We start from the raw sequence: 72,089 nt of genomic DNA on the forward strand, positions 1-72,089 counted from the left end.
TAGGTGGTTTGAGTTTGATACTGCTTTCATACTTGTACTGTGTATGGTTATATGGGCATGTGTTGGCTCCTACTAGTTATATATGAAGGTAGGTGTTGATCAAGATGGAATCTGTTCCTCTAAGTAAATAAGGATAAAATCCTATGTTCATTTAATTATTCTTGATGTTTCAAGTTCCTGGTTAGGACAGATAGATTTAATCAGAAAAAAGTTTTTTATGAGAAAAATCTTTTAATCAAGAACTGGAATTAAAAGAGAACATAATATTCATAGCAAATGGGATTTGACATAAATCATGACTCCAGCTCGAATTGGAATTTTGTAACAGAGAGATTCTAGTGCATGGTAACATATGATTATAGATTCATTTAAGGTAAACCTTATTACTGATTGGGTGGCCATGGCATGCTATGCTAGGTGTTAGTCACGGTCTATGAGGTGCACAAAATGGTTTAGAGAAATCATTTATGGTAAGAAAGAGTTATGATGATATTAAGAGTTGATATCATGTCTCATTGCCAATTAGTGATGAGCCTAGTAAGTCACACATATACAAGAAATCACCAAATTAAATATGATTTAATGAATTAATTAAAGAGTTTAATTGATTAATTAAATAGGTTTGGTTTGCAATTAGATTGTAAAGTCCCTAGCATGGCTTGAAACCAAATCTAGGTTATTGGATGTATAGTATAAGTTAAATTTATATTTAAAGTGTTTAAATATGAATTTAATTAATTAGAAATTAATTAATAGAGATTAATTAATTAATTTATATTAGATATAAATTGATTAGAAGAAGAGAAATAATTATTTTGGGTTGAAAACTCAAAATTAAGACACCGGGGTATTTTGGTCATTTCACAGGGTGACATATGGCACCATGAGACGGTGACATATGGCACTACACATAATCTTGCCATATGTCTTTTAATCATGTAAGATGATTAAAATCAAGATTAAGTATAAGTTTGACACTTGGCACAATGTGATTAGGTAAATTAAACCTAGAGCTAATCAAAAGGTGACATGTAGCAAGGGTTTTAAGTGGTGACCTAGCTATATAAGTGTAAGGATGAAAGAACAAACACACAAGCTGTTGTATTCTCAAAGGTGCTGCCACCCCTTGGCTGCCTCTCCCTCTCTTCTTCTTCATCTCTCATCAATTCAAAGAGATTAGCAAACAATCTCTTGAATTAAAAATACTAAAAATCGTTTCTAGTGTCCAGTTTACATCTATAATCTCTCAAAAGGCAAAACTTGATTTTCTAATTCATAGAAAAAGCTTTAGAAGCTGTTCAAGGGCTGCCATAGGTGATCTTGGTGTGGATAAGCTAGAAGGACAACATCTGGTGTCCTAAAGACGCATCCCAAAGGTGCTAAACACACTGTAGTGCATCAAGAGGTTAGTGTACTTATTTTGATCTAATCTAGGTTCTTAAAATTAATCAGATTAATTTTAAAATCTTAAATGGCAAATGTAGATCCAAAATATATTAAAAGAGTTTTAATATGCTATTTATCATTGAAATTAAATAGATAAAAATGAATCTTGCATGATATATGTGACCCTAGATGAAAAATTTTGAATTTCAATGATCCAAACTTGTGTTTTTCATGCTTATGCTCCTTCAAGTTCTTCATATCTTTTCTGGGCCCACTCATTTTCTGGAATCTTAGCTTCTATTATCACTCTCAAGGATTTGACCTCTAGCTTAATGGGTAGCACTGCTTCAGTCCCATACACTAAAGAGAATGGAGTTGCCCCTGTGGATGTTCTGTAGTAGTGCGATAACCTTAAAGAACATAAAGGAGTTTTTCAGGCCAATCATTATATGTTTCGAACATTTTTTTTCCAACTAAAACCTCTCCATTCATATGGGGACTACACATTCCTGCATGTACTTCTTTCATTATTTGCTCAGCCTATTTTTCTATCTCACATAAGAGTTTGTAGAATTGCCCCCCAGCTAAAGTAAATTGAGTAGCTAATCTATGAATTATTGCTCTATCTCTTTTGTAGGCTTATTGTGAGTATTCTCTCACTTCCAGAGACCTCCTTATGTCTTCATATCGTTTTTGTTCTCCCTTTAGGTCCACAAATGCTACTATTAATCCTTCATAGCATGAAATTTTACTCCTCATTAGGATAACTAGCTAAGTCAACTTTTGATCATTCTTTTCCTATGGGGACACTAGCTTGGCTTGGGAATCGTCCATCTAATTTTAAGCTCAAGGCATGTGCTTCTTGGTACATTGTTAACAAGGCTATAAATTTATTTCTTTTTTCTTGGATTAAATCTTCAGCTAACTTAGTGTCTTTAGGATTATTTGGTGTACCCAAATTAATAGAGATCGATTTTGATGCATTAATAGAAATAAATTCTAAATGATTATGAATGCCATGCATACGCCTATCAGAATAAACATCAAACAAGTAACCAAAAGGACTGGTCATATTATTGATCTTTGCCTCAAAATCTTTATCAAGTACATCAGAATTGGAAATATCAGTATCACTATTATGAGCATTACAAAAGACAACCTCAAACTTAGGAGTGTAACTTTAGGTTCTTGGCTTCCATGCGGTCTTTAGATCAATGGTGTTGATTTTCTGCTCTAATTCTTTCACATGTGGTAACCCTTAATCATATGTTAAGGTAATTGCCCCCTCTTTCAAGAACTTAAGAGGCTTTGGCTCTTCTTCCTCTTCTGTTGGCTCATAGCCCAAACCATGACTCGTGATCTGCCCCATCATCTCAAGAAAAGTCACCACACCATCTATACTTTCTCCTAGGCCTATGCTAAGAAAAACTTCATCCCTTTCTTCATAGTAGCCACTTTTAGATCCATCTAGTTTTTATAGATTCCAACAACTTGAAAATCAGACACTAGTGGAACTAAACCATCTAGTTGTAATGCAACTACCTCCTCATCAAAATTGGTCTAAACATCTAAAGGACCCTCATCATAGCTAGAATCATCACAAATGTCAACAACCATTATAGACTAAGATTCATTGGGCTTTTGGATGAGTTGGATAAAGTCAATAATATTTTATTAGGGTTATTTGGGGTGATGGAGATCATGTTGAGACCTGTTGTAGGTGGAAATTTTGGCTAGGCATAGGGCTAGTGTGGGTTTTTTTTTGTTTGATTTTTTGGGTTAATTATCCTTTTGGAATCAATTAGGTCTTAGATATCATGCTTAAGTTGAAAGCATCAGTTGGTGTCATGACTTTGGGCATTGGTAGAACCGGTAACATTGGTTGATATCATAGCTAGGTGGGAGTGGATTTGGTAGTAGTCTGGGTGCTAAGAGCTGTAGGAGGTCTTGAGCTTTGAGACGCTCCAAAACTTCAGATAAGGGTTGGCTGAATTGGAAAAATCTCCTTGGGGTGTGAGACACAATTTGAACCTCAATAACTTTAATGCCACTTAATTGGCCTACCTCAGGGCCTCTTTTTAAAGTTGACGACAATTTTCTCTTCTAGCTCAAACATCTTGGCGTTCAATATTCCATCAAGCACAGCCATAGTTTCTTCCATCTTAAGTAGTGCAAGTGAAATCCTTACTAGTCTCTTCCCTTCCCTAACCCAAGTGACTTGATTAGAAGTCTCTTTGGTGTGTTTTGAGGCTATGTTTGTTCAAAAAAATAGGATTTAAGGGTTAACCTAAGTATGCTATGTACATGAATGGACCAGTTTTTTCTTTTTTTTTTTTTTTTCTTTTTGCCTTTACTTTTACAAAACCAAAATCGAACCATACCAATAGAACTAAAATTGAATCAAAACCAGACCATATAAATTGAACTAAAATCGAACTAAAGACTGAATCAAAACTAAAAAAAAAAAATCTCCAGAACTGAATCTTCGCCCCCTTATACCTTCAACTCTTACGTGCAGGGTAAGAAAAAATTCTATCTTAGGCTATGGTACACTGGACACACCAACAGGGGGTGGTCCAGGATGATCCTTCTCTCACAAACAAAGGATTTGTATCCTTAAAGTTTAACCATAAGTAAGCATCCTCTTACTTAACATGGGTTTTGAAATGGACTTAGGCCTATACACACATTAAGTTTACGCATAGGCCTAGGTTCATCTCAACTACCACTAGAACTTATGGTTTAAACAGTAAGGTTATAAATCCAGCATAACAAAAATCTAAGGGGTACATAGGGTTGAAATCTATGGCTCATGGGCTTCATTGGGTAGGAAAAGAGTCACCCATGCGAGAGCTTGTCCATTAAGCACAACGGCCGGAGCTGTGGCTCTTTTACATACTCGAAGTTACGGGCATAGGGTGCTAGCATTCACCAATTCTTCATAGCTCGAGTGAAACTATGGTCTCCTTGGTAAGTACCAGCGGAGCTAAAAAGGGTAAGAGTGATCTGTGTGATAGTGTAGTGTAATGCAAAAAGTTTAACAAAGGAATAATATTAGACTAATAGAAACATGTTGGAGTAACTATCCATTTAATCTCCAGTGGAGTCGCCAAACTGTAGGAGGGGGGGTGGGCGTGAGACGAAATATCATCCATTAGAATTATATAAAATGCACCAGGTAATGCCCAAGAAAGATGGTGGAGTCACAATGGCCTCACTTAAGTACCACCTCCTTAGACAGCATTTCCTAGACATGCACTTCATACAATCCTAATAGAATCAAACAACTAGTAAGTACCGTCTTCCCATAACACTACCACGGCACTAAGGATTTATGCCACGAAGGCATAGATAGACAGGAGTCGCCACCCTGTAATAACCAGGACATATTCAGTGTTTCTTCCGGGGGTCATGGATGGCAACTTATTCCTTGCAAAGTTTCCACAACCGTCATTACCATAGTCCAATGTCTAGGTTTGGGATAGTGGGTATGTAAGGGGAAGGTGTTAGGCACCCCTTACGCCTGGTCTAATCTCGTTAATTCGAGTGTCAGTCCTCTACTAATGTTTTTAGAAGTCTTGTTTATTATTCCTTTATTAAACTTTATTCTAAAAATGCAATTTTAATCCTACACACGCAAGTAATTCACAAAAGGATTGTTGTTTACACACAATTTTCATGCACAAGTAATTCCTATCTATGGGGTTGCTAATTATTTAAATGAAATTTACCAGATGACTAAAATTAATTTATTATTAAGAATTTAATTTACAAATAAATTCAATTTCAAATAACCCTACGTTTCTATTTAACCTCATTAATTAATTTTCATCAAGTTACCCTAAGGATAATTGAACTAAGTTAATTATGTACATGTATAATTTATTCTAATATTACATAAGGCTCAAACAATCACAACCTAATAAAGATTTCTAATATGTAAATTTTTTTTACAATTATCAAGTGTTAAATTAAATTTATTTTACATGCCAATGTTAGTTTAATTTACAGACAAGATTAATTTTAATTTACAAGATATTTATTTAAATTAATTATATGCAAAAGTCAGTTAAATTAAAAACAAAGTTAATTTTAATTTATCAAATAAAAATTCTATTATTACTACAATTTCATGCCAATGATTCGAGGAATTTAGAGCTACTTACTTGTTAGTAAATGCAGTTGCCATTGGGGCAAGCTACCTTTAAAAAAGGGTATTCTCTTCTAGTATGACAATAATATCACTGGCTTACTCCTGTTTAGCTTCATATAAGCTCCATGCAAATGCCCTCTTTGGTACTTACCTTAGGGCTACTTATTAATTTTGTTTGTAATAAAAAATAAAGAAACTAAAGAAAATAAAAGAAATAAAGAAAATATTAATAACAATTTACATTGGATTCTAACTCTAGTCTCCTAAATGGTTAAGATTCCTAATTAGTTACAACTACCTAATGGTCTAAGTCTTCTAACATGATCCAAATACTTCATAACACTTCTTGAATTAAAAGAACACAGAAAAATAGATCAAATATCAATTGAAGCCCAAGAAAATACAAGAATATGCATAAATATACAATTTTCAAATTCTAACAGATTGACGGTAGCAAGAGATCTGATTTTTTAAAAATAGTTACACATGCCTAAAAATCATAAAAAAAATTACAAAAGATAGCCTACATATCATACAAGATCATAAAATTTATAAATCAAACAAAACCCTAGCTGAATGGTCTACATAAATCGTAACTTTTCTAAGTGATAGAATCGTACTACTTTTTTGTAAAATTCATAACTCATTAACCACAACAGATATGAATGCAAAATCAATTGAAAAAGATTCATAAGATTCTAAAATTAATTTTAGACACTAGATTTAGATAAAAATATTAAGAAACAAGGGAGATATGGGCTCCACAAATCGGATATCCTGCAAATCAAATTTTGCAGGAACCCTAACTTCAAACAGCAATAACTTACAAAATACAAAAACTTTTTCAGTGATTCTTGAACCTAAAATTAATAGAATTTCGTGAAGAATAGGAATATAATTTTCCTAAAATTTTTACAGATTCAAAAAATAACAAAAAATAATAAAAACATGAGAGACCAAAAACTGAATATGTGCACAGTTGTTTATCCCCTCAAATTAAACATGATTACATAATCTATATGAACATACAAGATAAATTGAGACTAAGAACATAGAATATTGTGTGGCATAAATCTTGAAAAGAGAATAATAAAAACTGACCTTTCAGAAATCTTGTATGAAAATCTTCTTAAAGAAAAGAAAAAAAAATAAAAAAAAAACTCAAAAAGTCTTGAATATCTCTAATTTTCTATAGCTCTAAAATATCTCTAAATAGCTCTGAATTTTCTCTCCCTCTTTCCCCCCGCCTTCCCTTTTCCCTTCTCTAGTAGGGTATTTATAGGGTTTTGGGAGAGAGGTGTGATGGGATTTGGAGTGCTAGGGTGATAAGATTTAAATAACTTAAACAACTACGATGACAGAATTCGAATGAGACTGGGATATGGATGAGGTGTTTCAACCAATAGAAAGACAAAAAAATGGAAGGCACCAATAGGGAGTGAGGAAGAGGTGTGATAGGGTTTTGAGTCCTAGTGTGATAAAGTTCAGATAACTTAAACAATTAGGATTGATGAATTTGGGTGAGACTGGAATATGGGTAAGGTGTTCCAATCAATAGAAAGAGAGGGAAAGGGGGTGACACCAATAGGGAGTGAGGAAGAGAGTAGGGCTAAGGAGGAGAGAGATATTTTCTTATTTTAATTTTCATAAAATAATTAAATATGTCTCATTTAAAATTCCTAACTAGGCTTTCTTAGGCCCATGGAGCCCAATTAAACTTAATTAGATTTATTTAAGAATAACCCATATTAAATTTAAATAAAATAAAATTTTATTTAAATTTAATTAAATTAATTTCCTCAAAACTTTATTATTATTATTATTATTTTTTCAAGATCATGCCACGGAATTAATAATTCAGCTTCATGCCTCCAATTACATCTTATAGTCATATAATTTTTCATCATCAGGTTTTGCACGGTCTCAATGCACATACTCATCACAAAATAAGGGTCTATAATATATACGTACAGACTGCTCAATAGTCAATGCAATTGGGCAAAAAAACAATAATATTATAGATGAATACAAATCAGCTTAATGCTCTCCCATAACAAATGTCCATACACAGCATGTGAGGATTGAGGTTTTGGTTTCAGCATTGTAAATCAATATTAAGACTGCATTTTAGAGATTGGAACTAAGCTAAATTCATCCGAACGCAAGAAGCTTTGCACATCATTGATATATATAGTCATATTTAGTTAATTGAGATTCAATCCTTCTCCGTTATTCAATCAAATCAATGAGCTTTACTACCTAATTACTAGACACCTGCTTGATTCTGTTGCTTCCTTTAGTTCCCAACTCCCTATTTGTTTTGCAGACTTGCCCATGTCTTAGGAGGATTATCAGATGAGTAATCAAAGATAAAAACCATAATTAAAAAATAATCATACATGAAGAAAAGAGAGAGATAAGCACAATAGTCACGTCCTTTTGTTTCAGGGCCCATGTTTGGTTGTCACGTCCTTTTGAGATAAGCACAATACACTGTCATTTCTTATATTTTATCCATAACTCATTTATATATGTAGATCTGTATCTCAAGACTCTTAGCTGTGCCTGTACTTGCATATGCACAGGGTGTTACTGGTTTCCTGTGGTTTTCCTTGCTGCACTTTCCTCATCCATTGTTTACATATTCGTGGGTTTTTACCATTATAGTTGTTTCTTCAAAGCCAAAGAAGAAGGCAGCAGCATACTCATCTGAAGATAAAGGTTACTGTTTATCCTCCTCATTGAACTATTGTTTCCTCTGCTAGTTCCTGCTGGTGATAATGGCGATGGTGATGATGAAGTTGCTAATGAGGCTTCTTTATCTTCTACTCCAGCCTTACACTCATCAGTTGCAAGTGGGTAGTTGGCTGTTTGTGGCTTTATCATCTGTTTCATTTTTATTTGAGATTTTCATTTGGGTATTTTCAGTTTATGTATTGCTGTTCTAGTTCTTTATTAATAAGAACATCAGAAGAATTTATATAGATTTGTTGGTTTTAGTTCAATTCATTTTCACTAATTTATCTCTATGGTTATCTAATAGATAGAAAAATAAAATTGTATAGAATTGCTTCTATTTTGATTTTTGAAATATTATCTAATGAAGTGTTGTAATGATTTTGAGATCACTTTGATCAATTGCACATTGGAGCATTTTTCCGGTGACTGTAATTGTTAGAATTATACTCGATTGGATGGGGTTTGATTTGAAGATAAAAAGATCTAAATGTGAAAAATGGGTGAATTTCAGATTTTATATGTAATAGGTCTAGACAAAATAAATAATGGAAGGTGTGTGAAAAGAGACGCAAGATATTTTCTTGGACAGATCAGCTCAAGTCAGAGGGAGGCTAAGGCTTATCCAAAAAGAAGCAATTTGGAGCATTATAAAAGCTAGAAGCCAGCTGAATTCCAAGGAGCCCTTCATGGAGTTAAAGGGCAGTTTGGTATTTTTACTATGATTAATGGTAAATTGAATAAAAATTGAATAAAAGGAACTATGTTATAACTTACCCTTTTTCTTTGAGATTTAAATTTGATCAGCTACCATATTTCATTTTGAAGTGGATAATCTGAATATTTCTGGTAATCAAAAGAATCTATGTTCGTGGTTCTCACATTCAAAAGATATTCCCTCTCTCTTGCTCATTATCAATGGTTTGAGGACCACAATAAGTTTTGCAATTCATATTTCAGTTTTGCATTGCAATTAAAATAATCTACATAAATTTATTCGTTTTATTAAAGTTCTATTGCTATGAGTTAGAGCTAATTTTTGTTTGCCTTCATGGTTATGTTACTCATTGCTGCTGCTTTTGATACATCTAGACTTGACAAAATTCAATACCCAATTTAAGACATTCATGTCTTGTACAATTTTGAGCTTAATTGGCTCGACTGGATTCTCCATGGCTTCATCCACAATTTTCTTCAAATCATAACAAAACTGAGAACCCTCATCCTTTATGGTCAGCAAAACATCTAAAATTATTATCTAAAGACTAGAGCACAAGGAATTCGAGGACTCTTTTTCAGACTTGTTTCATATATTTAGCAGATTCCTTAAGTTCGTCTATTGTAAACAACATCCATCACATGGCTTCCATTTTATCCCCTTATAAATTGAGTTCTTTTTATAATAAAACTCGTACGCAACTGCGTACCCATTTTGGGAAAACAAAATCATTAAGCTTTGATCTTGTAACATGGGCAGCAACATGCGTTGTAATTCTGTAACAATAGGGATCAGAGAACGTAAGTAAGCATCTTGGGTTAGGAAACACGTCAGATGTATTCTCGTACTAAGTACTAAATGCATGTTAACGGGAGTAATGCCTACACACAATGGCCGAATTATACTATGATCATATTTATATAGACGAATGCTGCCCCTCCAGCCGTCTTAGTGCCTTTTTAACGTTATATAAGTTTGAAATTACTTTTTCAAATAAAAATATTATTTTAAATTTTATTAAAAAATTAATTAAAAAAAATTATTTTATTATTTTAATATTCTTATAATTAAAACTTATAAATGTAATGCTAAATTATTTTTCAATACTCTCCAATTAATATATCTAAAAAATTTTTTTTTTTAATAACTCAAATAGTAATACCAAACAGCCTCTTAATATCTATCTCAATCTTTTTTTTTTCTTTTTAAATATACCATTTTTCATAATTTTCTCGACTCATTTATTGTTTAAACTCATAATTAACTACACATTTTAAACCAGCAAAATAAACAGAACTAAAATACCAAATCATAATTGCTAAGATGTAACCTTAACAATTAAGCTTTTAGATGGATGAAAATTTTGATGAAAATTTTTAATAAATTTAATGACTTTTAATAACTTTTAATTTTACAATGCAAATGGCCAATTATAAAATTTTTCATAAAAATTATTACTTCTATAATTATGTATATGATAGAATTATCAGCTAATAAAATTTTAAATGAGTAAAATTAAAAAGTGAACATTATGTATCAAATTAGTTTTTCAAAATTTAAAAACTACTATTTTAAAAGTGACCACTCATTTTTAAGAAAAGGGAAACAAAAAATTTTAAGATTTTCACCTTCATTTCTAGTTCCGCCACGGCCTACAGACAATATGAGGTGGTGTCTTCTCACGATTCACAAAACTGCTCATAAAACATTGGAACAACATGAAAGAATTATACGACAAACATATCATATTAAGTAAATCCAGCTTCGCGTCAGGGAGATGAAAGCGCCAGAGTCCTACCAGCAAGTCAATAGTTACAGAGGTTGAAGGTTGGAAGAATTTGCATTTTGCGCATGTCCTCCTCCAGCCGCTGGCAGGAACTACATTATGCTATACATAGTTTAGCAAAGCAAAAAAGCTCTCAACCCGCAAACACTTATTCAGGCAACATCATGTTTTTGACATACTGCAAAGTCAGCGACACTTCCCAACAGTTCCTATGAGGATCTTTTCTTGTATTGACTCTGCCCCAGGCTCAAAAGGAAGTCCGTAAATATATGCTCATATTCTGGCATTTTCCCATATCCTGCAACATTAAAGTATCACGTTAAGTGTGCCCTCAAGGGCTTCAAAAAGAAATTGTTTAATGGTAAGCACTAGTGATCTTGGAACAATTTATCATGCCAAATGACAACACAAATAAAAATAAATTTCACTTGCCAGGGAAGTAGTTGATGTCAATGACATAAAATTGATCTCTGGTCCCATGCTCTCGGATTATATCCAAATTAAACAGCCGGAGACCCTGCACACGATAACTAACAATAAATTAGATGCAAAATGACACAGGCAATGATAGTGTGTATTCCGTTGAAAAACTGAAAGCAAATACGAGTACAGAAGAGCTACAAGTCGGTGACGAAGTTCCTTTGCAAGTCTCTCAAGCAATGGTTGTGGAGGAAGCTCTGCAGCAGGAGATAACTATGTTAAGAGGCACTTGCCAAACTCTTAAATCATGGACTTAAACAGAGGGTTATCAAGTGCTCAACACAATCCAATGTTACTGTTGCCTAAAGAAAATCCACCATTTGCATAATTAAAGTTGGGGTAAAGGAAACCTCCAAAGGAGGCAGAATGGACCAATGAAGTACTGGATTTCAACTTTACCCGCTAGCTTGGGTCCTAGAAATTTATTATAGCATTCACCCAATACATGTAAAAGACCAAAGCAACTGTAAATTCTCTGGAAAAGGTAGTCCATGCTCAGAGCACAAATCACACTGCTAGAAGGTCAAATGCATCAAACTACCCCCACCAAATAATATATCACTTACTTCTCCTATAATAATAAAAAATAAATAAATAAATAAATAACCAATACCCCACCCTGTAATGAACATGTTTCAAAAGCAGAGAAGAGAACTACACAGAAGCAAGACAGGATAATCACCAGCAACACCAGGATCCAAATCAGCATCATCTGCAGATGCTGCTGCACAAGAAACCCGTGGAAAACGGAAGACACCTGCAATATTGGAGAGTTCCCGTTTACAGACATCAGGTAAAGAGAACCGCCGGACCACCTTAATGGCCTCCCCTACAATATAAACTTTGAAGAGAACACCTCCTACAACAATGAAACAAGAGGATATATGGAGTCACGTCTTGCCTATGATAATGGTAAAATCAATAAAAGAACATAATTTATAACATTATACCATGGTTAACAAACTCCTGAAGAACAAGTGGAGGTTCGAGTTTCTTAAGGGAGTGTTGATCATAAGCAATTGATAATTCATGCGACTTTGCACTCCCATCTGCAACTAGTGGCTTCGCAACTGATGATTCAAGGGAATTCAAATCACTTAGAATGAAGTATCAGGAAATTAGCGAGAAATTATAAGAGTTATCTCGTAATGATTTCCTGAATTCAGTAACTTCTGAAATACTATCATAGCAATTGCTTGCATCATAATCTAAAAATAAGTTTCCAGCCAAATTGGTGCACATCCATAGCTAAACAAAGAGACTGACACATTAGGAGAATCAATGCACACAACAAATGTACCAATTGGTAGCATCAGCCCAGCGTTTGTGACTGTGTCAGGGATGGATGCTGCATCCTTTTTGATAACTAATTGCCTGGGAATATCTACTTTACCTGCATCATAAAAATTTTCAGATAAAGAAAGAAATAAAGAGGAATAGGGGGACCAGTTCGAGGAGCACATACACTGTACTGGCCATTTTCAGACAAACAACTCTCCCAATTTAACATCCACAAGAAGAACGTAAGAAATTACCATAGGAGTTCGATAGATTCATATCAGCCACACACTGAAGCATAGACTGACGATTGTGTAAATGTTGAATAGCATCTGGAGGATCAAGTACAGTGACTTCTGGATGAGTCCTTCTGTAGTCCTACAATTAGAGGCAAACAAAATGGTAAGGGCCACTCATAAAACAGAAAATTTTCACCAGATTGACAGTGGATGAAAACCCCTAACAGGATACAAGGCAATGCTAGGCAAAGGCAATTGGTGAGGATTGCAAATACAATGACATGGAGAAAGAAGAAGCACAGATGATTTTGCTAGTATCAATAGCACCTATAAACAAAATGAAACATAAAGTGAGCTGCAGTGCTTCAATTTTGATAACAGCTCTTACACAGGACCTAATAGTTCATAACATTGCTCTTGAACCAACATTTGAAGCTTTCTGGTTCCAACTCCTCTTAAGTTCAGCCAATGATGATTCTATATATACATCGGAATTTTTATACTTCGATGAAGATTCCCAAAAATGTACAAACAACATAAAATACCAATTCACAATTAGGACCAACCAGATTAAGTAGTAATACTTCACCAACATAGATGATAAGCTATATGACATGAGGTAAAAATGGAAAAAGGAAATATTGCCAGTTGAAAATCGTAAATACTGATCAAAATCATATCTCATACATTAACATCCACTATTCATAAATGCGACATCATCATCGGTCATTCAATAAACATGAAGAAATCAGTAATTTACTTCCTAAAGGTACAGATACTCTATAACTAGACATTAGGACAAGGAATTTGCAACCACCACTTTCCTAGTTCCAATACATACAAATGACTCCTAATGCAATTGAAGAGCAAGAAATAACTAGCTAAAATACAGGGCACCAGTCCGTGTCTTTGCCAACACTATAATCAACAGTCAATGAATGAAATGATGTTAGTAAATAGTGAAACTTCTCTGCAATTGTCATATTCTGTCAAGCAGACACTGTTTCACCTTGTTTCATTTTCTATGTGGAGTAACTATTTATGAACCTACATAAGTAAGAAAAAGACAATGCAAAATGAATAATAGCAGTCAAACAATCCTATTTTCCTTGCAAAAGTAAATATTCAGTCAAGCACGATATTATGGTAATAAGATGCATATTTAGAGCCAGTGTTGCTAAAGGCGAAAAAAGGTGTCAGGTGAGCAGCTGGGCGAGGTGAGGTGAGCCAGTGACACTTTGCCTGGCTCAGGCACGCCTGGATTCTGTGAGGTGAGCACCCAAAAAGAAAAGACAGAGGGGCACAAGGCGACAGAGGCAACGACTTGATGAAATAACAGTTACATTTTTGTTTTTTTATTCTTTATTTTCTTTTTTTTAAATAGCAGAAGTTTAAAAAACCCTAAGCTCTAAGTTTCCATTTCACGCCACAGCTGCTGGAGAAGTCCATCAGAGCACAACCTCAGGTATTTCACTCATCCTTCCTCTCTCTCTCTCTCTTTCCTCCTCTTCTTCTTTCCTCTCTCTCCTCTTCTCTTCTTCTATTCTTCTCTTCTCTCAAGTCTGGTGCAACCGTTCAGCACCTGTGGTTTCCTTTTTTCTTTTGTTTCTTTTTAATTTTTTTCTTCACTTCTCTCCTCCTCTCTACTTCTCTTATTCTCTCACGCCATCTTTAATCCAGCAGACAGCAGCACTTTCTTTTTCTCTTTTTAATTTGTTGTTTCTTTTTCTGTTAGATGGGTATTGTGATATAATGAGCTTGACATGTTTATTTGCATAGAAAGAGTGATGAAATTTATTTGCAATTTTGCATTGCCTAATTAAGTGAAGTTATAATACTAATAATATTTATTTCTTCCATTGTAGGCTATGGCGCCTTACTTCAAAAAGGCTCTCGCCTCTCACCTAAATATGGTACCCTGTCATCTTAGTGTAGTCTCTCGCCTTAATAACACTGGTTAGAGCAGTCCGTAACCCTGAAGTACAATTAATTTAAATTCACAGAAACATTAGACAACTTGTAAGCCTTATCATAAGTCAACACTAACTGGATTAAAATCCCAATTTAAGTAATTATTTAATTTAAAACACCAGAACCTCAATCTAGCAGAGATCAGAAAGGTTACAGTTAATGTCCTACCATTTTTAAATATTAGCTGCTTCCAGTAATCCAACAAAGAATATATAAGGGTTGTTCAGACAGCCTGATCCTAGAAGAAGATGAATAGCTGAGACTAGAATATAGGTAGAAAAGATTCGAACTAGGGTTGATAAAGCCATCTCTAATTCAGCTGATAAAGAGAGAGTAACACAGCAGCCATCTCACAATCAACTGATTAAAAGGGGTTAGAAGTAAAAGAGGCCTTTTTTAAAAATAATGCTTAGGAAAACCTGAAAGAATCAGCTAAATGGTCATGGAAATAGAAAAAAGCCTCACTTGCTGCCACGACCTCAACTATCAAGTCATGATGCATGGAGAAGGAAGGAGCAAGCAATCTGCAAATTACGTCTGACAGGAATAAGATTTAAGCATTTAAAAGTTGGTGATATTGATCCTCTGCCTTGACAGATATTGCATAGCACATCACATCCACATCATCAAAGCAAACACGGCATCATACTTGATCTATTCCCCAGGATTCAGATGTTCATGATGAAAAAATAGAGATGATGAAGCTGAGAAGGGACCAACCTCAAGAATCTGTCGCCACTCCTTTCCAGTTAGCTGCATTAGAAATTAAAACAAAGACATTGAAATGTGTCAGATAAGAGCAAATATGAATGAAAAACTCTACATATCCTGTATAGATGCAAGAAAAAACAGCTAAACATAAATTTGTAAGAGTTCACTAATGCCTCCTTAGATATTTTGCCCATCGACACCAATAAAGTCAAAGGTGCAAAAAGAGCTGAAATGCAACGCAAAAACCGGGGGCCTTTTGCACTTGAAAGTGCAAAGCTCTAAGAGCATCAGTTTCAAGGCCAACGTTGGAAGATGTTGAAACTCATTTACGCAAAGATTTTAATGGAAATAGATCTTATTTTGGAGATGAGGATGAAAGTATCGAGCATGGTTTTAAATCGCAGTCACGGTCACAATCGCGGTCGCGGGTAACAGAAATGGGCTCGTAACGGCCGTAATGTAATGGTAACGGTCTTGCGCTATGCAAATTTTTTTGAAAATTTTATAAAGTTCATGAAGTGGGTAAAAAAAAAAAATATACCCCTGCCTGTAACAGCAAATAATGGCCGTTACTCATTACGTAACGGCCGTCACGGCCATTACGCCCCCAATATTTTTTTGCATTTAAATAAAGGCCATATCGGTAACGGTAGTTGAAAATTCCTGTAAATAACAGCCGTTACGTTATTATTTGAATCCATGGTATCGAGTATTTTGATGGGAAATCTAGTGAAGATCTCTAGGGTCTAACTGAATTTAAATGCTAAAACTTTTGGAAGTTTGATGATTTATTAAGGGTTTAAATATGATATAGAGGATTGTATTTTCTTTACATATTATATTATTAGTTAATTTTTTTAGTAATGTTGCACTTCCTTCAATTAAGTGCACGCTTTTTTGTGCTTTTGAGCAATGGCGTGATGCATCGCTTTGAGTGTGCCTTATGCTTTTAACTACCTTGATTGACACCTATGCCAAAAATCATGGCAATCTCATCAAGCTCACAAACACAATTACACAATTTCAAAAATGTTTATCGCATCAGAATTCCAACAGACAGGGAAAGCAACTTAGAATTAAAAATAAAAAATAAATAAAACAACACTAACCTTATGCAAAACAATGTCAAAAGGGCCTTGATCTGAAAGGGGCCTGTTTTGATCAATTGCAAGAAATAATATACCTTTATTCCTGAACAAAGATCAGCAGTTTACACATTAGTAACCCAAAGAAAAGCAACACCCTTGAGAAAGGATTGAATGAAAAAGTTATGATAACAAGAAATCCGAGTTACACAAACATTGTTTCCCCCCTTGGCTATTACAGCATCAAAAGACCTTAGACCACTACATATAGACCAATAAATCAGTACAAGCACTAGTTATATCAAGCAATCACTACATGCACAGATGCATTGCTATATACCATAGTTATTAAAGGCGCGCCTCAGGCACACCTCAGGCTCAAGGCTTACCAGGCTCGAACCTTAGCGCCTTATGCGCCTAGGTGTGCGCCTTTGTTCCAGGCACAAGGTTCTAGAAAAGCATGCCTTATTTATTTTCATCTTTAGCGGGCACTTTTATTGACAAAAAGGACTACATTAAAACTCAAACCATCAAACCCAATTCAAGATACATGCCAAAGAAAAAAAAAAGAAAAATATCATATTTATTTGATTTTTATGGATTTTTTAAATCTTTTACTTTGCCCCTCACCTCACTCAGGCTCGCTCAGGCGCGCGCCTACACTTTGCGCATTGCTCCTAGGCTCCAGGACCCCTCGGCGCCTTAGTGCGCCTTGAGCCTTTAATAACTATGCTATATACAACTAAGGATTAACCGCGGATAACAATCCATTGTCATTACGTCCTTGGGGCATTGTGATGCAAATAACAATTCAAAAAAAAAGGCATGGTCAACAAAACCCACATATTGATAAACAGTGTAAATGATCATGAGTAAGAATCTGAGAGCAGATCAACACATATGCAGATTTACTATATAAAAATTGGAAACCGTACTATGATGCTCCACATAATAATTTTATAAGTAATTGCACTGATATATAGAGAAAATGACTGACAAGTGTATTTGAAAATATCATAGATGTCGTTTGACTTATTAGGAGTTGGAGTGGCCATTTGGACAATTCCATAGATTTCTTTTGATTTACTTCACTTTCTCGGCAGCCAAACGAAAAGGTCATACATAGCAGAATATTCCAGTCACAAGATACCAAAAGAATCTAAAACAGGGGAAAAAAAACCAAAAACAAAAACCAACGCACAAAACACTTGGAAAACAAATCTATGTACACAGATAGCTCAAAGTATTCCTTTTGAATCGGCAGCAACTTTAAAATTTTAGTTTTTTTTTTAAGTTTTTTATGTATCGTTTTAATTTAATTTACCTAGCTAAACCCTCGAGCTTTGGCTGCAAGAAGCTCTTAATTTTCTTGGAGGTAAGAGCGTAACCAACAACAACGAGTTTCCTCTGGAGAGGACAAGGATGATGAGGAGGAAGAAACCCAGCTTCTATAGAGGAAATTTCCTCCTCTTCATCTCCTTCCACATATTCTTCATCTCCTCGTATTCCGCTTCTATGAAACGGTACAATCTCATCGTGCAGCCTCATGCCTCTCTAAACCCTAAAGTTTTCAATCGACCGAATGATTTCCAGAAACTAAAAGAAGAAGAAATGCTGTTTCCGAGAAACAAATATGCCGGAAGTGAAGAGTGCGGTGTTCGTATCGGGAGCGAAGCAGAAGTGTGAGATTTGGCTGGGCAGATTTCGGAGGAAGCGACGGACGAAGAGAGGGATTCGGCGGAGAAGTGAAGCATAAAGGCAGTAGAGAGAGAGAGAGATAGAGAGCGAAAGAGAGAGAGGAGGGAAGAAAACGCAGATGCGGGATCACGAAATGCGTGTGGGAGCGAGTGTTGTGAAAGAGAAAAGAAAGAGTTTGAGTTATGTATATATAGATTACATGCGCAGAGCAGAGGATTATTTCCTGGACTGACTTTTCTTTTTTTATTATAATAAAAACAAAACAAAAAGGGACGCGTTTGTGCGCCCCTCTAAGCTCTGTTTGGATAATAAATGTAAAGAGGAGGAAAATAACATAAGAAAATTATTTTTATTTTATCTTTTTTAACTTTTTTTTATGTTTGAATAAAAAAATAAATTTATTTTTTCTTATTTAAAAAGAGATTGAGTGAAAAAAAAAAATAAAATTATTATTTTACTTTATTTTATAAATTATATTTATTATTTTATTTAATAAGGACACATAAAAAATTAAATAAATATTACATATATAATTACATAAATTTTAATGTATAATTTTTTATTTTTATTATTTTCTCTATAAATTAAAGAGAAAATAAATAGAATGTAATAATTATTATTTTATTTCTTCTTTTTATTTTTCCTTCCCTTTCTAAACAAAGAAAAGTGGAAATTCTCCCTTATTTTCTACAACTTATTTTCCTTCCCTACTCCTTTCCCCATATCCAAACATGGGTTTACTGGTTTACTGTACGCTAATGTTGTTCATTGTCGCAATCAAAACCAAAACTTCCGCTCTAAATAGCAAGGCTTTAGTTTTAATTTTATTTTTTTATGAAAAATAAAATTATGATAAAAAATTCTAATTAATAATAAGAGAAATTAAAAACATGTTTCATATTTGTTCGGATGGAACTTAAGATTTTGTTTTTATTAAATTATTATAAAGTTCTTGAGTTTTATTAAAATTTATTAGTCTCTAAAATTTTTAGAGCCATTTAAAATACCTTTGTAAATTTAAAATAAGATGACTTATCATTAAGTTGATGAGAAATGTCCTAAATGCCCTTGTGTCCTTCTTTTTATTTTTTTAATTTTTTTATCTAAAAATAGTGATGCATTTCATTAAACAACAATGGCTAGAGGCCTACATACATAAGAATGTCCATTACCAAAACAGAACAAATCCAGCTACAAGAAATCTAACTTTGCCCAAAAAATAAGTGAAACCCATTATAAGGAAAACCCTACCCTTGACACGAATCTAAACCCAAAACCCCTGACCTAGTAGAAGTTTCAACTCACTGCCAAAAAACACACTAGAGGAAACTTGGGTGAGAAACAAAGCAGCCATCAGGCTTGTACCAATGGGAGAAAACATTGATCGAAGAATTGCCAGATGACCATTTACGGCTAACAAAGCCTAAGAGGATATCCCCTAGAACTAGAACCGTAGAGCTTCAAGAAAGAGCTAGAACCTAACCAAAATAAAGCACAACCATGAAAACCACCACCATCAAACTGCTAGAGCCAAAGGAAACAAAAGATCCCTTTCTTAGAAGGCCAAGAAAGAAACTTGACTAAAAAAATACTCCCAAGCTCCAATAGTACTTTGGATATATTTTCAATGATACAAGAAGAGAAGAAAGCAGGGCTCTTAGATCTAGGTCAGCTAGCACACAAGGTGTTGGTAGGGACCTTGAGTTACCATCTTTTAACACCTAACAAATGAGCTTGCACCCATGAGATAGATCCACCAATCCTACATGCAAAGCCACAAAACCAAAGAACCAAAGAAAATCAGTAACACCAAAGCCACAATGAAACCCTCTTCCATTTTTCACCAGCTGTGCTCCAACTAAAACACTATCTACAGACTACCTAAGGTGGGGAGGGAACCCATGAATAGGGTAGAAGGAGGGATGGCCTTCCCTAGCCTAGAGGGGCAAAAGGAGACCGCCTATTACGATAAAAAATGAGGGTCCAGTACCCGATCAATTGGTAGTGAATGCTAATTAGAATGAAGGAAGCTTTTATCAAGAATCCCTTGTGTCCTTTCTAATCACTCTTAAATCCCTAACCCTAACTATTGCATAGTCTTTTAATTCTCTCTTAAAGTCTCTCTCATTTTTTACTAGAAACCATTAATTTCTGGCTCCATTTTGGTATCACAAGGCTACTGGTAGGGTGAGCATTCAAGGTGTTTGATTTAATTTTCATAAGTGAGTAAATGGTATTGTGGCAAATAGGTTATGTTCGAGAAAGTTGTGTAATATGTCAAAGTTTTTTCTCAGAATCATTCAAAATATTTACATTGTTAAGTCCCTCACATTTAAAAAAACCTCACTATTTAGTCCATGAAATTTTCAAAATATATCTATTTAGTCTGCAACATCCCAACTCAACTCAACTAAGCCTTTATCCCAAGAATTTAGGGTCGACTATATGAATTCTCTTTCTCCATTCTAAACGATTTTAGGTTAAATCCTTGGAAATGTATAATACTTCTAAGTCATGTTGTACTATTCTTCTCCAAGTTAGTTTAGGTCTACCCCTTTTTTTCTTTCTATCCTCTAACCTAATGTACTCTACTTGTCTAACTGGAGCCTCCGTATGTCTACACTTCACTCTCTTCTCTCAACTTATCCTTAATTGGCACTACTCCTACATTTTCTCTAATACTCTCATTACGGACTTTATCTAGTCTAGTATGACCACTCATCCACCTTAATATTCTCATATCCGCAACTCTTATCTTAGACACATACGACTCCTTTAGTGCCCAACACTCACTACCATATAACATGGCCGGTAGTATGGCTGTACGGTAAAATTTTCCTTTCAACTTATTGGAAATCTTGCGATCATATAAAACTACCGTAGCACTTCTCCACTTCAACCATCTGGCTTTAATCCTATGACTAACATCCTCCTCACATCCCCCATCTACTTGAAGGATTTAACCGAGATAAAGTGATTACTTTGGGGCAGTACTACTCCGTCCAAACTAACTCCTTCTCTATCACCCTATCACTAGTTTGGCCTTCGTCTGCAACATCCTAAATTTTTAAATAATTATTTCATGTGTAAATTTTGATATTTTAATGTATTAAATATTGTGGTATTTCAATTTAAATTTTTTGGGTTTTTAAAATTAGATTATTTTTTCAAGGTAATAAATTTCAATGATTTTTAAAAATTAATTTAAAGATCACATGGCAAGTTTGAAAATGTTTTTGGTCTCCATAAATTTTTCTAAGTCTTTTTTAATTTTTTTGGAATTTTGAGGCCTCATTTTGGGTATCAAGGCAGAGCAAAAATCAAATTTCACGTGCCCTGAATCAAACCGACTGAATTGAATTGGTCCTTTTTCTTTCTTCTTCCCTTCCCCACGTGCCCAACACGCCTCCTTCTCCCTCACTTTTCTCTCTACTCCCTTTTCCCCATCATTGGCCACTACCTCCCCCATCTTCCTCCCTCTCTGACACTCCTCCGACACCCCTCCCCCACTGCTGCCGCCTCTTTTTTCGGCCAGGAAATATGCCCAAACTCTCCCTTTCTTCACGGGTGCTATTTCATCTTTCCTTGTCTTTTTTGGAGACTCCAACCACCAATTAAATCGGCTCTTATCCCCATTTTGTTCTATACCTGGTAAGCTTTCCATAGACACTAATTTTATGAATTTTCATAGGGCAGTTTGTGCGAATTGAGCCTGAAAGTTTTAGCCCTTTTCAACTTCTGGACTAGATTTCTCCCAAACCGTAAATTCTACTAAAAATCAGAGACTGCCAATGCATCATACACGTCGAGAGCTTTGCAACGACACCAATTTGGAATTTTTTCATATCAAAAATTTGGTGGGTCCCATGAGCTTACCAGTGATTTTTTTACTTTTTAATGAATCCTTTTAATTCAATAAAAATTATATTCTAATTCCTAGTATTGTGGGCTTCGTGTAGATATTTTCGTTTAGAAGAAATTTCATCGTCGATCAAAACTGCAATTTCGAGCCAGACACACGGGTTACTGGGCCTACTCCTGAAGTGAGTCAATATTACAGTAATTTTCACCATTTTCAAATGCCCTAGATGTGTTCCAGATGTCAGCATTGGCATAGGTAAACCTGAACTCCAAATTTCTCTTTTTACCTAATGTTGAGCTTAGAATAAAAATCCATAAAATATTCGTGGGTAGCTAGAAAATTATAATTCCAATTGCAATAGTAGAATAACATTGTTAAGGATTGCAAGAAATAATTATAGAGTTTCTAGGGTTAATTTGGATAGTTTTTACAAAATGTCAATTTTAAGCTTATTAGCTAAATTGTGTAATTATGTAAGAATTGGCTGATTTGGCTGGCCCAGGAGAGACATTGTGTTGTTATTTTATTATAGGCCTAAGGCCTTAGTTTTAGAAGTGCTAGTTGAGTTATTTTGTAGGATGGGTAGGTCCTAGGTACAGAAAAAACTCTGTCAAATTTTTAGCATAAATGTAGGGTGTCTATGACTCTTTAGATCTTTGTTTGATTCATTATTGATAAATTTCTTGAATACAATTGTTTAGGTGATCAGAGTTGACATTTCTCATCCTCTCAGCCGCCCTAGTGAAATTTGGATAATTTGTGAGTTTGATTTTGACTTTATTTGTAATTTTAATATTATTAATTTATATTTAAGGCATGCTCATGCATTCACTTACATGTATATACATAATTAGTTAAATGCTAGGCATGCCCCTTCACTGCATATATTGTTGAATTTGTTTGTGGATGTCGCCTTAAGATAACTTGGAACTCTATGTGTGTGTTGGCATGAGTATGGTGTGGATATGGATATGGATATGGGTAAGAGGGATAGTCGCGGCTGGAGCTTGACTTGCTGAGACCCGATCCTTATATATGGACAAATTAGGGTGAGCACAGCTTTGAGTCGATCTCGCTGGCCTATACACTTAGATTATTTAGTAAAAGTTCGACTGGAGTTGACTTCATTGGCAGGTATTAGATTGAGAGAGTTGCATAGAGGATCAACTCTCATACATGTATTGATGTGACACTCGAGTGCGTGTACGCTCCAAATTATCTTTTGTGTAAATATTGGCTAAATTGTTTAAATTGTGTGAACGTGTTGCATTTCATACTTAAGAATGCATTAAAATTAGATAGTTATAGCAATTATATTTAAAGTTAATATCTTACTCTCTGTGTTGAATGCTCATGTGACATCCTCGCTTTAGATAGTCCGTACATTCTACTGTTCTGGTGACTAATGTATGTCCGGACAGCTAGAATGTCTGAAACTATATTTAAACTAAAGTGAGGAGTCCTAAATATATCGAATAATGGTAAGAAAAATTAAGAAAAAAATGAGATTTGGAGATTTATGCTTCTGCTATAAATAAAATTTAAATACTATAAATTATAATTGGAAAATAAAAATGAAAAATAAAACCTATTAACGCTTAATGGTGCATAAGAGAAAATAAGGGGAATCATAAATATTTAGTAAGTACATTACTTTTTGAATTGTGAATTTATATAAATATTGTAATGAATAAATGAATCGCATGAATATATGAAGGAGACATTAGTTCTCATTATTGGAGAAAGAAAAAATGCTTTGAGTATAATAGTACTTGAGAACAACTGATGTGAATTGTGATCAATAGGATAATATAATGAATGTATAAATTATGAGGAATGCATAAATTATGTATAATTATGATTTAGAAATTTATGTTTTCACTAGGAACAGAATTAATTGTTATAAATTGTAATTGAAATTTATAATGAAATAATGATATCATAATACATATTAATGTTTAATGGTACTTATATGCCCATGTATTGCCTAGATACATGTGTCAGATTGGATAGATTGGCATGCCAATAGGGTATTATTTTAGCAATACTGCATCAGGCTTTATGTCTGTATTTCTGGCTTCATGCCTGCATTCATGGCTTATATGCCCGATTATCTGATTATCTGTTACCATGGCTTTTTAGCCATATTTCACGTCTATATATTCTCGTCTCATGGTATGACGGCCCGAGACACCATGGTGTCTAGTGCCTAGTGACCCTCTTATCCAGTTTAGTCAGTCTGTCATAGGTTATTTGGGCAGTGAAATAAATTAAGAATATTATAAATTAAATAAACGAGTTAAAAAGATCTTAAATAAATTAGATTAGCTCTAAGAAATTATTTATTAGAAAGACCCGAAATGAACTAGATTAATATTAAAATTTATCTATTATGAAATAATTCTAAGAATTTTAATTATTATGAAATGATCTAAGACAACCTAGGAAATATTGAGAAAATGTTAAAAATATTAGCAAAAGAATTATAACTTATTTAAACATTGTAAATGTGTCTTACATAATAATATAAGCATAAATTTAACATTTTTAGAGTATTTTTGTATTGTATATTATTAAGTAGAACGAAGACAGAATACATGCATTACAAGTTCAATGAAGGCCAAACTGGTGATAGGGAAGGAGTTAGTTTGAATGGAGTGGTATTGTCCCAAAGTAATCACTTTAAATATCTAGGCTCAGTCCTTCAAGTAGATGGGGGATGTAAGGAGAATGTTTGTCATAGGATTAAAGCCGGATGGTTGAAGTGGAGACGTGCCACGGGAGTTTTATGTGATCGCAAGATTCCCAACAAGTTGAAAGAAAAATTTTACCATACAACCATACGACCGGCTATGTTATATGGTAGTGAGTGTTGGGCACTGAAAGAGTCATATGCGTCTAAGATAAAAGTTGCAGAGATGAGAATGTTAAGGTAGATGAGTGGCCATACTAGACTAGATAAAGTCTGTAATGAGAGTATTAGAGAAAAGGTAGGAGTAGTGCCAATTGAAGATAAGTTGAGAGAAGGGAGATTGAGGTAGTTTGGTCATGTGAAACGTAAACATACAGAGGCTCCAGTTAAACAAGTAGAGCACATTAGGTTAGAGGATAGAAAGAAAAAAAGGGGTAGACCTAAATTGACTTGGAGGAGAGTAGTAAAACATGACCTAGAAGCATTACACATTTCTAAGGATTTAACTCAAAATCGTTTAGAGTGGAGAAAGCGAATCCATATAGCCGACCTCAAATTTTTGGGATAAAGGCTTAGTTGATTTGAGTTGAGTTGAGTTGAGTTTAGTTGTATATTATTATTGTAAATTTATGAACCAAGTATCTCCAATGAGAAATAAACAAATTTGGATAAAAGTTAGTTAACATTATAAATTTTGTACGAAATTAAATTAATTCTGGATTATCCAAATCATGTTTTATTTCCATCTTCATTTGTATATTATTTCTTTGTTATATTATTGCATCACTAAGCAGCAATGTAACACCCCTATTTGCATAGTCTAGTATATTTCACTGTTCCAGTGACCGTGTCAGTCTAGATAATTAAGGAGATTAGAATCACATCTAAGACATTTAGATAAGCTCTAATACCACTAAAACATGTCACACCTTACCCCTCTGTAAGGCATAATATGATCCCATAGTATACCTAATGAATTACCGACTCCATCTACCGATAATCTATTAAATACATTACAAGGGACTTTCAAACAATTTTCTTTTCCTTTTGTTTTACCCATACTTCTTTAATTTAATTTCATATTTCAAAATTTTCATTTCTCAGATTTTATTGGACAGTTAGGTCGTGAGTCACCTCTAGGGGTGAATTGACCAATTTCCCTCTTGCTGTTCTGATCCGGTTTGCAAATAATCCAGTATTTCTTCCGGAGTCCTGACCTAATTATTTAACCTACTTATCAACTTTTTTCTGTGATTTTCTCTTTTTCACTAGGTTCGCAATTCTTCTTAGGACTGCAGTGTCACAATTTTTCATTCAAAATTAGGATTAAAACTGACCTCGCAGTCACTTCCCGGTAAGGTCACCCATCACTATGACCCTCAGCTCATTTAACTTTTTATGCTTTGTTTTTCTTATTCATATTTTTCCTTCTTATAATTGTTATTTATTTTTATCTATGACTTTTCTGGATGTCACAGATATAGCTTCAGACGTCTTGACTGTTTGGGCAGACATTAGACGCTGGAACAGTAGACTGTACTAGAGTGTCCAATGTAAGGGTGTTACAATTAGATATTTCCTTCGTGATGGATTATTTCCTTCGTGCGGGTACTAAAGATAAAACCCAGTGGATATTAAACTGAGATTTTTGGAGTCCGGATCTGCAGAAGTATTAGAAGTGTTCAAGGATTGTCACCTCCTTAGCAATGCATATAGATAGGGCTCACAAAAGTCATATTATGTATTTTGTGCATTATAATTAGTTATTATGTTGTAATATAAATTATGGAAATAAAATAAATTTGTATATCTTGTAAATTATGAATTTATGTAATTAGTTTGTAAATCATGTAAATTAATGAAGATTGAGAATTTTTGTATATGAATTGAGCATGAATGAATTTGAATAGAAATGTTTGGAAATGAATGTGAAAATGGAAATATATAGATTATATTCGAAATAATGAGATGATTATGATGAGTATCGATGAGATTTTTATTGTAAAATATTATTAAAAATTTCAAGCAAGTGAATAGTAACATAAGCCAACTGGAAATAAAATAGGAGAAACTCCACTGGTTTCTCCTTAGAAAAATAATTGATATTAAAATATAACGAGAATAAACTTTAAAGGAATAAAATAAGATAAAATATGGTTCTTCAGTATCGAGTGTGACATGCCTTGCTGGCTACACTGTAGACGGGTGAGGGGTGTCACATTTATTGGTATCAGAGCACGGTTTAGGCGTTCCTAGGCATCGATAAATAGAATAAGATCGTGTGAACAACATGCAATGCATTCATAAGAGTCAAGGTGACACTAATGCAGATATATTTTCTTTGATTATTTTAGATTAAGGTATGGACCCGGAGTCACAAAGAGATATAGAGGAAGAAGTAAAAATGAAGGAGCGGAAGCATGGTAATTGGTGTATTGGAGCATTAAATTTCAAAATTTTTCTTCTAGGGTTTCATGCATCATGCCACATCTCTTATGTGCCTAATTAATTTCAATGCTCAATTGCATATTAAAACACTTTTAATATGTATTAGGATCTTCATTTGCCATTTAAGATTGTGAATTAACAAATTAATTTAATTAAACCCTAGTTTGAAAGAGGAGTTTGAGCACTAACTCTTTGATGCACTATAGATGTAATTGGCACCTTTAGGAAGCACCTAGGACCCCAAGTGTTGTCCCTCTAGCTTGTCCACACTAAGATCACCAATAGGCAGCCTCCAATTTTGCTTCTCAAGCCTTGCCAACCAATTATAATTTAGAGTTTTGCTTTTAGAGAGGTTATATGTGTGTATAGGACACTAAAAATAATTCCTAGCAATTTTAATTCAAAGGGAATGGATGATTTCTCTTTGAATTGTTGAGAAATTGAGAGGAGAAGAAGGGAGCAATGTGCCGCGACACTTGAGAGGCAAGAGAGAGTTATTTTGTTTCTTCTTTTCTTTTCCCCTTTTATAATTAGATCAAATAATCACTTAAACCATTTGCCACATGTCACTACCACATTGCATCTTATTTTTAATTGACTTAATCAAATTAAGCCAAGTGTCAAAGCTAGACTTAATCTTGACTTTGATTACCTTGCATGATAGGAAGACAAATGGCAAACTTATATGGTGTCATGTGCCATCATCTCATGGTGCCACATGTCACTATGTAAAATGACCAAATTACTCTTATGTTTTAATTTTAAGTTTTCAACCCAAAATCATTATTTCTCCTCTTCTAATCAATTTATGTCAAATATAAATTAATTAATTAATCTCTATTAATTAATTTCTCACAATTAAATTCATATTTAAATACTTTAAATATAAATTTAACTTATATTATACATCCAATAACCTAGATTTGGTTTCAAGCCATGCTAGGGACTTTGCAATCTTATTGCAAATAAAATCTATTTAATTAATCAATTAAATCTTTAATTAATTAATTAAATCACATTTTAACTTGGTGATTAACTTGTGTATGTGTGTGACTCACTAGGCTCATCACTAACTGGCAATGAGATATGATATCAACTCTTAATATCATCAGAACTCTTTCTTACCATGAATGATTTCTCTAAATCATTTTAGGCATCTCATAGACCATGGTTGACACCTAGCATAGCGTGCCATAGCCACCCAATCAGTAATAAGGAATATCTTAAATGAACCATTAATTATATGTTACCATGCACAAGAATCTCTCTGGCACAAAATCCCAATTTGAGCTGGAGTCATTGTTAATATCAAACACCATTTGTTATGAACATTATGTTCTCTTTTAATTCTAGTTCTTGATTGATTAGATTTTTTTGTCAGAATCTCTTTTTTGACTAAATCTGTCTGTCTTGGCCAGGAACTTGAAATATCAATAACAATTAAATAAACATAAGATTTTATCCTTATTTACTTAGGGTAACAAATTCCATCTTGATCAATACCTATCTCCATATTTAACTAGTAGGAGCCAACACATGCCCATATACCCATACACAGTACAAGTATGAAAGCAGTATCAAACTCAAACCACCTATATATAAGATAACTGTGTTATCTCAGGTCTAAATATTATATGCACTGATATAATAAATGACAATGCATTGACAAAAGTAAACTCTACGTGATTGTCATAAGTGTCACTAGTTCGACCTACTTATCATATATAAGCGCCTATCATATTTGTTATGTGGCGTGAGACTCACTACTCCAATTTATTAATATCTCATTTTAATACGTTGGAAACAAACCTGATTACAATCTTTCTGGATAAGTCATGTCCTTTGTGAAGTATCCTCGATTGTGAACCAATTTATGATACTTTGTGCTAGAAATACTGTCACTCATATTCTTAACAACTTAAAAATAGAATTTCTAATAAAATATCAATGGACCTTTTATATTACACATAAATACATTATATAAACGGAAAAGTAAAATTGCCATTTATTAATAAAATATGCACAAGATACATACTAAATGATATGATCTAGGGTATACTATTAACAATCTCCCACTAGCACTCGAGCCATTCATTACAATATCTTAGATCCATCTTCTCAAGATGTCAGTCTAACTGAGTTTGTGACATAGGCTTTGTGAATGGATTAGCTGGATTTTCAGCTGATGCTATTTTCTGCATGGCTACATCGCTTTGCCCAACTATCTCTCTGATAATATGGTGCACTTTTCTATGTGTTTGGATTTCTGGTGAGACCGGGGTTCCTTAGCTTGTATGACCGCTCCATTGTTATCACAGTAGAGAGGAACTGCTGACTCAATGGAAGGAACTACTGCAAGTTCTGACATGAACTTCTTTATCCAAACAGCCTCTTTTGCAGCATTTGATGCAGCAACATGCTCAGCCTCTATAGTGGAATCAGCAGTTGTACTCTGTTTGAAACTCTTCCAACTGACTGTACATCCATTACAAGTGAACACAAACCCAGAGGTAGACTTTCTATCATCGATATCTGATTGGAAATCAGAATCAGCATAACCATCCAATTGCAAGTCACCTCCTCTATAAATCAAGAATAAATCCTTAGTTCTTCTCAAGTACTTAAGGATATTCTTGACAACTATCTAGTGTTCCAAACCTGGATTAGATTGAAATATACTAGTCAAACTAATAACATATGCGATATCCGGCCTAGTACACATCATTGCATACATCAAACTTCTAATAGTCGAAGCATATGAAATCCTGACCATTTTATCTCTTTCTTTAGGTGTCTTTGAAGACATCTCTTTAGAAAGGTGGATACCATGTCTTACTGGTAACAATTCTCTCTTGGAATCAAGCATGTTAAATCTCTTTAACACCTTTTCCAAGTATAGACTTTGGGATAAACCAATTATTCTTTTTGCTCTATCTCTATAGATGCGAATTCCAAGAATATAGGTTGTCTCCCCTAAGTCTTTCATGGAGAATGTATTTGACAACCATAATTTTACAGTTGTTAACATACTTATGTCATTACCTATCAATAAAATATCATCCACATATAAGACAAGGAAAGTGATAGCACTGTCACTAACCTTCTTATATACACATATCTCATCCACATTTTTGATAAAACCAAATGACTTATTGGCTTCATCAAAACAGATGTTCTAACTCCTCAAAGCTTGTTTTAACCCATAAATGGATCACTTTAGCTTGCACACCTTGGAACTATCTTGGGATTCAAAATACCTAGGTTGTTCCATGAAAATGTTTTCATCAATGTATCTATTGAGAAAAGCTGTTTTGATATCCATATGCCAAATCTCATAATCATAGTATGCAACTATTGCTAATAGAATCCTAATTGATTTAAGCATGGCAACAGGCAAGAAAGTCTTCTCATAGTCTATTCCTTGCCTTTGGCGAAACCCTTTCGCTACTAGCCTTGCTTTATAGGTCTCTACTTTTCCATTAGAACTAATTTTCTTCTTGAAAACCTATTTATTCCCTATAGATACAATACCTTCAGGTTGGTCAACAAGGTCTCAAACTTGATTCTTATAAATAGAATCAATTTCAGATGTCATAGCTTCAATCCATTTTAAAGAGTCTATATCTGATATAGCTTCTTCATAGGTAAGTGGATCATCTCCATGATCTATTTCTTCATGAATAAACAACTCTTGTTCATCTTCATGAAGAAAACCATATCTCACTGGTGGGTGAGATATCCTGGTTGATTTGTGAGGAATTAGTGCAGATGTTTCATCAATAGGTATAGGTTGACTAGATGGATCTATATCCATTTGATCTGTTGGTTGGTCAGAATTCTCCAATTCTAACTCTATTTGCTTTCCTTTGTCTCCTTCTTGAATAAACTGTTGTTCAAAAAATATGGCATCTCTACTTACCACAACTCTTTGTGATGTAGGCAAATAAAAATAATATCCAAAACTTTCTTTTGGATACCCAACAAATCGACCCTTTTCTGACTTAGTTTCCAATTTGTCAGTCTTCAGCTTTTTAATATAAACTGGACAACCCCAAATCTTAACATGTTTAAGACTTGATTTTCTTCCATGCCATATCTCATAAGGTGTAGAAGAGACTGATTTAGATGGAATCCTATTCAGAATATGCAAAGCTGATTCTAATGCAAATCCCCAAAAGGAGATTGGCATGTTAGTATAGCTCATTATACTACGTACCATATCTAATAGGGTATGATTTCTCATTTTAGATACACCATTCAGCTGTGGCGTTCCTGGAGGAGTCAACTGGGAAATAATGCCATGCTCTTTCAAATATTCATCAAATTCAGTACTTAAGTATTCACCTCCTCGATCTGATTGAAGAGTTTTAATACTTTTTCCTGTTTGATTTTCTACTTTAAATTTGAATTCTTTAAACTTTTCAAAGGATTCATGTTTGTATTTCATCAAATACAAATACCCAAACCTTGATTTATCATCAGTAATGGTAATAAAGTAATAAAAATTGCCTCTAGCCATTTCTTTAAATGGACCACATACATCACTATGTATTAGCTCTAAAATATTTTCAGCTCTTAATCCTTGTCCAACAAAGGGTAATCTAGTCATTTTGCCCTGAATGCAGGATTTACAAGTTGGATTAGGTTCAGAACCCAATGAGGATAAAATTCCCATTTTCTCTAGTTTTGTAATCCTATCTTCTGCTATATGACCTAATCTTAAGTGCCAAATATGTTTTTGGACTAGATTTGATTTTCATAATGGCATTACATTCATTTAGATTGCTTGCATTCAATTTGTGTTTATCATTATTATCCAAATAATAAAGACCATCATGCATATAACCCGAGCCAATATATTTATTTCCAAAATAAATATTACAAACATCATTTGTGAACTGGAATTCATAACTGTTTCTAGTCAAACAAGATATAGAAATGATATTCTTAAAAGCATTAGGTACATACAAAATATTATTTAAACACAAAACATGTCCACACATGTAGAAAGATTTAGATCTTATGGCTAAAGCTTCAACAATTGAGCCATTGCCAATCCGGAGTCTAACATCTCGAGCATGCAAGCTGCTACTGTTTGCTAGTTCCTGCATATCATAAGAAATGTGAGAACTGACACCAGTATCTAAAACCCAAGCTGTAGATGAACTATGAGCATCATCAGCATCTAAATAACAAGATATAGACATACCTTCTGAAGGTGTGTCCTTCTTGTCCTTTAGAGAAGAAAGATACTCTGGGTAGTTCCTTTTCCAGTGCCCATCCTTCTGGCAGTGGAAACACTTTCCTTTGCCTCCATCAGCTTTGGTCTTCACTTTTTGTTTGGCTATCTTCTTGGAAGGTCTAGAAACCTGAGGTTTTCTTTTCTTATTGCCCTTCTTCTTGTTGGACTTTTCCAGCAGAAGAAGATGCAATCAAAGCTACCTCTTTTCCTTTATTGCCTAACATATTCTTTTGGGCAATAACCAGCATGTTAAGTGAACCAGCTAAGGTGTATTCCTGTGTAGTCATATGGAAATTTGTCATAAAATTCCCAATGACTCAAGTAGAGAATGAAGGATCAAATCTGTCGACAGTTGGAAATCTATGTTAAAGTCAAGATGTTTTAGCTGCTCTATAAGCCGAATCATCTTATGGACATGATCTCCAACATTCTGTTCCTCAGACATCCTCATTCGAAATAGCTGCTGAGATATCTCATACCTAGCATTCCTGCTATGCTCATCATACAACTCTTATAGGTGAAGGAGGATCTCACTTTCACTCTGCATGTTTTCATGTTGCTTCTATAACTCATTATGTGACACTCCTTACCCGTCTACAGTATAGCCAAGCAAGATATGTCACACAGTGTGCCGAAGCACCAAATCATATTCTCATTACAATTTACCCTTTTTAATTCATTTATTTATAATTTTGATTAATCTAAATTTTTCGTAAATTTTATAAACAATTTAGCAGAGTGTCGGCTGTAAAATGGAAAAGCAGTTCTTCTGAATTTGTTAAAAACACTTCCAATATAATCATAATATCAATCTCAGTCAACCACCAACATATTTTCAACAATTTCTCAAATGACTTAATTACCTCAAATTTCAATTCATTTCATATCATACTCAAATTTATTACTGAACATGGTTCTTACGTAATTATATAAAAAACATAATTACATGAGTTTATAATATACATTACAAAAGTTTACAAAATACAAAAGACCAAAAGTAGCCTAATGTCCTACCAATGCACTGTAAATGTGAGGTGACTCTGGACTTTGTGTGGAGATCTGAAAGTTCACTCGATTTGAGGTTTGCTAGACTCCCTAGCTATGTCTCCAGTACCTACGCATGGCAAAAATGACGCGCTAAGCAATTCTGCTTAGTGATGACAATATAAAATAAAATAACTAAAATAAAGTGAATATGCAGAATGTATGTTTACATCTTTGGTAGACTTAATATCTGGCATTTATTGCAGTATTATTCGATTAAAATTTGGTAAGATTTATTATCATTGCCCGAGTAACCCATACTAGTTGACTGGACTGGATAAACGGGTAAACTTGCACTGGGTACTAAGTACCTCGGACCATCACACCATCGATCACATTGTGTCTCTTGGTATGCAACAGAGCAGCTAATAAGCTGTAATAATTATCAGGGATAAAGCCCAAGTATAACAACTCAATCAACATAGCCAAAGGCTATTATATCACAGAATGGCACGTGAGGCCATAAAACATAGAATGGCATGAAGCCATATGCAGTACCGCTAATAGAACCCTATTGGCATGCCAACCTATCCAAACCAATCTTACTAGGTGTACTAGGGCATGTTATACTCTTAAATTGTACAATTCTTGAAATTTAAGTTTAGGTGTTACTATTTATTTCATTAGTCAACAAAAATGTTGACTTTTGCATAGGCAATACCTACATTGGTTTTAATACTCCCAACATACCACATTTTGCATTCTAAAATTATTGGTATTGGTTGCCAATACCATTTCTAAGCTTAATGTTAGTTGTTCAAAATTTTCAGATTTCAAGCCTTATATTTACTGTTCTATTAGTCATTTTTGTAGTGGGAATTTGATAAAGTTGTCAACATAAAAGTTGTTTCTTATTGTGTCTAGTTATATATATATATTTTTTTTTGAATCACTCCATTTAGAGTTTTGTAGCTCAAGTTATGGCCTAAATACTATGACTGGCCGGATTGCCAACTTCCCAAAGTTTTTGGACTGAACAAATCTATAATGTTTTGTGCAGTAACTGCAGGTCACCTTTTGAACATGTTATGGTCCAAATTTGGGTTAGTTTCTTCATGAAAGTTGTAGATCTATGTCTCAGCTATTTGTTGGTAAAATTTTAGATCAATTGGACCTTTCTACACTGAGTTATGACTAACTGAATAAATACTATTCATTTGGTCATTTTGCCCAGCCAAAATGCAGGTCACCCGGATTAGGGTAATCTTTAGGTTAACTTGGTTTGGTTTTCTGGGCATGGTTTCTTCACCAAAGTTGTGCCATTATGTGTCTAGGTTCATGTCCAATTGGCCTTGCACTAATTAAACCTCTACAACTCCAGTTATTACTGCCCAAACCTGCTGGACTCCTGCTCAGTCCTGCAGGTCAGCCAAGGCAGTAACACTAACTTCACTTCCCACTAAACAAACCACTCCATTTGTTATTCACACATAACCAAATGGTCATTAATTGACCATTAAAACTTACTTTCACCATTACATGATGAAGGTCTCAAATTCATGCCCAACCCTAACCCTACTATCTCCAATCATGCATTCACTTACCTTCCATTATCCTAAGCAATATATTGGTGTTAAAGGCAGCCACAATATCATTTTAATTCTAAGAAATCTTCAAAACCCTACCAAGTTCAAGGCTACTGAAAATTTGGGATGGGTATACACATGACGTTTATTAAGTTTCTTTGTAAATTTACACTCATTTTCACTCCTCCAACATGAATGAAAAGAGAAAGATCAGGTTTAGTCACTAACCTCTAATGGAGCTGTCACATCCCGACTTAGCGGGCCCCAGCTCAAGCCCCTCTCTGGGTGGCCATCTTGCCGGCGTACCCCCCTAGAGGCCGGCGGTGCGACTCACAAGGTACTGTCCGCTCTGGTGGAGTTCAATCCCTTCGCCCTGCAGAGCTAGGATTCGAACCCATATCACCTCACGGGTTTGCTTCGCCTCTTACCAATTGAGCTGCAGCTCAATTGGTAAGAGGCGAAGCAAACCCGTGAGGAGCTCAATTGGTAAGAGGCGAAGCAAACCCGTGAGGTGATATGGGTTCGAATCCTAGCTCTGCAGGGCGAAGGGATTGAACTCCACCAGCGAGCACTGTGAGTCGCCGCCGCCTCTAGAACGCTGCCAAGATGGCCACCTGCAGAGGGACTTGAGTGGGCCCGCAAAGTCGGGATGTGACAATAAAAAGCCGCGCCTTTTTTATTGTCACATCCCGACTTAGCGGGCCCGGCTCAAGCCCCTCTGCAGGTGGCCATCTTGGCGTACCCCCTAGAGGCGGTGCGACTCACAAGTCTTGTCCGCTCTGGTGGAGTTCAATCCCTTCGCCCTGCAGAGCTAGGATTCGAACCCTTATCACCTCACGGGTTTGCTTCGCCTCTTACCAATTGAGCTGCAGGATTCGAACCCTTATCACCTCACGGGTTTGCTTCGCCTCTTACCAATTGAGCTGCAGCTCAATTGGTAAGAGGCGAAGCAAACCCGTGAGGTGATATGGGTTCGAATCCTAGCTCTGCAGGGCGAAGGGATTGAACTCCACCAGAGCGGACAGTACCTTGTGAGTCGCACCGCCGACCTCTAGGGTACGCGGCAAGATGGCCACCTGCAGAGGCTTGTGGCAGCTAAGAATGTGACAATAAAAAAAATTTGGACCATTTCTTGATTTGTGCGTGTCATCCTTGCGCAGGGGCCATGCTAATCTTCTCTGTATCGTTCCAATTTTATCGGATGTCCGCAGCTCAATTGGTAAGAGGCGAAGCAAACCCGTGAGGTGATAAGGGTTCGAATCCTAGCTCTGCAGGGCGAAGGGATTGAACTCCACCAGAGCGGACAGTACCTTGTGAGTCACACCGCCGGCCTCTAGGAGGGTACGCCGGCAAGATGGCCACCCAGAGAGGGGCTTGAGCTGGGGCCCGCTAAGTCGGGATGTGACAGGAGCTAATCCCAAGCTTGTAAGAACTCTTCCTTTTTTACTTCTTTTTGCTCCCAAAAGCTTCACTAAGATGAAAGAGCAAGATTTTGTGTTGGGAACTTAGGCTTTAATGGGTGAAAAACCAAAAAAATCAAGCTTTGGTAAGCTTGACAATGGTGGACAATGGAAGAGAGGTGGTTCAGCTTGGAGAAGGTTGAAGAAGCTTTTGATTTTTTTTTCTTTACTTTTTCTGCCCATTAAGTCTTTTTAAATAAATTAGTGCCATGTGTCAACATGTGATTGGGTGGGAGGATTATAATGACATCATAATGATATCATAAGTCCAATTTCTCTCATTTTCCATCCTTGTCTATTTAATTTCAATTAAATTTTTTAACAATATTTATCCATATTTTATGTCATATAAATTATTTATTTAACTGGACAAGTTGGCCAAAAATCATATCTAAAGACGAAATAATCAAAATGCCCTCCGTTTGGCTTAACGAGCTAAAATTGTGTGTACCGATTGATTAAATTTTTCTAAGCATTTTCTTAGCATTCTAATGCCATAGAGACCTCAATGACTCCTCTCTGGAGTCCCAAAAATTATTTTATGAATTTTTTTCCCGGGTTTAGGGCTCCTAGTTGCGAGGACCACAACTTCCCACTGGGTTACCCATCGTTAGGGCACCGGCTCATTTAACTTAGTTGTATTTTATTTCTAAAATTTTTCCTATATTTTTCTTTCTATTATTTGAGTTAATTATGGTTCCTCACTTTAGTTTCAATATTTTTCCAGATGTTCTAGCTGTTCGGACCGACACCGATCACCAGAATAGTAGAATGTACAGAATTGCTATAGCGAGGGTGTTACAACTCTTCCCCTCTAATTTAAATTTCATCCTCGAAATTTACCTGATGCAAACAGTTGAGGAAACTGTTGTCTCATCGTCTCTTCACTTTCCCAAGTTGCCTCCTCAGTGTTGTGGTGCCTCCAAAGCACTTTCACCAGTGGAATCTGCTTACTCCTCAACTCTTTCATTTCCCGAGCCAGAATCCGTATGGGTTCTTCTTCATATATCAAATCCGGTTGTTCTTCAATTTCTTCCATAGAGATGATATGTGAAGGGTCTGAGCGGTATCTTCTTAACATAGGCACATAGAGCACATTGTGGATCTTGTCCAGCTCTGGTGGTAAAGCTAGCCGATAGGCCCCTGGTCCCGCACGTTCAATAACTTCATATGGGCTAATGAATTTAGGGCTTAACTTACCATTTCTTCCAAACTTTAGTACTTTCTTCCACGGTGAGACTTTGATAAACACTTTGTCGCCAACTGCATAGTCTATCTCTTTTCTCTTCAAGTCGGCATAAGATTTCTGTCTATCTAAGGCAACCTTCAAATTTGCTTTGACTATTTTCACTTTCTCCTCAGTCTGTTTCACCAGGTCTGGTCCCACCAGCTTATCTTTGCCCAATTCAGTCCAACATACTGGGGTTCTACACTTTCTCCCATACAGTGCTTCATATGGAGCCATTTGAATGCTAGCTTGATAGCTATTGTTATATGCAAATTCTGCCAGTGGGAGGTATCTATCCCAACTCCCCTCAAACTCAATGACACAACTCCTCAAAATATCCTCTAGGATCTATCACATAATTCACATTGTTACTATCATTTTAATTTATTAATTATGAAAATTCAATTAGTTTTTAGGTTTACCTGGATTACTCATTCTGACTGTTCATCCGTCTGAGGATGAAAAGCTATGCTAAAGCGGAGTTGTGTGCCCAAGGCTTCGTACAACTTTTTCCAGAATCTTAATGTAAACCTTGGGTCTTGATCAGTTATGATGGAAAGTGAGATTCCATGCAGTCTAACTATCTCACTGACATACAATTCTGCTAGCTTCTTCAGTGAATAGTCAGTCCTAACTGGCAGAAAATGTGCTGACTTCTCACTATCACCCATACTGCATCATGCTTCTTCTGGGTGAGAGGTAGACCACTAACAAAATCTATAGTGACCCGGTCCCATTTCCATTCAGGTATGCTTATAGGCTGTAGCAATCCTGATGGAACTTGATGTTCTGCTTTAACTTGCTGACATGTCAAGCACTTAGTAACATAGTCAGCTATATCCTTCTTCATGCCATGCCACTAATAATGAGGCTTCAAATCATTATACATTTTTGTGCTTTCCAGGTGCATAGCATAAACACTAGTGTGTGCTTCTTTCATAATACTAGTCTTCAGTTCCTCATCATCTGGTACACACACTCTTCCTCTATAGTATAGACACCCATCCGCTTTCACCTCATAATCAGTTTCCTTCCCCTTTGGAATTTTGCCAACAATAGCCATCAATTTGTCATCTGCCTTCTGCCCTTCTTGTATCTGCTGTAGCAGGTTTGGCCTCACTTGTAACTCAGCCAAAATAGCTCCATCTTGAGCTAAGGACAGAGGGGCATTTAGTGATGTTAAAGCTGTGATGGATTTTCTGCTCAAGGCATCAACAACTATATTTGCCTTCCCTGGATGGTAATCTATCACACAATCATAGTCCTTCAGGAACTCAATCCATCGCCTCTGTCTAAGATTGAGCTCTTTTTGGATTGGCAAGTATTTCAGACTTTTGTGGTCTGTATAGATGTAGCGTTTTTCACCATACAAATAATGCCTCCATATCTTCAATGCAAAGATAATTGCTGCTAACTCTAGATCATGAGTAGGGTAGTTCTGTTCATGTGGCCTTAACTGCCTGGAAGCATAGGCGATCACTTTTCCCTCTTGCATCAATACACACCCTAACCTATTATGCGAGGCATCACTGTAGACCACAAAGTCCTTTCCCGACACTGGCTGTGTTAACACTGGTGCTTCTGTCAACATAGCCTTCAGCCTCTCAAAATTGGCTTGGCACTTATCATTCTAGCCAAATTTCACATTCTTGTGTAACAACTTGGTTATTGGAGCAGCTATAAGAGGGAACCCCTTCACAAATCTTCTGTAATACCCAGCTAGCCCCAAGAAACTTCTAACCTCAGTTGTATTTCCGGGAGGCTTCCATTCCATTACTGCTTCTATCTTTCTGGGATCCACCCTAATCCCCTTAGCTGATACTATGTGTCCAAGGAAAGAGATTTCACTCATCCATAAGTCACACTTGGACAGCTTAGCATACAGCTTCTTTTCTCGCAGGGTTTGTAGAATAATCCTTAAATGTTTATCATATTCTTCCTTGATCTTAGAATACACCAGAATATCATCAATAAAGACCACTACAAACTGATCTAAATATGGATGGAAGATATGGTTCATAAGGTCCATAAATGCTGCTGGTGCATTTGTTAGCCCAAACAGCATCACCAGAAATTCATAATGCCCATATTAGGTTCTGAATGTAGTTTTTAACACATCTGCATCCTTTACCCTTAACTGATGATACCCTGATCTGAGATCAATTTTTGAAAATATACCGGCTCCCTTTAACTGATCAAACAGATCGTCAATTCTGGGTAATGGATATTTATTCTTCACAGTTACTTTGTTCAACTGCCGGTAATCAATAAACAATCTCAAGGTTCCATCCTTCTTCTTCACAAACAGCACCGGAGCTCCCCATGGTGACACACTGGGGCGTGTGAACCCCTTATCGAGTAACTTCTGCAACTGAATTTTCAACTCCCTCAATTCAGTGGGTGCCATCCTATAAGGAGCAATAGCAATTGGTGTTGTACCCGGCATTACTTCAATAGCAAATTCAACTTCCTTTTCTGGTGATAAACCAGGAAATTCTTTAGAAAATACATCTGGGAAGTTCCTTATTATCTTAACTTTATTTTCCTTTTTAAATCACTCCATTTAGAGTTTTGTAGCCTAAGTTATAGCCATTTGAACATGGCTGGCCGGATTTGGTGTTACCCAGATTTCTAGGCATTTACTGGTTAATGGCAGTTTTTATGAGTCGATTGCAGGTGAGTTTTTGGACAGCTTATGGTCAAATTTTGGGTTTATTTTCTTAATGAAAGTTGTAGGGCTATGTCTTAGCTTTCTTTTGGTATAAAATTCAGGTCATTTGGACCTTCCTAGACCAAGTTATAATCTTTTACGTAACTACTACTTATTTGGTTATTTTTATATAGGTCAGGTTGCCCAATCCCGAATTTAGCCTAATTGTTCACTAAGTTATGGTCACTTTCTAGGCATGATTCCAAATGAAAAACGTGTCATTTTGTGTCTAGTTTCATTCCTAATTTTCATCACACCAATTGGGTTAGTAAATTTTTAGTTTTGGTCCTTGAAAGGGACCTAGGTCAAGTTGCCTGCAGATTGACGCTCACCAATCCGAATTTAAACTTGTTTCCAACAATTCACACACACCACAAATGGTCACAATTGACCATTTCTTTACTCAAATAAGGTTAATAGCATCATTTGGCCAATTCTCAAAATTTTCTCCAATTTTTTCAAAATGCTCAAACCCTAACTACACATAAAGTTCAATTTAATGCATTCAAAGTGCACATTCATAATCTCTACACCTAATGCACCTCAAATAACCATTCAAACCTTTCAAACTCATTCATTTCAAACCCTAACCCTAGTTGGATGAATTTCATGTTTGGTCTCTCAACAATTATTTTTGTTTGATTTCCCTCAAATCTAAATTAATTCAAGTAGATATACATGAATATAAAGAGAAATCAAAGAATGGATAACTAACCTCTTTGTGTGGCTTTTCTCTCTTCCTAAATTCCACTTCTTTCCTTTTCTTTTTTTTTTGTCACTACATGAATCAAGGTTCAAGGACAAGATTTACCTAAGAAATCTATGATTTTTATGACTGATTTTTGGGTTCACTAAAGCTTGAGTTTGGATTTCAATGGAGTTTTTGAGAGAAAGCAAAAGGGAAGAGAGATGGGGACATTTTTTTTTGAAGAAGAAATGATTTTTTTTTATGTCATTTATCTCTTTAAATTAACCATTTGACTTAGTCCAAATTTGTAGGAAAAAGTAAATTAATTTTGACATCATAATTGATGTCATCACATGATGTAATAAAACTTTTTCAATTTCTTCTCTTTTTTTTTTTTCCCTTAGTTCTTTAATTTAATTCTTGATCTTAAAATTTTCTTTTCTCCAATTTTATTAGACAGTTAGGTTAAGTGTCAGCTCTAGGGGTGAATTGACCAAATTGTCCCTCACTGGTTCAATCCGATTTGCAAGTTATTCGATATTTCTTCTGGATCTCTGACCTAATTATTTGACCTGCTTAATAATTCTTTTTCATGATTTTCTCTTTTCCACTATGTTCGCAATAGTTTTAAGGACTGCAGCGTCATATTTTACTGTTCGAAATTTGAGTTTAGACTGACCTCGCAGTCATTCCCGAGAAGGTCACCCATCGATGTGACTCCCGGCTCATTTAACTTCTTATGTTCTGTTTTTCTTATTTATAATTAACTATTTGGCAATTACTAATTATTTGCGTTCAAGGCTTATCTAGGTGTCTTAGATGTGGTTCTAATCCCCTTAATTGTCGAGACCGACACCGGTCACCAGAATAGTAAAATGTATCAGGTTATACAAATAAGGGTGTTACAATTCTCTCCCCCTTAAAATAAATTTTGTCTCTAAATTTTACTTGGTATCAATCTCTGAACAGCTGTGGGTGCTGTCTCCTCATGTCCTCCTCTCATTCCTAAGTAGCCTTCTTGCCTGAATGATGGTTCCACAATACTTTTACCAATGGTATTTGCTTGTTCCATAGGTTCTTCACCTCATAAGCCAGAATCTCTATGGGTTCTTTCTCATATGTGAGGCTTGGATTCACTTCAATTTCTTTCATTGGTAGTACGTGAGATGGGTCTAATCGATACCTCCTCAACATGGACATATGGAAGATATTATGTATCTTCTCCAACTCTGGAGATAATGCCAAACGATGTGCCAAAGGAACCACTCTTTCCAGAACCTCATATGGCCCGATGAAACGAGGACTCAGTTTCTCCTTTCTGTCGAATCTCATAATTTTCTTCCAAGGGAAAACCTTCAGGATTACTTTGTCACCCACTGAATACTCAATATCCCTTCTCTTCAGATCAATATAGGACTTCTGATTGTTTGATGCAGTCTTAAGTCGATCTCTGATCAATCTGACTTTCTTTTCAGTTTGCTGAATAATTTATGGCCTAATCAACTTTCTTTCACCTACGTCATCCAAGCACAATGGGGTTTTACATTTTCTGCCATACAAAGCTTCTTATGGAGGCATCCCAATGCTTGATTGGTAGCTATTGTTACAAGCATACTCATTCAAAGACAAGTATGTGTCGCAACTGCCCTCAAATTCAATAACACAAGCCCGTAGCATGTCCTCCAAGATCTGAATTACCCTCTCAGACTGGCTATCTGTCTGTGGGTAGAATGTCGTGCTAAAATTCAATCTAGTTCCTAGGGCTCTTTGAAGACTATCCCAGAATCTAGAAGTGAACCTAGGATCTCTTTCTGATACGATGGATACTGGCACTCCATGCAGTCTTACTATCTCATCAATGTACAACTTGGCCAATCTTTCTAAACTATAGTCCATCCGAACAGGTAGAAAATGAGCAAACTTGGTCAGTCTGTCAACAATGACCCATACTGCATCATGACTCTTCTGTGTCCTTAGAAGTCCCATAATAAAATCCATAGTTATTCTCTCCCATTTCCATTTCGGTACTAGTGGTGGATGTAACAAACTAGCTGGTACTTGATGCTCTGCCTTTACTTGCTAACAAGTTAGGCATTTCGAAACAAATTCTACCACATCTTCTTTCATACCCATCCATCAGTAATGCTCCTTTAGCCCTCTATACATTTTTGTGCCACCAGGGTGCATAGCAAAAGGAGACTCATGTGCTTCCTTCAAAATGATCTGTCTTAAGTCAACATCATTAAGAATGCACATTTTGCCCTGGTGTAGCAATAGGCCATCATCTCTCACTGAAAACTCAGGTTTCTTGCCCTGTTTGACTTCTTCTAACAACTTTTGATACTTCTGATCATTCTAAGTAGCAATTCTGATCTGATTAATCAACACTGGTTGTACATGCCATGCAACTGTTGTCTGGCCCTCATCATTAATCTCTAAGTTGGGATGCAATACTCTCAACTCATGTATCATAGACAAAGAAGAAACCTGTAGGCTTGCCATAGTCTTGCGACTTAAGGCGTCAGCCACAACATTAGCTTTCCCTAGCTGATAGTCTATTAGACAATCACAGTCTTTTATCAACTCTAACATCTCCTCTGTCTCAAATTCAACTCTTTCTGAGTGCTCAAATACTTCAAACTCTTATGATCTGTGTAGATGTAACACTTTTCCCCATACAAATAGTGTCTCCAGTTCTTAAGAGCGAACACAATAGCTACAAGCTCCAAGTCATGTGTCGGATAATTCCTCTTATGCAGTTTCAGCTAACGTGATGCATAGGTAATGACATTTCATTCTTGCATCAGTACACAGCCTAACTCATTGTGAGAAGCGTCACTGTAAACAATATACTCTTTACCCGGGATAGGTAAAGTAAGGACTGGAGCCTCAGTTAAACATCTCTTTAACTCATCAAAACTCTGTTGGCATTTATTCGTCCACTGAAATTTAACATCTTTTCGAAGTAGCTTAGTCAATGGAGATGCCAACATGGAGAACCCTTTCACAAATTGACGGTAGTATCCAACTAAACCCAAAAAACTGTGAATTTCAGTGATATTTTTAGGTGGCCTCCAATTGAGGACAGCTTCTATCTTACGTGGATCTACTTTGATGCCTTCTACCGATACTACATGCCCCAAGAAGGATATTTCCTTCAGCCAAAATTCACACTTCGACAATTTGGCATATAGCTGTTTCTCCCTCAAAGTCTGCAGTGCAATCCGCAGATGTCTATCATGCTCTTCTGCACTCCTTGAGTAGACCAATATATCATCTATGAAAACCATAATAAACTGGTCAAGGTATGGTCTGAAGATAGTGTTTATCAGATCCATAAAAGCAGCCGAAGTATTAGTTAACCCGAATGGCATGACCAAGAACTTATAATGGCCATAGTGTGTTCTAAAGGCAGTTTTAGGAATACTCTGCTCTTGTACTTTCAGCTGATAATAACCTGATCTCAGGTCAATTTTGGAGAATACAATTGCACCCTTCAACTGATGAAACAAGTCATCAATGCGGGGCAATGGGTATCTATTCTTTATTGTCACCTTATTCAACTGTCGATAGTCAATGCATAACCAAAAAGTGCCATCTTTCTTCTTTACAAACAACACTGGCGCTCCCCAAGGTGACACACTAGGGCGGATAAAGCCCTTATCAAGCAGCTCTTGCAACTGTACTTTAACTCTTTTAGTTCTACTGGTGCCATTCTATATGGTGTTATGGAGATTGGATCCACACCAGGCATGACATCAATCTCAAACTGCACTTCTCTTTCTGGAGGTAATCCTGGCAATTCATCAGGAAACACATTTGGAAAGTCACATACTGTAGGGATGTCCCTCAGTGCTAGGCTTCCCACTTGGGTGTCTATCACATGTGCCAAGTATGCTTCACACCGCTTTCTGATAATCCTTATGGCTAGCGTAGCCGAAATGATGTTTGATGGCAGTAACTGCCTCTCCCCATGTATTACCATATCACCGTATAGAGGGGGACCAAAAGTGACTGTCTTCAATCTACAGTCAATCATGGCGTGATGCTTGGATAACCAATCCATGCCCAAGATGATATCATAATCTCTGAAGGCCAATTCAATCAAATCTGATAGAAAAGTGTGTCCTTGGATCACCAAAGGACAATCTCTATAGATTCTATTAACCCGGACCTCTTGTCCTAACGGACTAGTTACTAGCACTTCAAAATCTATTTTGGCACACGGAACTGCAAGGGAACTAACTATGCTAGCACTAACATATGAGTGGGTAGAACCCAGATCAAATAGTACAAATACATCTTGATCAGAGATAGAGAATGTACCGGCTACCACATCTAAAGTCTCAGCCTCTTCCTGCTATCTCATCGTATAAACCCTGGCTGGAGCACTCTTTTATGCTGACTGGCTAACGGTACCCTGACTGCCAGAAGCATTGCCTCTACCTCTGCCTCTTCCTCTACTAACCAGTTGTGAACCTCTGATAGCAGGACTCTGAACAGACCCTTCTGCAGTAGTAGGAGCTGGCCCAAATCTAGGGGCACTGGTGCAGTCCTTAGTGAGATGGCCCTTGCCTCCACAGTTAAAGCCAGCTCCTATTGCCCAATAACATTCTCCCCCATGAATCTTGCCAAATGTCTCACAGGGGCAGGGAGGATATGAACCCCTAGTCGAATGCTGACCAGATCTAGGGGTTTTCTATCCAGAGAATCAGCCACTTCCAAACCTTCACCTCTACCTCTGCTTGGTCCCCCAAATTTCTTCTTCTTTCCAGATGTACCACTGAGACATTGCTCTACTGATTTTCCCCTTTATTTTTCTCTGATTTTTTAGTCTTTTCAGATTTTTATTTTGCTGGGGTCGCTTCTAATTCAATCCTTTCTAACTCAAGTGCCTGAATGATGAGCTCAGAGAAGTTACAGTGTCTGAATCCCACTACTTGCGTCCTCAGACTGGGCTTTAAACTGGTCTCAAATCTCTTGTACCTTTCTTTGCTAGTAGATAGGCGACTCCTAGCATAGTGGCTAAAGCGGGAGAACTCCCTTTTTGTAACATCCTCATTTTCATAGTTTGTATGTTCTACTGTTCCGACGGCTAATGCCTACCCCAGAAAATCAGAATGTCTGGAACTACACTTAATTGACAGTGAGGAAGCATAAAATAATGAAATATGTGATGAGAAAAATTAAGAAAAAATAAAAGAGATAAAATGTGACTAAGTTAAATGAGCCAAACCCGTAGCGATGAGTGACCGCACTGGGAAGTTACGGCGAGGACCGTTGACTAGCCTTGGACCGCAGGGAACTTGGGAAAATATTTTTGGGACCTAATTAAAGGTCTAATGAGGTGTAATTGAAATTGGAAATGTCAAAAAAAAATTAATAAGTTAGTATAAATGAAAAACGAAAATTAAAGAAATCGGTGGTACAATGAGTAAATCGGTGTTATCGAAAAAGTCTGAATTTGACCCGAAGAGGGGTATTTTGGTCAATTAATACCTAGAGCGGACTTTTGACCTAAATGTCCATTAAAAATAAGTGATATTAAACTTTGAAAATGTTATGAAAAATAAGAATTATAGTACATTATGTAAATAGTGGAAGTTGGTGGCAAATTGGCAAATTATAGAACTTGGAAATTAATTAATTATAAACTACACTTAATGGGGCACTAACTACACATGAAGTGGACATATAAAAGGCCTTTGGACAGCAAATGAAGTCATCTTCAATCTCTCCAAAATCCAGCTGAAACCAACTCCATGAAGAACCTCCATGGACGTCCCAACTAAGCTCTCTCTCACTTAATTCAAGCCTACATCTTTCAATATTTCTTCACTAAAGTTTGTCTACACACCATGGGTAACATATAGACAGCAAAAAGGAGAGGAAATTCCATGGATTTGTGAAGCTCAAGTTGAGGTTAGTGCTAGTTTTTCATTCCTTGCTTCATTAAAGTTTGTTTTAAGGTTGAGATGAGTTGAATGGTGAAGAAATTTGAAGGTTTTGATGAGTTATTGATGTGTACAATTTTTGGCAGCCATGGGAGCTCATGTTCTTTGAATTTTTCTTACATTAAATTGATGGGAATTAGTGTTGATAGAGTTAAATTGAAGTGCTAGCCAATTAATTCCCATGTATGTGTAAGTATTGAATTTAGGGGTTTTAGAAAGAAATTTGGAGACCTTAGCAAACTGCCTTTTTTGGCAGCCTTGAAGTGCATGAATTGATGCTTGATATTATGAATTAAATTGATGAATTATGGTAATTATGGTTTAAGGGAAATATATGTGAAGTAGTGGTGGAATTGTATATAGTAAAAATTAAGTGAATACATGTATATATTGTGTTAAATTTAATTTTGAGAATTAGGGTAGTAATATGTGCATTGAACACTTGTGTATTCTGCCCAAATTGACTAACTTGAGACTTGATGAATGAGATTAGAAGTGCTATGAATATTGTATTATAGTTTGGGAGAAGAAGGATTAAACATTAGAAGTGTTCTTTTATGTGCAGGTTGTGTGTGTTGAAGGCAGTAGGTAAATTGAACCATAAGTGAAAATTTGTGAGCCCAATTGGTATGAGGCCAATTGGAGGCAAAACTAGACACAAAATAGGCCAACTTTCATGTGGAAATATTGCCAAAATTCTGCCTAGAAATGACCTAAAGAAATGACCAAATCCGGATTGCCATTAGTGAACCCAGAATTTTTGACCATATGAATAGTAGTCATTAGGATTACCATAACTCACTCAAAACAGGTCCAATTGACCTGAAATTTTTAGACATAGAGCTACAATTCTTATGAAGACATCAAAGCCCATAAATGGCCAGAACCAAGTCAAATAGCTTGCACAAGTTCGGGTACTAAAACTGCCAGAACTAAAAGTGACCTAAAATTGACCAAATTTTGCACTAAAGGTGCAATCTGTCTAGCTTTAGTAAATTGACCATATCTTGGTCTATACAACTTAGAATGACCTGAAAATTTGTCCAGAGTGCAATGAGACATAGAGCTACAATTTTGCTTCTTTGACCAGAAGCTAAAAACCAAGAAAAATAGGACTTTAAGCTAGACCAATCTAGCATAGAAAAATTGAGAATTTGACATTTACATACAATGATACCTAAAGTAATTTAGCAATGAATGTGAACTTGTAAAAATGGTAAATTGCACTATATTGGTAGCATATTGAAATGCAAATTGTGACATGTTGATACTAGAATCAACTTATCCATGATGTATAAAAAGGTCAACATTTTCATTGACCAGTGGATTGTATAATGACCAGTAAACCCTAAAAATAAAGAAATAAATATTTAATCTTGTAATATGCTCTAGTTTGCCTAGTTGACTAGTTTGGATAGGTTGGCATGCTAATAGGATTGTGACAGCTGTTCTGTAAATGGTTTTACGTCATATTGTGTTTTATGGCTTATTATGCCATACTATGATTTTAATAGCCTATGGCTATACAGATTGTGTTATTATACTTGGTTTAATGCCTGATTGATTATATGGCTTTTTAGCCATACTGTTTGCACATCGGGAGATACTTTGTGACCGATGGTGTGATGGCCCAAGGTACTAGGTACCCAGTGGTAGTATATCCATTTATCCATTTTGGTCAGTGTATAGGCTACACAGGCAGTCAATTAAAACATTATTCAATTCAAGCAGTTAAGTTAAGTATATAGAAATTTCAATACAATTAAATTAAGCATTGAATGAAATGAGTAAAAGAGATTAGCAATAAAAAAATAACAAATATACAATTTGCAGAACCGTAGAGACTTAAAATACAATACAGTTAGAATAATGAATTCCTGGATATCTGAATTATGATTTATTTCTTTCTTTATTTGTATATATTATTTCTTGTTATATTATTGCACCACTAAGCAGAAATGCTTAGCGCGATGGAATTGCTTCCTCGCGTAAGTACTGAAAGTAAAACCAGTAGATTGTCGACTGAGATTTTTGGAGTTCAGATCTGCAGAAGTATAGGAAGAGTTCAAGGTTGTCACCTCCTCAGCAATGCATGTAGATAGGGCTCATTTTAAGCATGTTTTCTAATATGTACATTATAATTACTGCTTACATTGTAAAGTGAATTAGTAACTGTAATTTCATTTATATATCCCGTACTTGATAAATTTATGTACTTAATCGGCAAATTATATAAGTTAATGAAATATAAGAATTCTGATATTTGAATTGATTATCTAATCATAATGATTCTGAATGAGATTGAGTTTGAGAAATTTTGAGACTGAATCTGAGTTTGAGAAACTGATAAGAATGCCTTGAGATAATCTAAGTTATGAATTTGAGCATATATTGAAATTGTTTTTGGCAGGTTCAGAAGAATCGTTAGTCCAAATTATAGCTGGCACTCTGCCGGATTATCGTTAAAATTTTTGAAATTTCCAAATTAGTTAGATTTTGATAAAAGTTAAAATAGTCTAAACCTCAAATAAAGTTTTTGAATAAATAAATCAAGAACTGTAATGAAATCAGATAAGATTAGGTGCTCCGGCACTCTGTGTGATACACTTTGCTCGGCTACACTGTAGATGGATGATGGGTGTTACATTTAGTGGTATCAGAGCATGGTTTAGGCGTTCCTAGGCACAGATAAGTAGAAAGAACTAATGTGCATACATGCATTGTATTCATAAGAGTAGAGGTGACACTAATGCAGATCTGTTTACTTTTGATTATTCAAAGTTAAGATATGGACTCAGAGTCGCAGAGGGCATTAGAAAAAGAAGTAGAAAACCTAGTTCATGAGGTTATAACACAGTGACTATGTAATGTTCTCAATATTTATATTGTAAGCTGCAGATTATAGTACCGATATGGGATTATTGTATAAAGCTATGTGCTTCCTCGTGGTACAATAAACTAAGAATATTTGTAAGTAATCTATAATTTGATACAGTTACGCGCGAATAGAATACTGTTACGGGAAATAAATGTGAAAATTATAGTCAGAAATTTAAAACTTTAGAACTAGCCTATCGAAAGACTACACTTGTAAGGTAGCTAGAGTCAGTGACTCAGTTACATTAATGTGAACTACCTGTATCATAGTAATTGCTATAAGCTTAGAGATATCGGTACGACTTATCATACTCAGACGGATGGATAGTCAAAACAAGTAATTCAGGTAAATTCTGAAACTCATTGAGTTCCTGTAAACAATGAAATGAAATGATAATAATAACCTGTAATATGTGATAAGCCCTCGAGAATATACTGAGAACTTGTGTCATTGAATTTGAGGGGAGATGAGACAGATACCTCCCACTAACAGAATTTATATACAATAATAAGTGTCAAGCTAGCATACAAACGTTGCCCTATAAAACACTGTAAGAGAAAAAGTGCAGAACACCAGTATATTGAACTGAGTAGGGTAAAGATATCTAGACATTGATATAGAGTCTTATAATTATTTTGATATTTTTGTCAGAAAAGAATGATTTAGGTATTTGAAAATATATTTAGAAGTTGTAGTACTATTCCCTCTGGAAGCAATAATAGATACCTTCCATTGATGGAGTTTGTGTATAGTGATATTTATTAAATAAGCATGAAGATACCAAGGTATAAGGTCTTGTATGAGATAAATGCAGAATACCTAGACGAAGGGTATTTTAACAGAGTTGGAATTGGTAAAAGAGACTGAAGGACCAGTAAGGATTCCAGTATGAGAAATCAGAGAACTAATGATTAATAGACTTTCATGAGTAGAGATAATAAAGGCAAAAGAAAACAATGATGGGAAAGTGAATAGAATTATAAGATAACAATAAGCTCAGTTGTTTAAATCTAATGAATTTCGAGGACAAAATTTCTTTTTAGAGGGGAAGAGTTGTAACATTCTCATTTTCATAGTTTGTATGTTCTACTGTTTCGATGGTTAATGCCTACCCCGGAAAGTCGAAATGTCTGGAATTACACTTAATTGACAGTGAGGAAGCATAAAATAATGAAATATGTAATGAGAAAAATTAAGAAAAAATAAAAGAGATAAAATATAACTAAGTTAAATGAGCCAAACCTGTAGCGATGAGTGACCGCACTGGGAAGTTACGGCGAGAACTGTTGACTAGCCTTGGACCGCGGGGAACTCGAAAAAATATTTTCGGGACCTAATTAAAGGTCTACTGAGGTGTAATTGACATTGGAAATGTCAAAGAAAAATTAATAAGTTAGTATAAACGAAAAATGAAAATTAAAGAAATCGGCGGTACAAGGAGTAAATCTGTGTTACCGAAAAAGTCCGAATTTGACCCGAAGAGGGGCATTTTGGTCAATTGACACCTAGAGTGGACTTTTGACTTAAATGTCCATTAAAAATAAGTGATATTAAACTTTGAAAATGTCATGAAAAATAAGAATTGTAGTACATAATGTAAATAGTGGAAGTTGGTGGCAAATTGGCAAATTATAGAACTTGGAAATTAATTAATTATAAACTACACTTAGTGGGGCACTAACTACACATGAAGTGGACATATAAAAGGCCTTTGGACAACAAATGAAGTCATCTTCAACCTCTCCAAAATCCAGCCGAAACCAACTCCATGAAGAACATTCATGGACGTCCCAACCAAGCTCTCTCTCTCTTGATTCAAGCCTCCATCTTTCAATATTTCTTCACTAAAGTTTGTCTACACACCATGGGTAACATATAGAAAGCAAAAAGGAGAGGAAATTCCATGGATTTGTGAAGCCCAAGTTTAGGTTAGTGCTAGTTTTTCATTCCTTGCTTCATTGAAGTTTATTTTAAGGTTGAGATGAGTTGAATGGTGAAGAAATTTGAAGGTTTAGATGTGTTATTGATGTGTACAATTTTTGGCAGCCATGGGAGCTTATGTTCTTTGAATTTTTCTTACATTAAATTGATGGGAATTAGTGTTGATGGAGTTAAATTTGAAGGAACGGAAGCGTGAAAAACACAAGTTTATGCCATTGAATTCAAAATTTTCACCTAGGGTCACATGCATCATGCAAGATTTATTTTTATCTATTTGATTTCAATAATAAACAACATATTAAAACTCTTTTAATGTGTTTTTGGATTTGTATTTGCCATTTAAGATTTTAAATTTAATCAGATTAATTTTAGAACCCTAGATTAAATCAAGAATAAACACACTAACCTCTTGATGTACTGCAGTGTATTTGCGCCTTTGAGATGCGTCTTTAGGACACCAGATGTTGTTCCTCTAGCTTGTCCACACCAAGAACACCTATGGCAGCCCTTGAACAGCTTCTAAAGCTTTTTCTATTATTTAGAAAATTAAGTTCTGCCTTTTAAGAGATTAAAGATGTAAACAGGATACTAGAAACAATTTCTAGTATTTTTAATTCAAGAGATTGATGGCTAATCTCTTTGAATTGATGAGAGATGAAGAAGAAGAGATGGAGAGCCTCAAAATGGTGTGACCAAGGAGGAGTGGCTGCTGGTTGTCTTATTTTTAATTTATAACAACACTTATATAGCTAGGTCAACACATTAAACCCTTGCCACATGTCACCCTCTGATTGGTTCTAGGTTTAATTGACCCTATCACATTGTGCCAAGTGTCAAACCTATATTTAATCTTAATTTTAATCATCTTACATGATTAAAAAATATTTGGAAAGCTTATGTGTAATGCCATGTGTCACCATCTCATGGTGCCACATGTCACCCTGTGAAATGACCAAAATGCCCCTATGTCTTAATTTTGAGTTCTTAACCCAAAATAATTATTTCTCTTTTTTCTAATCAATTTATATCAAATATAAATTAATTAATTAATCTCTATTAATTAATTTCTCATTAATTAAACTCATATTTAAACACTTTAAATATAAATTTTACTTATACTATACATCCAATAATCTAGATTTGGTTTCAAGTCATGCTAGGGACTTTGCAATCTAATTGCAAACTAAACCTATTTAATTAATTAATTAAACTCTTTAATTAATTAATTAAATCATATTTAATTAGGTGATAACTTGTGTATATGTGTGACTTACTAGGCTCATCACTAATTGGCAATGAGATATGATATCAACTCTTAATATCATCTGAACTTTTTCTTACCATAAATGATTTCTCTAAATCATTTTATGCACCTCACCATGGTTAACACCTAGCATAGCATGCCATGGCCACCCAATTAGTAATAAGGTTTACCTTAAATGAACCTATAATCATATGTTACCATGCACTGGAATCTCTCTATTACAAAATCCCAACTAAAGCTGGAGTCGTGATTTATTTCAAACTCCATTTGCTATGAATATTATGTTCTCTTTTAATTTCAGTTCTTGATTAAAAAGATTTTCTCATCAGAAACTCTTTTCTGAATAAATCTATCTGTTCTGGCCAGGAACTTGAAACATGAAGAACAATTAAATGAGCATAGGATTTTAACTCTATTTACTTAGAGGAACAGATTCCATCTTGATCAACATCTACCTCCATATATAACTAGTAGGAGCCAATACATGCCCATATACCCATACACAGTACAAGTATGAAAGCAGTATCAAACTCAAACTACCTATATACAAGATAACTGTGCTATATCAGGTCTAAAGATTATATGCACTGATATGATTTATGACAAAACAATGACAAGAGTAAACTCCATGTGCTTGTCATAAGTGTCGCTGGTTCGGCCTACTTATCATTTATATGTGCCTATCATGTTTGCTATATGGCATGAGACTCACCATTCCATCTTATTTATATCTCATATAAATAACTTGGTAACAAACATGAATACAATCTTTCTGGATAAGTCATGTCCTTATTATGAAGTATCCTCGATTGTGAACCTATTTATGATACTTTGTACTAGAAATACTACCACTCATGTTCTTAACAACTTGAGAATAGAATTTCTAACAAAATATCAATGGACCTTTTCTATGACACATAAATATATTATGTAAACGGAAAAGTGAAAATACCTTTTATTAATAAAAATATGTACAAGATACATACTAAATGATGTGCTCTAGGGCATACTACTAACAATCTCCCACTAGCACTAGAGCCATTCATTACAATATCTTAGACCCATCTTCTCAAGATGACGGTCTAGCTGAGTCTGTGACATAGGCTTAGTGAATGGATCAACTGAATTTTTAGCTTATGCTATTTTCTGCATGGCTACATCGCCTTGCCCAACTATTTCTCTGATAATGTGGTAGCGCTTTTTTATGTGTTTGGATTTTTGGTGAGACCTTGGTTCCTTAGCCTGTATGATTGCTCCATTATTCTCACAGTGTAGTGGAACTGTTGACTCAATGGAAGGAACTACTATAAGTTCTGTCACGAACTTCTTTATCCAAATAGCTTCCTTTGTAGCATCTGATGCAGCAATATACTCAACCTCGGTAGTGGAATCTACAGTCGTGCTCTGTTTGGAACTCTTCCAACTGACTGCATTTCCATTACAAATGAACACATATCCAGAGGTAGACTTTCTATCATCGATATCTGATTGGAAATCAGAATCAGTATAACCATCCAATTGCAAGTCTCCACCTCCATAGATCAAGAATAAATCCTTAGTTCTTCTCAAGTACTTAAGGATATTCTTGATAGCTATCCAGTGTTTCAAACCTGGATTGGATTGATACCTGCTAGTCAAACTAACAGCATATGCGATATCCGGCCTAGTACACAACATTGCATACATTAAACTTCCAATAGCTGAAGCATATGGAATCCTGGCCATCTTATCTCTTTCTTCAGGTGTCTTTGGAGACATCTTTTTAGAAAGATGGATACCATGTCTCACTGGTAACAATCCTCTCTTGGAATCAAGCATGTTAAACCTCTTTAACACCTTTTCCAAGTATAGACTTTGGGATAAACCAATTATTCTTTTCGCTCTATCTTTATAGATGCGAATCCCAAAAATATAGGTTGCCTCCCCTAAGTCTTTCATGGAGAATGTATTTGACAACCATACCTTTATAGTTGTCAACATACCTGTGTCATTACCCATTAACAGTATGTCATCCACATATAAGACAAGGAAAGTGATAGCACTGTCACTAACCTTCTTATATACACATGGCTCATCCTCATTTTTGATAAAACCAAAGGATTTAATGGCTTCATCAAAACGGATGTTCTAACTCCTCGAAGCTTACTTCAACCCATAAATGGATCGCTTTAGCTTGCATACCTTGGAACCATCTTAGGATTCAAAACCCCTAGGTTGTTCCATAAAAATGTTTTCTGCAATGTATTCATTGAGAAAAGCTATTTTGACATCCATCTGCCAAATCTCATAATCATAGTATGCAGTTATTGCTAATAGAATCCTAATTGATTTAAGCATGGCAATAGGCGAGAAAGTCTCTTCATAGTCGATTCCTTGCCTTTGGCGAAACCCTTTCGCTACTAGCCTTGCCTTATAGGTCTCTACCTTTCCACAGAACCAATTTTCTTCTTGAAAACCGATTTGTTCCCTATAGGTACAATACCTTCAGGTGGGTCAACAAGATCCCAAACTTGATTCTTATACATGGAATTAATTTCAGATTTCATAGCATCAATCCATTTTGAAGAATCTTTATCTGATATAGCTTCTTCATAGGTAAGTGGATCATCTCCATGATCTACTTCTTCATGAGTAGACAACTCTTATTCTTCTTCATGAAGGAAACCATATCTCACTGGTGGGTGAGATACCCTGGTTGTTCTACGAGGAATAGTTGTAGATGTTTCATCAATGGGTGTAGGTTGACTAGATGGATCTATATCCATCTGATCTATTGATTGGTCAGAATTCTCTAATTCTAACTCTATTTGCCTTTGCCTCCTTCTTGGACAAATTGTGGTTCAAGAAATGTGGCATCTCTACTCACCACAACCTTTTGTGATGTAGGCAAATAAAAATAATATCCAAAACTATCTTTTGGATATCCAATAAATTGACCCTTTTCTGATCTGGTTTTCAATTTATCAGTGTTCAGCTTTTTGATATAAGCTGGACAACCCCAAATCTTAACATGCTTAAGACTTAGTTTTCTTACATGCCATATCTCATAAGGTGTGGAAGAAACTGATTTTGATGGAATCCTATTCAGAATATACAAAGCTGATTCTAATGCAAATCCCAAAAGGAGATTGGCATATTAGTATAGCTCATCATACTACGTACCATATCCAATAGGGTACGATTTCTTCTTCAAATACACCATTCAACTGTAGTGTTCCCGGAGGAGTCAGTTGGAAACAATGTCATGTTTTCTCAAGTATTCATCAAATTCAGTACTCAAATATTCTCCTCTACGATCTGATCGAAGAGCTTTAATACTCTTTTTTGTTTGATTTTCTACTTCCAATTTAAATTCTTTGAACTTTTCAAAGGATTCATGTTTGTATTTCATCAAATACAAATACCCACACCTTGATTTATCATCAGTAAAGGTAATAAAGTAATGAAAATCGCTTTTAACCATTTCCTTAAATGGATCACATACATCACTATGTATTAGCTCCAAAATATTTTCAACCCTTAGCCCTTGTCCAACAAAGGGTGATCTAGTCATTTTGCCCTGAAGGCAAGATTCACAAGTTGGAGTAGGCTCAGAGCCCAATGAGGATAAAATCCCCATTTTCTCCAATTTTGCAATCCTATCTTCTGCAACATGACCTAATCTTAAGTGCCAAATATATTTTGAAATTTGAGTTGATTTTTATCATGGCATTGCATTCTTTTAGATTGCTATACTTTGGACAGTGGAAACACTTTCCTGCTGATAGTAGAAACACTTTCCTTTACCTTTGTCAACTTTGATCTTTATTTTTCTGTTTGACTATCTTCTTGGAAGGACCAGGAATCTGAGGTTTCTTTTTCTTATTGCCCTTCTTCTTGTTGGACTTTCCAGTAGAAGAAGATGCAATCAAAGCTACCTCTTTTTCTTTATTGCCCGGCATATTCTTTTGGGCAATAACCAGCATGTTGAGTAAACCAGCTAAGGTGCATTCCTGTTTAGTCATACGGAAATTTATCACAAATTTCCCAAAAGACTCAGGAAGGGACTGAAGGATCAAATCCATCTGTAGTTGGAAATCCATGTTGAAGTCAAGATGTTCCAACTGCTCAATCAGCCGAATCATCTTGTGGACATGATCCCCAACATTCTGTCCCTCAGACATCTTCATACGGAACAGCTGCCTAGATATCTCATACCTTGCATTCCTACTGTGCTCACCATACATCTCTTGTAGGTGAAGGAGGACTCACTCGCACTCTGCATGTTCTCATGCTCCTTATGTAACTCATTACTCATGGAAGTAAGCATGTAACACTTAGCTCTCATATCATGCTCCTTCCACTTGTCCAAAGTCTTATGTTCCTCTTGAGTGGCCTCTGGAGGTAAAGGACCTGGAACATTTGAATCTAGAACATATCCTATATGTTCAAGGTTCAGGACAAGTTTCAAATTTCTTAGCCAATCAAAGAGATTAGGTCCTATCAACCTATTGCGATCAAGTATGCTTGCAAGGATATTGGATGGTGGTGGTTGTTCTGTGCTCATTATTATCAGAAAATTAATTGCAGAAAATAACTAGATTAATTAGTAAATGTATCAAGTAATTAACCAAAATGATTATGGTCTTTTGATCAAATTGGTCCTCCCACTAACTTAGCGAATCCTACACTTCCAAAGTAGAAAACGGAAATCCTAGTTGGATGGATTTCTAGTGGGTGATTAAATTCTTATAATTCTATTGATCATCCTTAGGTACATCCGTTATTGGAATTACAATAAACTATAAGTGAGCAACTCCTTGCCCATCACATCTCATATTAGGTTCAATCCTTTACCTAGCCCCTAATGCTCAAAATCTCAGGTACATCAATTATTGACTTATCTTGCATTAGTTAAGTTTATCCCATTAAGCCAGTAATTATGCAAATAATTTTAATGTCCTCAGGTACATCCAATATTGGCCACCAAACCATTTACATATTTACAACATCTCATACTTAACAATTATTCTTAAGAAAATCTCTTAAATTAATTGCATCTTATGCAACTATTTAAAATTTCTTAAAATAATTGCCCCAATGGAGGGCCCATGTTATAATTACTTTAATTATAGTATTTCCAACTTAATCATTTGTTTGGAAGATTTTATGGTCATCCTAATTACTATTAAGGTCTCACTTTGCACATTATCCATTTAGCATGCACATATCATATAATTGCATATATTCCCATACATCTCATGCATTCATGGATAAGTAGTAAATATGGTATGATCATGGACTTTCTAAGGGATTCAATTTTGAGCCACCAAGAATTGAATCAGGGCATTCCTAGGTGCATTTCATTCATTCATTTTACAAGAGTTGCTGAAGGAGTACATAATCAACACTTGATCTTGAATTCCTCCCACTGGTCCCACCAATGCTCTTGACCTCCTTGAACTTCTTGCAATCCAATATTACATAGTAATCCTTGGCATACCAAGGCGAATTTACAAGAAGTTAAATAAATGAAATTACAACAAAAAATTATTATAAACTTAATAATACATGCCCAAATAAATTAAAATAAATTAATTAATTTACAATCCCAAAGAAACATAAAAGAAATAAATCCAATCACATTGGTCTTTTATAGTCCATGATCATCCATCATGCATATCACTATTTAACAATTAAATAAAACATACATACTTAAATTAAATTGAATATCTCATATTCAGCTTAAAAATCTAAATTTGAATATGACTCAAATAAATTTAAAAATTCAGATTTGAATCTTATTCAAACAAATTTAAAAATTCAGATATGAATCACATTCAAACAACCTTAAAAATTCAGATTTGAATCACATTCAAATAATTTTTAAAAAATCGGATTTGAATCACATTCAAACAATTTTTAAAAATTTAGATCTGAATATTATTCAAACAACTTTAAAAAATCATATTTAAATATGATTCAAACAACTTTAAAAATTCAGAATTGAATCACATTCAAACAACATTTAAAATTCAGATTTGAATCACATTCAAACAATTTTTTAAAATTCTGATCTGAATCAAAATTTAATGGTGTGATTAAAATTATAATTAAACAATTTAATCAGACATAGGATGAGCTTTTAGATCATACAACAATTGCAAATTAAAAAGCCAAACCTTTGCACCACCCATGAAGCCAAACCATGCGCACCATTGATGGTGTTCTTCAAGCATGCCTCCACATATCCATTGCAACCGGCAATGAATAAATCATCTCATGATCAAACAAATAATTAAATCATATAATCAACAATCGAAATGGCAAATATAGTGGCTCTGATACCATTTGAAGGAACGGAAGCGTGAAAAACACAAGTTTATGCTATTGAATTCAAAATTTTTACCTAGGGTCACATGCATCATGCAAGATTTATTTTTATCTATTTGATTTCAATGATAAACAACATATTAAAACTCTTTTAATGTGTTTTTGGATCTGTATTTGCCATTTAAGATTTTAAAACTAATCAGATTAATTTTAGAACCCTAGATTAAATCAAGAACAAATAAACTAACCTCTTGATACACTGCAGTGTATTTGCGCCTTTGAGACCCATCTTTAGGACACCAGATGTTGTCCCTCTAGCTTGTCCACACCAAGAACACCTATGGCAGCCCTTGAACAGCTTCTAAAGATTTTTCTATTATTTAGAAAATCAAGTTCTACCTTTTAAGAGATTAAAGATGTAAACAGGACACTAGAAACAATTTCTAGTATTTTTAATTCAAGAGATTGATAGCTAATCTCTTTGAATTGATGAGAGATGAAGAAGAAGAGATGGAGAGCCTCAAAATGGTGTGACCAAGGAGGAGTGGCTGCTAGTTGTCGTATTTTTAATTCATAACAACACTTATATAGCTAGGTCAACACATTAAACCCTTGCCACATGTCACCCTCTGATTGGTTCTAGGTTTAATTGACCCTATCACATTGTGCCAAGTGTCAAACCTATATTTAATCTTAATTTTAATCATCTTACATGATTAAAAAACATTTGGCAAGCTTATGTGTAATGCCATGTGTCACCATCTCATGGTGCCACATGTCACCCTGTGAAATGACCAAAATGCCCCTATGTCTTAATTTTGAGTTCTTAATCCAAAATAATTATTTCTCTTTTTTCTAATCAATTTATATCAAATATAAATTAATTAATTAATCTCTATTAATTAATTTCTCATTAATTAAACTCATATTTAAACACTTTAAATATAAATTTAACTTATACTATACATCCAATAATCTAGATTTGGTTTCAAGTCATGCTAGGCACTTTGCAATCTAATTGCAAACCAAACCTGTTTAATTAATTAATTAAATCATATTTAATTAGGTGATAACTTGTGTATGTGTGTGACTTACTAGGCTCATCACTAATTGGCAATGAGATATGATATCAACTCTTAATATCATCAGAACTATTTCTTACCATAAATGATTTCTCTAAATCATTTTATGCACCTCATAGACCATGGTTAACACCTAGCATAGCATGCCATGGCCACCCAATTAGTAATAAGGTTTACCTTAAATGAACCTATAATCATATGTTACCATGCACTGGAATCTCTCTGTTACAAAATCCCAACTCAAGCTGGAGTCGTGATTTATGTCAAACTCCATTTGTTATGAATATTATGTTCTCTTTTAATTCCAGTTCTTGATTAAACAGATTTTCTCATCAGAAACTCTTTTCTGAATAAATTTATCTGTCCTGACCAGGAACTTGAAACGTCAAGAACAATTAAATGAACATAGGATTTTATCTCTATTTACTTAGAGGAACAGATTCCATCTTGATCAACACCTATCTCCATATATAACTAGTAGGAGCCAACACATGCCCCTATACCCATACACAATACAAGTATGAAAGCAGTATCAAACTCAAACTACCTATATACAAGATAACTGTGCTATCTCAGGTCTAAAGATTATATGCACTGATATGATTTATGACAAAACATTGACAAGAGTAAACTCCATGTGCTTGTCATAAGTGTCACTGGTTCGACCTACTTATCATTTATAAGTGCCTATCATATTTGCTATATGGCATGAGACTTACCATTCCATCTTATTTATATCTCATATAAATAACTTGGTAACAAACATGAATACAATCTTTCTAGATAAATCATGTCCTTATTATGAAGTATCCTCGATTGTGAACCTATTTATGATACTTTGTACTAGAAATACTGTCACTCATATTCTTAACAACTTAAGAATAGAATTTCTAACAAAATATCAATGGACCTTTTCTATTACATATAAATATATTATATAAACGGAAAAGTGAAAATGCCTTTTATTAATAAAAATATGTACAAGATACATACTAAATGATATGCTCTAGGGCATACTACTAACAAAATTGAAGTGCTAGCCAATTAATTCCCATGTATGTGTAAGTAAGTATTAAATTTAGGGGTTTTGGAAGGAAATTTGGAGACCTTAGCAAACTGCCATTTTTGGCAGCCTTGAAGTGCATGAGTTGATGCTTGATATCATGAATTAAATTGATGAATTATGGTAATTATGGTTTAAGGGCAGTATATGTGAAGTAGTGGTGGAATTGTATGTAGTAAAAATTAAGTGAATACATGTATATATTATGTTAAATTTAATTTTGAGAATTAGGGTAGTAATATGTGTATTGAACACTTGTGTATTCTGCCCAAATTAACCAACTTGAGACTTGATGAATGAGAATAGAAGTGCTATGAATATTGTATTGTAGTTTGGGAGAAGAAGGATTAAACATTGGAATTGTTCTTTTATGTGCAGGTTGTGTGTGTTGAAAGCAGTAGGTAAATTGAACGGTAAGTGAAAATTTGTGACCCCAATTGGTATGAGGCCAATTGGAGGTAAAACTAGACACAAAATAGGCCAACTTTTATGTAGAAATGTTGCCAAAATTATACCTAGAAATGACCTAAAGAAATGACCAAATTCGGATTGCCATTAGTGACCCAGAATTTTTGACCATATAAATAGTAGTCATTAGGATTACCATAACTCACCCAAAACAGGTCCAATTGACCTAAAATTTTTACCATGGATAGCTTAGACATAGAGCTACAATTCTTATGAAGACACCAAAGCCCAGAAATGGCCAGAACCAAGTCAAATAGCTTGCATAAGTTCGGGTACTAAAACTGCCAGAACTAAAAGTGACCAAAAATTGACCAAATTTTGCACTAAATGTGCAATTTGTCCAGCTTTAGTAAATTAACCATATCTTGGTCTATAAAACTTAGAATGACCTGAAATTTTGCCCAGAGTGTAATAAGACATAGAGCTACAATTTTGATTCTTTGACTAGAAGCTAAAAACTAAGAAAAATTAGACTTTAAGCTAGACCAATCTAGCACACAAAAATTGAGAATTTAACATTTACATACAATGATGCTTGAAGTAATTTGGCAATGAATGCCAACTTGTAAAAATGGTAAATTGCATTATATTGGTAGCATATTGAAATGCAAATTGTGACATGTTGATACTAGAATAAACTTATCCATGATGTATAAAAAGGTCAACATTTTCATTGACCAGTGAATTATATAATGACTAGTAAACCCTGAAAATAAAGAAATAAATATTTAATCTTGTAATATGCCCTAGTTTGCCTAGTTGACTAGTTTGGATAGGTTGGCATGCCAATAGGATTCTGACAGCTGTTCTGCAAATGGCTTTACGTCATATTGTGTTTTATGGCTTATTATGCCATACTATGATTTTAATAGCCTATGGCTATACAGATTGTGTTATTATACTCGGCTTAATGCCTGATTGATTATATGGCTTTTTAGCCATACTGTTTGCACACTGGGAGATACTTTGTGACCGATGGTGTGACGGCCCGAGGTACTAGGTACCCAATGCTAGTATATCAGTTTATCCAGTCTGGTCAGTGTATAGGCTCACAGGAAGTCAATTTAAACATTATTCAATTCAGGCAATTAAGTTAAGTATACGGAAATTTCAGTACAATTAAATCAAGCATTGAATGAAATGAGTAAAAGAGATTAGCAATAGAAACATAACAAAGATACAATTTACAGAACTGTAGAGACTTAAAATACAATACAGTTAGAATAGTGAATTCCTGGATATCTAAATTATGATTTATTTCTTTTTTTATTTGTATATATTATTTCTTGTTATACTATTGCACCACTAAGCAGAAATGCTTAGCGCGATGGAATTGTTTCCTTGCGCATGTACTGAAGGTAAAACCAGTAGACTGTCGACTGAGATTTTTGAAGTCCAGATCTGTAGAAGTGTCAAAAGAGTTCAAGGTTATCACCTCCTCAGCAATGCATGTAGATAGGGCTCATTTTAAGCATGTTTTCTAATCTGTTCATTATAATTACTGCTTATATTGTAATGTGAATTAGTAACTGTAATTTCATTTATATATCTTGTACTTGATAAATTTATGTACTTAATTGGCAAATTATATAAGTTAATGAAATATAAGAATTCTGATATTTGAATTGATTATCTAATCATAATAATTCTGAATGAGATTGAGTTTGAGAAATTTTGAGATTGAATCTGAGTTTTAGAAATTGATGAGAATGCCTTGAGATAATATGAGTTATGAATTTGAGCATATATTAAAATTGTTTTTGGCAGGTTCAGAAAAACTGTTAGTCCAAATTACAGCTAGCACTCTGCAGGATTATCGTTAAAATTTTTGAAATTTCCAAATTAGTTAGATTGTGATAAAAGTAAAAATAGCCTAAACCTTAAATAAAGTTTTTGAATAAATAAATCAAGAACTATAATGAAATCAGATAAGATCAGGTACTCCGACACTCCGTGTGACACACTTTGCTTGGCTACACTGTAGATGGGTGAGGGGTGTTACACTTTCATACTCTGCCACAGATTTATTCTCTTGCTTTAGACTTAAAAATTCTTGTAGTTTCTGATCCACATATGCATCTGGGACATATTTCTGTCTGAACTCTCTTATGAAGTCATCCCAGGTCAATACCGGTGGTTTTGCCAAACTGTGGAGGATGGTCTTTCACCAGTCATATGCATCCCCTTGCAACAAAGACACTGAATACTCGAATTTTAGTTCATCTGGGCAGTGCAGTTTCTTGAACACTCGATTCATCCTCTCTAGCCACTGCTCTGCCTCTAAAGGGTCTACTGTATCCTTGAATTCTGTCACCCCATACTTCAACAATTTTTCATATTATCTGATTGGAGGCTGAGGTTGCACTATAGAAGTCTGGGGTGGAGCTTGAGTAGGCATAACCCCAGCCATTCATTGTAACATAGCAGCCATTTGCTGGGCAAACTGTGTAGAAAACTACAGCATTTGTGGGGCTGGTGCCACTGACCCACTGATATTTTGAGAGCTGGGGCTTCCCCTTGGGCCTTAGCCTCTACTGACTGCTCAACAGAGTAATCCCCTTCTTCCATTTCAATCCGGAGTTAGGATATCTCCTAAATAATTAACACAAGGAGATTTCCCTCCGTTAGTTCATATTTATAATATAATGCACTGTATGTAACAAATAAAGACATTGAGCAGTTGTACTTATCAAAGAAAAGACACAAATTCACAAGTTAAAACATACTTCAAAAATTTTACTCGGATACCACTAAAACATGTCATGCCTTACCCCTCTGTAAGGCATAACATGATCCCTTAGAATACCTAATGAACTACCGAACTTCACCTACCGATAACTCATTAAGTGCCCTACAAGGGATTTTAAAACTATTTTCTTACTTTTTGGAAGTGGTGAATATTTTCTTACATTTAATAGAAGTTCAAAAACTAGTTAAATTTTTTTTTTTGTGCATTTTATTTTTACACAAATTTTGAAAAAATTTCGGCAGAGTGCTGTCTGTATTTTAAGAAAATAGTTCTTCAAATACCTGTAAAAACACTTCCAATAATTCTTATTCATCAAACTCACTACTACCTCAATAATACTTAACATCATTTCTCAAACTCCAAAATTCAAATCAATAATTCACAACTCAATTATCATCAAAATAGTACTCAATATTTCCAATCATTTTTCATTAAAGTAAAAACGATTTACATACATCAATCCAAAATTTACTTTAGAAAATCCAAAATAATATTATTACAAACTTTATACAACTACTCATGACTAGTTATTACATGTACATACATTTACTGTAACTTCCTCCCTGTACGTATTCTGTACGTTCTGTTGCTCTAGTGGCCAAATAACAGTCCAAGTAAGTCAGGATGTCTGGAACTATACTTCGGTGACAGTGAATAGACATATAATGATAAAATAAATAAAAAGAAAATAAAAGAAAAATCAAAGAAAAATGAAAGAGAGAAAATGAAACTAAGTTAAACGAGCCGGCACCGCAGCGATGGGTGACCGCACTAGGAAGGCTGTTGCCGACCCCCGAACCACGGAGAACCCTCGGAATTTAATTTCGAGACGTAAGTAAAGGATTATTGAAATATAATTGATACTAGAATTATCAAAGAAAAATTAATAAATTAGTACAAAGAAAAATGAAAAATCGAGAAACAGACAAAAATTGATGTTATCGAAAAATGGGAATATAATCCGAAGTGGGGTATTTTGGTCATTTGACACCTAGAGTTGCCTTTTGACCTCAATTTCTATTAAAAATAAATGATATTGCACTTAGAAAATGTCATGAAAAATTAAAATGGGATACAATATGTAAATAGTAAAAGAATTGAGCTAAATGTGCAAATAATGGAACTTAGTATAATTAATCATTAAACTATTGTTAAGTGCTCCACTAATTCAGAAACTTGGACACCTATATAAGCCTTGGGATAGCTGAATCATCATCTTCAACCTTGCTCCATAAACCAGCCGAAATGAAATTCACCATGGAAACCACCATTGCCGTCCCACATACAATCTTCATTGGTGCATGATCAAGCCACCATTTCCTCTTGATTCCTTCATTAAAGCTTGCATACTTACCTTGGAGAAGATATTGACACCAAGAAAAATAAGATTTGGTGAAGTTTTGATAAGCTCCAAAAGTTTTAAGTATCCAAAACCTCTCCCTTGCTTTAGTAAACCTTGTATTTAGGTTGAGGTGAGTATTTTAGTGAAGAGAAATGAAGAGAATAGTGAGATATGTAATTGTCCATTTTCGGCAGCCATGAATAATTATTGTATTTGAGTTTTTGTTACCTCTAATGGATGAAATTATGGTTGATTAACTCAAATGGAAGATGTAGTAAGTTAAAATCTAAGTATGTCTATGTCAATGCTTGAATTAAGGGTTTGAAATGGGACCTTGATACTTTGGCAAACTACCATGTTTGGCAGCCTATAATATCATGAATTTGTGTGTGAATATGAAGTTTATTAATGAAATATGATAGTGTTAAATTGTGGGTAGCATGTGTAACTGATATTAAAGTATGAGTATATTGAAGTGTATGTGTAATATTAATATTGAGATATGTTGAATTTTAGTGGAAGTGAATGTTGAACTTGAATGGTGAATTGTGTGCATTGAGTACTTGAGTGTTCTGCCCTATATGTTTGCTGGAATTGTGTATAATAAACATATAGAAGTGCCATTGATTGAATATTGAAGTAATGAGGAGGAGAAGGAATATCAAATTGGAAGTGTAAGTGTCTTGTACAGGTTATGTATTGATGGCAGTACCTAAATTAGGTCATAAGTGCCAAACTGTGAACCTAATTGGTATGAGGCCAATGGGGGTGAAAATAGACACCAAATAGGCTAACTTTTATGTAGAAATATTGCCAAAATTCTGCCTAGAAACTGACCTTAAAAATGACCAAATCCGGAATGGCAACCTTGCAACCCAGATTTTTGATCATATGAATAGTAATAATTAGGATGACCATAACTCACTCAAAACATGTCCAATTGACCTGAAATTTTTACCATGGATATCTTAGACATAGAGCTACAATTCTTATGAAGACACCAAAGCCCAAAAATGACCAAAACTAAGTCAAATAGCTTGCACAAATTCGGGTACCAAAACTAACAGAACTAAAAGTGACCTAAAATTGACCAAATTTTGCACTAAAAGTGCAATCTATCCAGCTTTAGTAAATTGACCATATCTTGGTCTATACAACTCAAAATGACCTAAAATTTTGCCCCAAGTGCAATAAGACATAGAACTACAATTTTTCTTTTTTGACCAGAAGCTAGAAACCAAGAAAAATAGGACTTTAAGCTAGACCAATCTAACACACCAAAAATTGAGAATTTGACATTTACATACAATGATGCTTGAAGCAATTTGGCAATGAATGTCAACTTATAAAAATGGTAAATTGCACTATATTAGCAGCATATTGAATTACAATATGTGACATGTTGATGCTAGAAACAACTTATCCATAGTACCTAAAAAGGTCAACATGTGCATTGACTTATGAATTACATAATAACTAGTAAACTCTAAAAATTGAAGAATTAAACAATTAATTTATAATGTGCCATAGTTTGCCTAGTTGACTAGTTTAGATAGGTTGGCATGCTAATAGGATTTTGACAGTTGTTCTGTAAATTGCTTCATGCCATACTGTGTTTTTACAGCTTATTATGCCGCACTGTGACTTTAATAGCCTACGGCTATACATATTGTGTATTTATTCTTGGCTTATCGCCATATTGACTATATGGATTTTTAGCCACTCTAATTGCACACCGGAGACACTTTGTGACCGATTACTAATAATTCAAATAGCTAAATCCAGTCTACTGACATACAGCACCACCAAAATTAGCAAATATTAAAATGTTAGCAAATAAAAGTAGAATCAGTAACTGCAAAGTATATCGATGTTACAAATTCGTAAACACTTCATTTATTTTATTTTAGTATATATTTCTTTATATTTGGCACCACTAAGCAAAATTACTTAGCGCGTTACTTTTGTAACTCGTAGGTATTGGAGACACAGCTGGGGAGCTCAGCAGACCTACGACCGGGTGAGACATCAGATCTGTACAGGAATCAGAGTCATCTGCACTACATTGCATACATGGTAGGACTTATGATATCTTGTATTTTGTACTTTTATTGTATTTTTAAAATTTGACCCTGTATTTTGTAATGTTATGAAAGCTTTAAAGGTTGTAATATTTTATACATATTAAATAACATTGAGATTTTCTAGATATATTTAAATTATTATGGAATGTATTATGGAACTATTTAATAAATGTAAAAGTCTATTGACTTTACTGAGAAATCGAGACTGTGAAATAGTTGAGATTTGATATTATCATATTGAACTGTTTTTAACAGGTTTGAAAGGATAGTTTGTCCGAAATACAGACGGCACCTTGCCAAATTTTTATTACCATTTTTGAAACACTAATTTTATCAAAGTATGAAAATAGTATCAGCATGATATGAATATTACATAAAAGACTTCTTAAAATCAAATTGAGTTCAGGAAATGAAATAATCACAGACTAGGTGTTCCGGCATACCGTGTAGCACGCCTTGCTCAGCTATACTGTAGGCGGGTGAGGGGTGTTACATTTAGTGGTATCAGAGCACAGTTTAGGCATTTCTGAACCTAGATAGATTGCATATCATGCATTGCATTGTAAGTGTTAAGATGACTCTAATGCAGATCTTTTGATTTGTTATTTTGATCAGAATATGGACTCCACATCGCAGAGAGCGGTCGATGAGAAAGTGGAAAGTCATGTTCCATCTATGACTGAACCAGGAGACAGGAGGGAACCTGCTCCACTAGTACCAAATGTGCCAGCCACATTTCAGCAAATGGCTGAGTTCTTTAGACAGATGGTAGGAGTTATGTCACCACCACCACCTCCACATCAAAAATCTCACATGGAGAGACTCAGGAAGTTTGGAACAATGGATTTTTTAGGCAAAAGGGAAGATGATTCTGTCACAGCTGAAAACTGGTTGGACAGAACTGGAAGAGTCTTAAAACAACTTCACTGTACTCTAGAGCAGAATTTAGAAGCTGTTGTATCACTACTGCAAGATAATGCATACCAATGGTGGGATACAGTAACTAGTGAGGTGTCACCAGAACAGATAACTTGGGATTTCTTTCTCACTGAGTTCAAAAAGAAGTATGTGGTCAGTGTATACCTGGAAGAGAAGAGAAGGGAGTTTATTACCCTATGCCAGAGATAGCTGACAGTGGCTGAATATGAGCCGCTATGGGCGAAAAATAGTCCCTAATGAGGCAGAAAGATGCAAGAGAATTGAAGAAGGACTTAATGATAACACTAAAGTAATGATTACAGCCTTGGGGATTACAGAGTTTGCCAAGTTAGTGGAAGCCGCACTGAAGGTTGAAAAAGTTAGAATGAATGAGCAGAACAAAAGGAACAGACAACAGAAAAGAGGTCAGGGTCAAACTGGTACATCTTCTGCCCCTAGTAAGAAATTCAGAGGTTCATCTACTCAAGGTTTCAGTAGAGCACCAAGTCAGGGTCAGTCATAGAGGCCCAAATCTCAGTTTGCACCAAGGAGAGGCCAGTCCACACCTTCAGTGGCTAGCTCTCCAAGGACAGGGTTCAGGGGACCAGCCCCAACAATATCTGTTGCTTGCCCACATTGCCAAAAATGGCATAAGGGTGAATGTTGGAGGATGATAGGTGCTTGTTTACGGTGTGGATCTACAGACCACCTAGTCCGAGATTGTCCTCGCAGAACTACTACTTCCACTCCAGTATCAACTGTTAGGCCTGCCCCTCCAGCTCCAAGGAGTAGAAAGCCGGGTAAGGCTGAGGCAGCGGGTACTTCACAGAAACCTGTATCAGAGTCTGTGGAGAGAGCAAAAGGTAGAAAACCAGCTAGAGCCTATGCTATAAGGGCACAGGAGGAATAGAATGCTACAGATGTCATCAAGGGTACGTTCCTCCTCTATAATACTTCTGTGCATGCATTAGTGGATCCTGGATCTACTCATTCATATATTTGTATCAAGCTGCACGTAGAAAAGGGAATACCAGTAGAGGAAAGTGACCAAGACATCCTGGTCACAAATCCGCTAGGCCACAGTGTGGTAGTAAACAAGGTGTATAAGGGCTGTCCATTGAAGATTCAAGGGAAAGAGTTCTCAGCAGACTTAATCGAACTGCCTTTTCATGAGTTTGATGTGATTTTGGGAATGGACTGGTTATCCCATCATTAGGTAATAGTAGATTGTAAATTGAAGAGAATCTCTCTGAAAACTACTGAGAATGAAGAAATAATAGTTGTGGGTGAAAGGACAGATTTTTTATTCAATGTTATCTTAGCTACAGTTGCAAGGAGATGGTTGAGAAAAGGGTGTGAAGCCTATCTGGCACACGTGGTTGACACTAAGCAGGGTAAACTTGACTTGTCTGATATACCCACAGTGAGGGATTTGTCTGAGGTATTTCCTGAGGAATTGCCTAGTTTGCCACCAGAAAGGAAAGTTGAATTTGCTATTGAGATTATACTGGGTACAGCTTCGATTTCAATTGCTCCATATAGGATGGCACCTGCTGAATTGAAAGAGTTAAAAATCCAGCTACAAGAATTACTAGACAAGGGGTTCATACGCCCCAGTGTGTCACCGTAGGGAGCTCCGGTACTATTTGTTAAGAAGAAAGATGGGACACTGAGGTTATATGTTGACTACCGGCAGGTAAACATAGTAACAGTGAAGAACAAGTATCCGTTGCCTAGAATTGACGATCTTTTTGATCACTTGAAGGGAGCCGGTGTGTTTTCTAAGATTGATCTCTTATCAGGGTATCATCAGCTAAGGGTTAAGGATGCAGATGTGCCTAAGACTACATTTAGAACCCGGTATGGGCATTATGAATTCCTGGTGATGCCATTTGGGTTAACAACCGCTTCAGCAGCATTCATGGACCTTATGAACCGTATCTTCCATTCATACTTAGATAGGTTTGTAGTGGTCTTTATTGATGACATCCTGGTGTATTCCAAGGATAAAGCAGAACATGATGAGCATTTGAGAATTATTCTGCAGACTCTGAAAGAGAAGAAACTGTATGCCAAATTGTCCATGTGTGAGTTCTGGTTGAATGAGATTGCATTCCTTGGACATGTAGTATCAGCTGAAGGGATTAGAGTGGATCCCAAGAAGATTGAAGTAGTGATGGAATGGAAGACTCCCAGAAATACAACTAAGATTAGAAGTTTCTTGGGGTTAGCCGGATATTATAGAAGATTTGTAAAGGGATTTTCCCTGATAGCTGCTCCAATGACCAAATTACTGCACAAGAATATGAAATTTGACTAGACTGACAAGTGTCAAGCCAGTTTTGAGAGGCTGAAGGCTATGTTGACAGAGGCACCAGTGTTAACACAGCCAATGTCTAGAAAAGACTTTGTAGTCTACAGTGATACCTCACATAATGGGTTAGGGTGTGTACTCATGCAAGAAAGGAAAGTGGTCGCATATGCTTCCAGGCGGTTGAGGCCACATGAAAAGAATTACCCTACTCATAATTTGGAGTTAGCAACAATTATCTTTGCATTGAAGATATGGAGGCATTACTTGTGTGAAGAAAAATGCTGCATATACACAAACCATAAGAGTCCGAAGTATCTGCCAACCCAGAAGGAACTTAATTTGAGACAGAGGCAATGGATTGAATTCCTGAAAGATTATGATTGTGTGATTGACTATCACCCTGGGAAGGCAAATGTAGTTGCTGATGCTTTAAGCAGAAAATCTATTGTAGCATTAAGATCTCTGAATGCCCAACTGTCCTTAGCTCATGACGGAGTTATTTTGGCTGAGTTGCAAGTGAAGCCGAATTTGTTACAACAGATATAGGATGGGTAGAAGACAGATGAGAAATTAATGGCT

The 72,089-nt window shown here is 35.3% G+C and overlaps 1 protein-coding gene, 1 long non-coding RNA gene and 1 pseudogene across 7 annotated transcripts; 1 reads left to right on the forward strand and 2 right to left on the reverse strand.

Moving 5' to 3' along the window:
* Window positions 1-7,388: 7,388 nt before the first annotated feature.
* LOC131172920 (uncharacterized) lies at window positions 7,389-9,051 on the forward strand. Its single transcript, XR_009143245.1, has 2 exons — window positions 7,389-8,394; window positions 8,868-9,051. It is a non-coding gene; the product is annotated as an uncharacterized LOC131172920 (long non-coding RNA).
* A 1,546-nt stretch (window positions 9,052-10,597) lies between these two features.
* Window positions 10,598-18,395, reverse strand: LOC110643582 (inositol-tetrakisphosphate 1-kinase 3). 6 transcript variants are annotated; one of them, XR_002492663.2, is made up of 12 exons: window positions 17,868-18,395; window positions 16,568-16,649; window positions 15,468-15,500; window positions 12,795-12,915; window positions 12,560-12,652; window positions 12,210-12,329; window positions 11,942-12,118; window positions 11,401-11,456; window positions 11,212-11,296; window positions 10,959-11,077; window positions 10,792-10,871; window positions 10,598-10,687 (listed from the first exon to the last, which is right to left on the reverse strand). XR_002492663.2 is itself a non-coding variant. In XM_021796050.2 (11 exons), exons 1-10 carry the CDS (start codon window positions 18,089-18,091, stop codon window positions 10,989-10,991), a joined length of 1,080 nt encoding a protein of 359 aa, XP_021651742.1. In that variant the 5' UTR covers window positions 18,092-18,395; the 3' UTR covers window positions 10,598-10,871; window positions 10,959-10,988. The 6 variants fall into 6 exon arrangements, 3 of the variants coding, with proteins under 3 accessions (XP_021651742.1, XP_021651729.1, XP_021651765.1); XR_002492662.2 differs by having other exon boundaries at window positions 10,792-11,077; window positions 17,868-18,394; XM_021796050.2 differs by having other exon boundaries at window positions 10,598-10,871.
* Window positions 18,396-36,169: 17,774 nt separating this feature from the next.
* LOC131178010 (U6 spliceosomal RNA) lies at window positions 36,170-36,283 on the reverse strand (annotated as a pseudogene).
* Window positions 36,284-72,089: the final 35,806 nt, after the last annotated feature.

The sequence above is a fragment of the Hevea brasiliensis genome, chromosome 2, assembly GCF_030052815.1.
Source record: "Hevea brasiliensis isolate MT/VB/25A 57/8 chromosome 2, ASM3005281v1, whole genome shotgun sequence".
Lineage (NCBI taxonomy): Eukaryota > Viridiplantae > Streptophyta > Magnoliopsida > Malpighiales > Euphorbiaceae > Hevea > Hevea brasiliensis.

Bases quoted from the DNA above. Each gene is read 5' to 3' on its own strand.
- LOC110643582 (XM_021796050.2), bottom strand. From the start codon at position 18,091: ATGAGGCTGCACGATGAGATTGTACCGTTTCATAGAAGCGGAATACGA. The intron at 12,916-15,467 runs GTTGGTCCCTTC...CTCTAATTGTAG, and splicing joins AGTGGCGACAGATTCTTGAG to GACTACAGAAGGACTCATCC. The intron at 12,330-12,559 runs GTACATTTGTTG...TTGAATCATCAG, and splicing joins TGGGCTGATGCTACCAATTG to TTGCGAAGCCACTAGTTGCA.